Source organism: Nymphaea colorata, chromosome 5 (genome assembly GCF_008831285.2).
Source record: "Nymphaea colorata isolate Beijing-Zhang1983 chromosome 5, ASM883128v2, whole genome shotgun sequence".
Taxonomy (NCBI): Eukaryota; Viridiplantae; Streptophyta; class Magnoliopsida; order Nymphaeales; family Nymphaeaceae; genus Nymphaea; species Nymphaea colorata.
This window is the reverse complement of record NC_045142.1, coordinates 17,425,831-17,497,919: the sequence shown is the minus strand read 5'-3', so window position 1 is coordinate 17,497,919 and position 72,089 is coordinate 17,425,831. Positions and strand designations below refer to the sequence as shown.

Below are 72,089 nucleotides of genomic sequence, written 5' to 3'. Positions count from 1 at the left end.
AATATTTTGAGGAAAAAGTGGAATTAATAAATATCATTTGAAAAGTTTGCGAAATAATTTTGAAATCACTTTAGTGTTCTCTTAAGACTTTAAGTAGGTTTGAGATTTTGCTCTAATTCGGTTACCACCTAGTTAGAGCTCCATCCCCTCTTGCTTAAGTTATTTTGGAGATGTGTTTGTGATCATAAGTGAAATAAAGTGGGTGAGAATGCATGGATGCATTTATCCTATATGATTGGAAGAATGTAAAACATTTCTACCACAACATTCATTTAAAGTCATTCCTACCACAACATACATCTAAGTTTTTTGTTTTTGTAAATATCATATATATGAAGGAAAAGTTTTTGAAAATGGATTGGGATTGTAGACCTATCAAGCATGAATCAAATATTGGGTCATTACTTGGTTTGTGGTCTTGATGAAGTCGGTAAATGAAAAATTAAAATCTTAAATGATAAGATATTGAAAGAACGAAAAATATAAAAGACTACATCCCAAGAGAGATATAGAGAAAGAGATATTGAAAATCATAAAATCAAATATTTAAAAGAAAGATAAATATGTATTCATATACGTATATATTTTGGAAAATATGATTTATATCTAAACATGAAATGTTATGATTTGGTTTGCCACAATGGATATATTTCTTCCACCGTTGGGTATGAAAGAAAATCAAGCAATATGACGAGGCACTCGTTAGGGTTTCTAATGGGGTGATTAAGAAAGAAACTAGCGCAAAATGACATGCAAATGCATATTAACATGTACATATTTCATGAAGGTTTTTCTGGGGTTAGACAAGTCCCAACCTCAAAAATCACAAGAAGAAATCTCAACCCCAAACACTCACTCTCATCGTGCATTGGGTCATATAAATGGAAGATTAGAATATCATGCATGACCATCATTTCAAGCATGAACGATGAATGAAGACAATATATCAAGTATATTTTTGGAGATAAATGAAGATATACATTTTTGTTCCGTCTTGTTCATACTCCCGGTGCACTCAAGAGTAGCTCTTGATTTCGGATCATTTGAGCTATCTTGCACGGCCATGGTGAGATGGCAAGAGGAAAATGAAGATATGAAAAGAAAAGATTGCATGATCTAAGCATGAAAATAAAATATCATCTCATCTTGTCATGCTCCCGGTGCACTTGAGCATAGCCTCTTGACTCTCAAAATAGAGATTGAGGGCTATCTCATATGGCCATGGGGAGAGGAAGAAGAAAGAAAATGAGGAAATGAAAATAGAGATTTACATACATCGAATATGAATGATATTGGAAATGCCATGGAGAGAAGACAAAATGAAAATAGAAATAGAGGAAGATTAAATACCTCGAATGTGATTGATATTGGAAATAAGCCCTATTTTGAATGATCTTAGACTTACCTTGTGTCACACTCCGACCTTTTAACCCTCAAACTATTTTTTTTTTTTTTCAAAACATAAAGCATCGAGGTGTGACTACCCAACAATTCAAATTGACGATGAGCCAAGCAATACAAAACAATGGGGCGAACTTTCATTCATATAACCATTTTGTTTCCTACAAATTCACATCTATGTGCATGACCAAAAAGCCCCAAAATCAAATACATTGATGCCTAACAAAAAAAAGACATCAATAAACCCAAAACATGACGCGCCAGCACTACAAACGACAATCCCAAAACCACCCCAGTAGGACGTGAGTGAAGCCATCCGCTCAACCTGTTGCCCCGGGTCCGCCATAACCTGAAAAAGAAAACAACTGAAGGCTCAGCCTTCGCAGTATGGCAACAAGCCAGGAAAATGCCAAACCCTCTCAAGTAAGGCTCAAATAAAGGGACAAATATCAACCCATCTATCGTCATGTCGCATCTGAGTGCGACACGTAAAAGCCACTTGATGGCCACACTAACACAACATCAGTCACATGCGAAGCATGCTTAAACATAACACTTGCATTCATATCAATCACATATACGTCAGTCACATGCATTCTGTCAAACACATTGCATTTTCATTAACTTTAGTGCATTAACAGTTCCTGTGGGTGCAACACAGGCACGTGCACACCGCGGGCGGCCTACAGCCGAGAGACGACCCCCGTGGTGGCCCATAACAGTATGGATCCATTTCACCCGCTGCAGCGGTAGAGCACTCATCCCTGGATGTGTGAAGTCCAAGGTGAGATACTCAGCCTTCCCTAGGACACCCAGGTTGGGAAGGCAGGAGCCCAACGCTCCAAGCACAACACACAACAGAACCCTGGGGCCTTGCACCGCCTGCGCTCTGACAGGCGAGACCAGTGGCAATCAAGGGGCACGTCTCCCAAACACATAGCCACATCCCACTAGCCTCTCATCTCTTAGTTATTCATTCTTATCATTATAGTTACACATTCACAAGATGACTGGCTAGCACACGAGGTTAGTACACTTTCCGAGTGCACCCACACCTCCGATTACCTCCACATGAGGTCTATACATACAGTAACAGTCATTGCTAGCCGTCATACCATACGGGTACAACTACCCTCCAAAACATCCATTTGCATCATTGCCCATGGCAATGCATATGCAACAACATACACATTCATATCAATCATCACATCAATCCTCACATCAATCATGTCAATCACCTCTTTGAAAAACATAGCCAATTCCACAAAGAGTAGTCTCGATCTGCGGTTGGCTCGTAGCTGTCCTATGCAGTTATCATTCTATGATACTTTCTAATGCACAATTGGGGTCGAGGAGACACTCGACTCGATACCCCGCCTCATCTGTCCTAAACAGATATCAATTCTAGCATGCACATGCCAATGCGTAACATTTTTAAAACGAGTGACTAATAATCTTTCTAACACATTCATATCATGTAAGCAACATCCGCATACTCAATCACAAAACAGTCAATCAATTAACATCACAATCCTAGGATCCCTTGATCCTATGAGCACTCAATCACACAATTGCCCCAGGCAGGAATTTGCCTGGAAAGTTGCCATACCTGTGGCGCGCTCACCAAATTCTTCAAAATGCCTCAAGCTTCGAACTCAAGGTCGACGGGATGAGCCCGGTGCACCTGCAAACATAAACAAGAATAAGGTTTCTACTAGATACCTACACCAATCAAACAGAAACGAACAGATACAAAAATAAAATCCTTGAGGCACGTGTCATCGCCTCAAGAGGGTATCGACAGGTAGTGTCGACCAACAAGCTCTCCAATAGGCCTCCTCCTTTACGTCTTGACGTTGCCTCAAATTATCAAAGCCTTCAACCATCAATCAAACCATCACTAATTCCTTCCTCAATAACGTTCTTTAAGTAAGACATCAACCTCAAGTCACATCCCAATACGCATATATCCCTAATTAACTTCATGATACACCCGTTCACCGAAGTCTGCGCTACACTCCCTAAGACGGTTCTAAATCTTCCCCACAACCTCACAATCTCTACCATGCTTCCCTAAAGCTTCGAAAATTAATCCATCATGTTTAAACGATCATTAAATACATGAATCATCACTTTTCAACGCAAATCCTAAGTTTCCCCCAAAAACAAAATTACTAACATGCGTCTCAAAAATCATCAATTCTAAGCTCTAGCATGCTCGAACCATAATTATACATGCTTTAGAAGGTAAATATTCATCATTTTGAGCTTGATTAGGTATTGCTCACCCCAAAACAAGCGTCCAAACTGCTACAACCCTTCTAGCAACCACTTCACACGTCCGATCAAGTGCCAATGCTCGAGATTGCTTACTGACGCTGCTCACTACACGCCCTACTAGTTGGTGAGAGGGGAAAAACGTCCCTAAACAGCAATCCAACCCCAAAACGCCATGAAAAGAGTCAACACACGTCCAAAAGGTTCAACACAAAATCTGTTGCTAGCCCACGGTAGTAGTGGGAGAAAAAAAAACTAAAACGAACCAGAGAAAAGGGACGCTGACAGAGAGGAGAGACAGAGAGAGGAGGGGTTCGGTCAAGGGGAAAACGGCCGTGGGGGTGAGAAAGAGAGGAAAAAGCAGGTGGGGGAGTGCGAGTGAGTGAGAAGAGGGTCGAGCGGTAGGAAACCAGCGGAAAAAGGGGAAAGAGAGTGGCGAGAGAGAAGAAGAAGGGACGTGCGGCAGAGAAGGAAAAATCGCACGAGAGAGAGAGAGAGAGTTTACCAAGTCGCTGCCACCGCCGCTGCCACCTCCGTCGCCGTCGCCGTTCCAGCCACCACCACCCGACCGCCACTCTCCTCCCTCTGCGCTGTCATGGGAGACCACCAGGAGACGACGAAGAAGGAAGGGAAAGGCGAGGGAGAAGGGCCTCGCGTCGGGCCCTTACGCGAGTGGGGGTCGGGTCCGGGTCTGGACCCTAACTCGACCCGACCCGCCGAACCAACGATCGTTACATCCTACCCTCCTAAAAAGAAAATTTCGTCCTCGAAATTTAGCTAATATCTCAATGCAAGAACAAGTGCGGATATCTCTTCCGCATGTCCTCCTCATGCTCCCATGTACTCTCCTTCAACCCATGGTACTGCCATTCCACTTTCACTAAAGAAATTCTCTTCGTGCGAAACACTTGTTCTCGATGATCCACTATTCTAATGGGCTGTTCTTCCATTGTCAAATCATCTTGTACTAGAATACCTTGAAAATCAATCACATGTGTCGGATCTGGTACGTATTTTTGAAGCATAGAAACATGGAAGACGTCATGAACGTGACTCAAATCTGGTGGTAACGCCAATCTGTATGCCACCTCTTCAATCTTCTCTAATATCTCAAAAGGTCCTACGAACCTCGGGCTCAATTTTCCCTTCGCACCAAAGCGAAAAACACCTTTAGTAGGAGAAATCTTTAAAAACACATGATCACCCACCTCAAAAGCCAATTCTCTACGACGAATGTCAGCATAACTTTTTTGTCTACTCTAAGCAGTTAACAACTTCTTTCTTATCAATTCCACTTGGTCGGTGTAGTGTTGCAAAACTAAAGGGTTTTCGATCTTACCATCACCCAATTCGGCCCAACAAGTTGGCGATCTGCACGGTCTTCCATACAAAGCCTCAAAAGGTGCCATCCCAATACTAGAGTAGTAACTATTATTGTAAGCAAATTCTGCCAGTTTCACATGTTTGTCCCATTCTCCTTTCCACTCTAAGGCACATGCACGCAACATGTCTTCTAAAGTCTGAATAGTCCTCTCTGATTGCCCATCAGTTTGGGGATGAAATGTTGTGCTCATCTTAAGCTTGGTACCCAAAGCCCTCTGTAATTGCCCCAAAAACCTAGAGGTAAAACGTGGATCTCGATCTGAAATGATAGACTTTGGCACTCCATGCAATCTCACTATCTCGCCAATATACAACTCTGCGAGACTTTCCAATGATTGATTGATTCTGATTGGCAGAAAGTGAGCGGACTTCGTAAGTCGATCAACAATCACCCATATGGCATTCTGTTGTCTTTTGGTACGAGGCAACCCAACCACAAAATCCATCGTAATGTCTTCCCATTTCCACACTGGAATATCGATTCTTTGCAACAAGCCTCCTGGCCGCTGATGTTCTGCTTTTACCTGTTGGCAAACTAAGCACTTTGCCACATATTCTGCAATTTCACGCTTCATTCCAAGCCACCAAAAATTTCTTCTCATATCTTGAAACATCTTTGTACTGCCCGGGTGAATAGAAAACTTAGATTTGTGAGCTTCATCAAGCAACAGACGCTTCACCCCTTCATCTCTAGGAACCCATAATCTCTGCCGAAAACGCAATGAACCATCTTCATCTTGATGCCAAAGAGAATCGTTCTTCTGGCTTGCTTCCATGTTCTTAGCAAACTCTGGATCTTCCTTTTGTTTCATTACAAGTTCTTCCATCAAAGGATGCTGAATCAAGGCCGTCATCGTTGCCTTGTGCTCATCACAAATGCAAGGCTGTCAAGCTATCACATCTTGCAATAATGTCCAAAAACGAGTCAACATACTGCACATTGTCGCCTTGGCATGCCTGCTCAACGCATCTGCCACCACATTCGCCTTGCCTGGATGGTACGATATGGTGAAATCATAATCCTTTAAATATTCGATCCATCTTCTTTGCCTCAAGTTGAGATCCCTTTGTGAGGATATATACTTCAGGGACTTGTGATCTGTAAACACCTCGAATGTTGCACCATAAAGATAGTGTCTCCACATCTTCAATGCGAACACGACTGCTCCCAACTCCAAATCATGAGTGGGATAGTGTTGCTCATGGGTCTTCAACTGTCTTGATGCATAAGCCACTACACGGCCATGCTGCATCAACACACAACCATAACCGATCTCCGAAGCATCAGTGTACACCACAAAACCGGAATGACCTGATGGAAGCGTCAGAATAAGGGCAGAAGTAAGCTTGTCCTTTAGAGTTTGAAAACTCTTCTCACACTCTTCATTCCACAAAAACTTCATCCCTTTTCTCAATAGCTTAGTCATGGGCGTAGCTATTTTCGAAAAGTCTTGTATGAACCTGCGATAGTATCCTGCCAATCCCAAAAAGCTTCTAACCTCAGTTACACTGCAAGGTGTTCTCCAGTCCTGAACAGCTGACACCTTAGCCGGATCGATGGATACTCCATCCTTCGAGATCACATGACCCAAAAAGTTTACCTTCTCTAGCCAAAATTCACATTTTGAGTATTTGGCATAAAGCTTATGCTTGCGCAAAAGACCCAACACACTTCTCAAGTGGTCTCTGTGCTCTGCTTCACTCTCTGAGTACACCAAAATATCATCAACAAACACAATAACAAAACAATCCAAGAACTCTTGGAAAACCCGATTCATGAGATCCATGAACGCTGCGGGAGCATTAGTCAACCCAAAAGGCAAGACCCTGAATTCATAATGTCCATACCTGGTTCGAAAAGCAGTCTTAGAAACATCTTCCTCCCGTACCAAAAGTTGATGGTAGCCTGTCCTCAGATCGATCTTAGAGAAAACCTTTGCATTCTTAAGCTGATCAAACAAGTCTTCAATTCTTGGAAGCGGATACTTATTCTTGATGGTGACTTGATTCAACATACGATAATCTATACACAAGCGCATAGTCCCATCTTTCTTTTTCACAAATAGTACAGGTGCTCCCCAAGGAGACACGCTAGGTCGGATGAAGCCCTTATCTAAGAGCTCCTGCAGTTGCTTCTTCAACTCTTCTAACTCTGCTGGTGCCATACGGTAGGGTGCCTTATAAATAGGAGTTGTCCCTGGTAACAACTCTATCTTGAACTCCACTTCTCGAGTTGGAGGCAAACTCGACAATTCCTCAGGAAACACATCAGGATACTCACTCACCACGGCAACATCCTGCAATCTCATCCGTTCAGCCTCATTGATCAACACATTGACCAAGAAGGCAACGCTTCCACTATCTATCCATCGCTTAGCCTTTAATGCAGACACCATTATCTTATCAGTTCGACTGACCCTACGAGCATGAAATTCCACAGGCTGCATCTCATTAGTCAACATCTGTATCTGCTTCTTCCTACAATCTATAATGGCATAATGCGCATACAACCAATCCATACCCAAAATCACATCAAACTCATTGAGACCGAGGATTACCAACTGTGCAGGTAGGTGAAGTTGATGGATTTCCACGTCCACATCAGGAAGATACTCACGACACGACTCTTGAGCATGCATCGGACTAACAACTTTTAAAACATACGGCATTCTTATAGCCGACACTTCTAGCGATGTAGCAAATCGACTAGATATAAAAGAATGTGTCGCTCCTGCATCAAATAACACTCTAGCAAAATGAGAACTGACAAGTAAAGTACCTTCAACGAGGTCGTGTGCCTGAAGCTCCTCCACAGTAGTAGCATAGACACGTCCAGACGTCTGTCGTGCGCTAGAAGAACCAGCTTCAGGCTTCTTCAATTCTCTTTCTTTCTTCAACGGGCAATCCTTGATAAAGTGTCCCATACCTCCACAGTGTAAACAAGCCCCAGTCACCCGATAGCACGGCTTCCCGGGGTGGACACGGGAACAAGTGGGGCACTTCTGAGAAGTCGGAGTGGCCACAGACCCCTGTGTGGCCTCACTACGGGTAGGCAGGTTCCGTCTGAAAGTTCGGTCATCACGCCTCTCATAAGGCCTTGTCCTGCCCGCAAAGTGTTGGCGCTTCACCTGTGTCCGTCCACCTTGTGAATGCTGGCCTGCTTTCTTCTGATGATCCTTCTGTGTCCTCACCCAATCTTCTTCTATACATCGTGCCATTGTAACCACCTCATCCAAGTCACGAGGTCTACTTGTCAACACTTTGCTTCGTAGTCCATCTCGCAGCCCACGCACAAACTTGCCCGCTCTAGCCTCATCTGTAGTGTAAAGGTGTGGGCAATACACCTCCAAGTGCCGATATCTCGTAATGTACTCTTCTAAGCTCGACTGATTCTGCTGCAAATCTAGAAATTCTTGCATTTTCTTGTCTCTGGCATACACTGGAAAGTATGTGCTGAAGAAGGAATCTCTGAACTGCTTCCATGAGATTGACCCTTGGCCAGCAAACCGAATCTCACTAGTTGATTGCCACCAATTCTTGGCATCACCCTTCAACAAATAGGAGCCATAGTTCACTCTATCTTCTTCTGGCACCTTCAGAAGCCCAAAAATACCTTCAACCTCTTCAATCCAGTCATTTTCCTTATCATGACTGCCCCCTCCTGAGAAGATAGGCGGCTGCATCGCCATAAACTGCTGATAAGACATTGTCGTTGCCTTCTCCCGAACTGGAGCACTGGTGTCCCTCGAAGGAGATGCATTACTTCTCTGATTACCGACCATAGACTGCATTAACGTGGTCAGCGTCTGCAACGTGGTCAGCAATATAGTCTGCTGATCCACTGGCGGAGTCTGTCTCGGTGGGGTTTGGGCACCCCCACCTAGCTGGGCATACTGGGGCTCTGACGCACTGTCACCCCACGGAGTATGCGCATCAGAATGGGTTGGGCTGGGCTCTCTATGTGCCTCTAAAGACGGCCCAGCTCGCTTCTTAACCCTACGATGATATTCCATCCGTACAAACAAGATCCTTTATTCTCAAATCACGACCAAAACCAAACTCACAAGTCAAATCACAACGTGCATTAGCACGAAGTTCAAAACAAAGATCACATTACATACTTATACTTGAAAAATCAAAACTACAATAACCAACTAGTCAAACAAATGCGTACCTAGGCAACACGGCTTCACAGATAGGCTTTAACTCACATCCATAATGGGGTTTGACATGGCTCTGATACCAAAACTATCACACCCCGACCTTTTAACCGTCAAACAATTTTTTTTTTTTTCAAAACATAAAGCATCGAGGTGTGACTACCCAACAATTCAAATTGACGATGAGCCAAGCAATACAAAACAATGGGGCGAACTTTCATTGATATAACCATTTTGTTTCCTACAAATTCACATCTATGTGCATGACCAAAAAGCCCCAAAATCAAATACATTGATGCCTAACAAAAAAAAAGACATCAATAAACCCAAAACATGACGCGCCGGCACTACAAACGACAATCCCAAAACCACCCCAGTAGGACATGAGTGAAGCCATCCGCTCAACCTGTTGCCCCGGGTCCGCCATAACCTGAAAAAGAAAACAACTGAAGGCTCAGCCTTCGCAGTATGGCAACAAGCCAGGAAAATGCCAAACCCTCTCAAGTAAGGCTCAAATAAAGGGACAAATATGAACCCATCTATCGTCATGTCGCGTCTGAGTGCGACACGTAAAAGCCACTTGAAGGCCACACTAACACAACATCAGTCACATGCGAAGCATGCTTAAACATAACACTTGCATTCATATCAATCACATATACGTCAGTCACATGCATTCTGTCAAACACATTGCATTTTCATTAACTTTAGTGCATTAACAGTTCCTGTGGGTGCAACACAGGCACGTGCACACCGCGGGTGGCCTACAACCGAGAGACGACCCCCGTGGTGGCCCATAACAGTATGGATCCATTTCACCCGCTGCAGCGGTAGAGCACTCATCCCTGGATGTGTGAAGTCCAAGGTGAGATACTCAGCCTTCCCTAGGACACCCAGGTTGGGAAGGCAGGAGCCCAACGCTCCAAGCACAACACACAACAGAACCCTGGGGCTTCTCACCGCCTGCGCTCTGACAGGCGAGACCAGTGGCAATCAAGGGGGACGTCTCCCAAGCACATAGCCACATCCCACTGGTCTCTCATCTCTTAGTTATTCATTCTTATCATTATAGTTACACATTCACAAGATGACTGGCTAGCACACGAGGTTAGTACACTTCCCGAGTGCACCCACACCTCCGATTACCTCCACATGAGGTCTATACATACAGTAACAGTCATTGCTAGCCGTCATACCATACGGGTACAACTACCCTCCAAAACATCCATTTGCATCATTGCTCATGGCAATGCATATGCAACAACATACACATTCATATCAATCATCACATCAATCCTCACATCAATCATGTCAATCACCTCTTTGAAAAACATAGCCAATTCCACAAAGAGTAGTCTCGATCTGCGGTTGGCTCGTAGCTGTCCTATGCAGTTATCATTCTATGATGCTTTCTAATGCATAATTGGGGTCGAGGAGACACTCGACTCGATACCCCACCTCATCTGTCCTAAACAGATATCAATTCTAGCATGCACATGCCAATGCGTAACATTTTTGAAACGAGTGACTAATAATCTTTCTAACACATTCATATCATGTAAGCAACATACACATACTCAATCACAAAACAGACAATCAATTAACATCCCAATCCTAGGATCCCTTGATCCTAGGAGCACCCAATCACACAATTGCCCCAGGCAGGAATTTGCCTGGAAAGTTGCCATACTTGTGGCGCGCTCACCAAATTCTTCAAAATGCCTCAAGCTTCGATCTCAAGGTCGACGGGATGAGCCCGGTGCACCTGCAAACATAAACAAGAATAAGGTTTCTACTAGATACCTACACCAATCAAACAGAAACGAACAGATACAAAAATAAAATCCTTGAGGCACATGTCATCACCTCAAGAGGGTATCGACAGGTAGTGTCGACCAACAAGCTCTCCAATAGGCCTCCTCCTTTACGTCTTGACGTTGCCTCGAATTATCAAAGCCTTCAACCATCAATCAAACCATCACTAATTCCTTCCTCAATAACGTTCTTTAAGTAAGACATCAACCTCAAGTCACATCCCAATACGCATATATCCCTAATTAACTTCATGATACACCCGTTCACCGAAGTCTGCGCTACACTCCCTAAGACGGTTCTAAATCTTCCCCACAACCTCACAATCTCTACCATGCTTCCCTAAAGCTTCGAAAATTAATCCATCATGCTTAAACGATCATTAAATACATGAATCATCACTTTCCAACGCAAATCCTAAGTTTCCCCCAAAAACAAAATTACTAACATGCGTCCCAAAAATCATCAATTCTAAGCTCTAGCATGCTCGAACCATAATTATACATGCTTTAGAAGGTAAATATTCATCATTTTGAGCTTGATTAGGTATTGCTCACCCCAAAACAAGCATCCAAACTGCTACAACCCTTCTAGCAACCACTTCACACGTCCGATCAAGTGCCAATGCTCGAGATTGCTTGCTGACGCTTGTCACTACACGCCCTACTAGTTGGTGAGAGGGGAAAAACGTCCCTAAACCGCAATCCAACCCCAAAACGCCATGGAAAGAGTCAACACACGTCCAAAAGGTTCAACACAAAATCTGTTGCTAACCCACGATAGTAGTGGGAGAAAAAAAGACTGAAACGAACCAGAGAAAAGGGACGCTGATAGAGAGGAGAGAAAGAGAGAGGAGGGGTTCGGTCAAGGGGGAAAACGGCCGTGGGGGTGAGAAAGAGAGGAAAAAGCAGGTGGGGGAGTGCGAGTGAGTGAGAAGAGGGTCGAGCGGTAGGAAACCAGCGGAAAAAGGGGAAAGAGAGTGGCGAGAGAGAAGAAGAAGGGACGTGTGGCAGAGAAGGAAAAATCGCACGAGAGAGAGAGAGAGAGTTTACCAAGTCGCCGCCGCTGCCACCTCCGTCGCCGTCGCCGTTCCAGCCACCACCACCCGACCGCCACTCTCCTCCCTCTGCGCTGTCACGGGAGACCACCAGGAGACGACGAAGAAGGAAGGGAAAGGCGAGGGAGAAGGGCCTCGCATCGGGCCCTTACGCGAGTGGGGGTCGGGTCCGGGTCTGGACCCTAACGCGACCCGACCCGCCGAACCAACGAGCGTTACACCTTGAATGAAGCTCCCAAGATGTTGAAGATGAAGAGAAATGGAAAGAGGAAGAGGGAGAGAGAAAGAACTCAAGAGAAACCCTAAGTCTTCAAGTGAGAATACTCTAGGGTTTCTCTCAAGGCAAACTCTTGCCTAAGAGGGGGGGAGTGGAGGCTATTTATAGAAGATTTTGGAGACAAAACCCTAAATTTGAATTTGTTTGAATTTCACTCCTTTTTCATCCGAATTTCACATAATTTTGAATTATTTTGAAAAAAAATGGTTTGAAAATGGGTATGATTGGCCATTAGGCTTATAAAAATATTTTTTAAAATGGGTTGAGTCTTTGTCCACTCAAAAAGACCAAAATCACCCTCTAAAAGAAGGTTTTTTGTCAAAAGGAGGGGCAAATAAGTCTAGCCCACCAAAAGACTAAAATCACCCTCTAAAAGGAGGTTTTTGGTCAAAAGGAGGGGCAAATCGGTCTTCTTTACCCAAAAAGACTAAAATCACCCTCTAAAAGGAGGCTTTTGATCAAAAGAAGGGGCAAATCAGTCTTGTTTACCTAAAAAGACTAAAATCACCCTCTAAAAGGACGTTTTTGGTCAAAAGGAGGGGCAAATTGTTTTTGTTTACCATAAAAGACTAAAATCACCCTCTAAAATGAGGTTTTTTATTAAAAAGAGGGGCAAATCGGTCATGTTTACTTAAAAAGACTAAAATCACCCTCTAAAATAAGGTTTTTGGTCAAAAGGAGGGGCAATTGGGTCTTGCTCTATTTTGGATCTAATTTGAATTTGATAATTAGATTTTGAGTTTGAAATGCTAGATTTGGATCTAAACTTGGATTTTGGATCTAAACTTAGATTTAAAATTCATTTTAAAAATAATAGACCCCAAATTTTGATAGCCCTGTTTTTTGAAAAATTTGGGGTGATAACACAGTCTTTCCCTGTCAACTTCTCTGATCTCACAAGGAGAAATGGGCTCCTCCAATCCTTTCTCCTTCCCTTGAACGATTGCAGCCCAAGAGCGACGAATCGCCCCACCACCCCAGCCTTGTTCACCATCCTTGCTGAAATCCTAGCTACTCGCAACACCTTCCATAGCTCTCCTTTCCCTCCCTCAGGGGAAGGAATGTTGAAACCCTCCCCTTCGAAAACTTCTGTCAGCAAAACACCAAATTTGGAGACGACTTGTCATTTGGCAAATGGATCACCAAGATTGAAAGCTCTCTTTCATAAAAAGAGAAAAAGAAAGCGAATTTGGTATTAATTCACTGTCACGGGCCGACTACTCCGAACTGTGCGGCGCGACAAACTCTCGCCAGTAAGCCGCAAGCCTTCGCCTCGTTCAAGTGGGCACAGATCACTTGAACGCTTTTTGAAAACTTTGAACACAAAGTACAAAGAGTGTGGAAAGAAACTCGCAATATATTCACTTCATAAAGATGAGTACATCACGAGGGAAAGCAAGTAAGCTTTTACACTTTACTTACAAAGGATGGTCGAAGCCACTTACAGAATTCTCATGCCGACCATCCAAAACAAGGAATCCCAATATTGCACTTGGGGTCGTTTTGGGAGGGTACTCTGACACAGGTGAACATACAAGCTTACACCAAGACTCAACGTAAGCAAAAGACTGTACAGACTCTAGACACAGGGGAACATACTCCCCCCTTCAAATCAAGCGTTGTCCTCGGCGCTGGTAGCTTCGTGGTAGACCCTGACTTCTTCTGGGTGTCTCCGCCTCAAACGAAAGGCGAACTCCCACGTTGGTTGATCTTCGTCTACCCATCGGACCAAGTATCGCTTCGGTTCACTAAGGTAGTTAACTTTGTGCCGAAGGATCTGGTCTACTTGTCGATCAATGGCCCGCCGGGTGGAAGGCGCTCGTTGCATGATTGGTTCTCTCCGGGGCTGGCTTCTTTTCGGGTCTTCTTCGTGGGCATAGAAGGGCTGAAGCTTGTGGACGTTAAACACAAGATGCGCCTTGAAGTCTAGCGGGAGATCTAACTTGTACACCCACTTCCTCATCCTCTTGACCACAGTAAATGGCCCTTCATACTTTATGGTCCGCGCTCGGTGTCGCCCATGGAAGATTCCCGCTCGGTCTACGCAAAGCTTCATGAGGACTTGGTCGCCCGCTCGAAATTCCATTGACCCTCGTCTTCGATCTGCATGTTTCTTCAGCTCTGTAGGGGCATGGCCCACTTTATGCCGAGGTGGCCGCTATCTAGGGAGCTTCGCAGGCATTGTCCTGGCGAATTCCTCTAAGACATGTGCAAGCGCCTCTGGGACCAAACCAGGAGAGTTTCTGGACACTTCCCTGGTTGCCACCAAGTCCATCCCATCACCGTGTTTCGAGCCCTGGTTCAATAGAAGTGCAGATACCATCGTGACCTTGCCCTTGTCTTTCTTCAGTGTTACCACTGGCACCATGCAAGGGGACTTCTCATCCATAATACTGACATTGCGCAAATGCGGCATTGGGACCATCTTCGCTGCACTAAGGAGCTCCATGCCGAGAATCATCTGGTAATCATCCATTGGGACCACGGAAAAGTTGGCTTTCTCTGACCAACTCTCAATCTTCACAACCACATCTCGGGCCAGTCCGTGGATGGGTTTTGCCTCTGAGTCGACTGCCTTCATGCGCAACTCTCCCCTCTCAAGTAAGCCTGGGCACCGGGCCGGGCCGCCGCCGGGTACCCGGCCCAACTCGGGCCCGGGCTCGGGCCTTGAAAAAATGAATTTCGGGCCGTTAATTCCCGGGCTCGGGCACGTCGCTGTGCTCGGCGGTGGCCCGAGAGCCCGATTTTATTATTTTTTTAAAAAAAATGAACTTATGGGTCTTTAACGTAGGGTTTCAGTTTTCACTCTCTCGATACTTCCCTTCCCTGTTTGGCTTTTCCTCGTCGTCGTCGAGACTCAACACTAAAGAGTGAAGACTGCCTCCTTGTTGCCCAACGGCTGTCTCCTCTAGTGACCGGTCCTCCCAGTCGCAGTCGCCGTCACCGTCGCCCATCGGCTGCCTCCTCTGGTGACCGGTCCTCCCAGTTGCCGTCGCCCATCGGCTGCCTCCTTCGGTCCTCCCAGTCGACTGTCACAGTTTTGGTTGCGTTATCTTTGGCTTTCCCCCATTGTGTTTCTAGGGATGAACTCAATTTGATTTATTGATGGTTTTGTAATTGTATAGCATATTAATTAAATAGCTGCTCAGCATCAAAAGAGGCGAGAATCTATTGGAATCACGCTAGAACAGTCCCAATTAAGAGGAGAACACGAAGCTTTCAGGCCAACGGAGAGCCTCGAGTTCGGATCGAAGTCCACGTGATCCCGTCAGAAACCACACGTTTTGAGGTTTGTACTGGCTCTTCCTGTTCAGGTTCACTTATCTCCATCTCCTCTTCGTTATCATCTCGGACAAAGACTGGGTGTCGTTTGTTTCTTTTCTTTTGAGGTCATTCCATCAAATGGCATTTAGTATTCGTCATAAACTTGTCTGCTCTGCTTGATAGTTTTGTCTTGTTTTGCATCTTAATTCGGTTTAGTTTTGTCTTGTGTGTTTTTTCTCTTTGTTCGATGTCTAGTCTGGAGGTGTCCTTATACTGTGCCCATTACCTGTTTGGTAAGTTGTCTGAGAGAACTGGCTTTGCAGTTGTGGTCCTTTTCTCTTTGGTGTATGAGATTCAGTATTACCAAAGAAATGCATAGCAACCAATAGTAGAGTTTTGTAAATTCTATTACTGTGGTGGGAAAAAAGTCGCAAAATATCTAAAATGTAACTGATGTAGATTAAATCCTGTAATGCTTTCCTTAGAATGGCCAGACTTTTTCTAGATGATGCCACACGCAAGTACTCTCTTTCACCGAATTGGCAAAGGTCTATCTTTTTCTTGCTTCAAATTCCATATACTGGACAGAGCATGGCATGATAAATAAAAAAAGGCACTTGTTGATGAATGGGGATGCCCTTGGATTTGATATTGATGATGCCTGATGGATGATTGGTTACAGAAAAATAACAGGGATAAGGTCTGATGTGGCAGCAGTTTTTGCAATGGAGATTTTCTGAATATGATTTGCACAGTGTACCATCTCTTTCTGACAATGTATATGTGCCCTTTTGGCCTAATATTGATCTCAGGAAAAATTCTAAATAAACACACGAATTAAACCCTTTTGAAAACCAGAATATTTTGCTTAACTAATCTAATTAAGAAAGGAAGAGTTTAAAAAATATGACAAGCAACTCTTAAACTATTTGAGAATAATCCATACTATGATTGTTGGTTTGTGATGCTGAATTTTTTTACTGCAGTTTGTATCAAGGTTTCTTCTTATATCAATTTTTATAATGATGCTGTTGTTTTAAAGTGGTCCGAGTCTGAGACGCCTGTTTTAATTAAATGTTTTTTCATAGATATACCACTTGGCTGTCATCTAGACTTGCAGTTCTAGTCTCAGAAATTACTGGTGAATTTTTGGAGAAAGTGCTTCAGCTTCTTGCATCCTGTCCTGCTGAAGTGGAGGTTAGTTAATCTTCTCTTACTTAGCATGAGTTATGAATGGAAAATGCTACTCAGTTTTGTGTATGTATGGGAAGTAACTCGTGGCTCATGGTGATGTGGCCAGTTCTACTTGGACTTGTCATGTGCTATATGATGTGGTCACAAAATCAAATATCTATTTCATGGAATAGGATATGTGAAACTTTTATGTAAATTTGGTACGGGCATAAAAATATATGTATTTATGATAAGTTTTCTGTACATATGCCTGCATAAGAGTGAATTCTTGTTACTCTACTCTCCCAACCAGTGTGCATATGCCTGCTCTGCCTTTTTTGGTTTTATTATGTTATTACCATCTATCCTCAATGATGTTGGTCTTTATTATGTTATGGTTTTGGCTATTTACATGTGTCATTTCAACTTATGTCAGTTATGTCGCCTGGTTCTTCTGATAAAGAATATTGTCCAACTTCTAATATGGAATCAGTCGAATCATTTACCGAGAGAGAAGCTGTCTCCAAGAGAAAAAGGACTTCAAAAGTATGGATTGATTTTATATTGGTTACATATAAAGGAGAAGAGTTTGCCAAATTGAAACATTGTGGAGAACGACTGAAAGCAAGCAGTGCTCATGGAACTAGCCATTTAAGTCGACATATGAAATCTTGTTTAAATAGGCAAATCAATGAAGGAAAACAAAGAACTTTATCACTTGCAGTTAATGACTCTGGTGCAACTTCTATAGGTATACAAAAATTTGACATGGAATCTATAAGAAAATTGATGTCAAAGTGTGTAATAGCACATGAGCTTTCGTTCAATTTGGCAGAATATAAATATCATAACAAACTTCTTCAAACTTGCAACCATAAGTTCGTTCCATTTTCTAGAAGAACTTTGAAAAGAGAAATTATGTCAATGTACAAGGCTGAGAAAGCCCGACTTGAAGGATTTATAAATGATTCTACGCAGCGAGTTTCATTGACATTTGATATGTAGACTTCACAGCAGACATTGGGTTATCTATGCGTGACAAGACAATAAGTTGATATATATTGGAAGTTGCATGCTCACATGTTCAGTTTTGTACATGTGCCTCCACCACATAATGCAAATAGTTTGTGTGAGGCTTTATTAGAATGCATCTCTAAATAGAACATTCAATCAAAGTTATTTTCTATTACAACCGACAATTGTTCGACGAATGATAGTGCAATAACTACACTGAAAAGGAACTTAGGAAGAAGAAATCTTATTCCAATGCAGGGGCAACATTTGCATATTCGTTGTGGTGCATATTCTAAATCTTATAGTTCAAGATGGTTTGTAGGATCTGCATGATACAATTTCAAAGATTCGTGAAAGTGTTAAATATGTAAAGGGATCACCAAAGCGGTTATATTCCTTTAAGGATTGTATAAGAACAATGGGCTTGATTGGTACAAAGAAATTAACTTATGATGTTCCAACTCGATGGAACTCTACATATGTTATGTTGAGAGATGCATTGTTCTACAAAGATGCATTTCAACATTTAGCTTGTATAGATCCCAATTATACAAATTTACCTTCTGATGATAAATGGTCTTATGCAACTACCTTGTGCCAGTTTTTGAAGTTATTCTATAATGTTACAAATATATTTTCTGCCACTAGAAACGTAACAGCTAATGTGGTTTTTAAAAAAATATAGAAGGTACGCAACCATTTGCGTCAAAATCGTTTGGCAGACAATCATTATATAAGGTCATTAGCATACAAAATGCAAGAAAAGTTTGATAAATATTGAAAAAATTACTACAATGTCCTTTTTAGAATTGCATTTGTCTTAGATCCTAGATCCAAACTGGGATATTTGAAGTATGCGCTTGAGTCTAAACGAAATTGATGCAATGGTACAATATGAAAAAATAGAGAGCAGTCTTCATGGATTGTATGCTGAGTACAAAAACGTGTATAGTACAGACAATGAAGAAAATGAAAATGCAAACAACGTCATTGTTGATTTTGAAGAAGAGATGGCTTCAACTTTTTCAAGAGATGCCTTCTTCACATATTACATGAGTTCTGCATCTTCTCAAGTACCTCGCACAGATCTGGAAGCATATTTAACTGATCCAATAGAACGATCTCGGCCTAATGAAGACTTCAATATATTATCTGGGTGGAAGGCAAATAAAAGTAAATATAGAGTTTTATCCAAAATGGCTCGAGATATCATGGCAGTCCTATATCCACAGTTGCATCTGAGTCTGCATTCAGTACAGCTGGAAGAATCATTAATGATTATCGATGTTCAACCACTCCTGAAACCGTTGAAGCACTAGTTTGCACACAGATTTGGATTCGTGATGAAGATATCTCATGTGAAACGTAAGATGTTCATTGTTTAATGTTGAATTTTAATCATTTTTTTTGTTTTTCATGATATACTAACATTGTAGTTTGCTTGTGGTGATGTGTTTTTTGTAGTTTTGAAGAAAAGGTAGAATCTTCTGGTGATGAATTAGCATGAATTATATTTCATTGTGGTAAAACATTTCTTTGACATTTTATAAAATCTCTTTGACACACATGCACACACAGGTTGGTTTCTTATGCTATAAGCATAGTGTTGCACCATATCAAATCAATCTTATTGTCTCTCTTTCTCTCTTTGCTTTCTCATGCAAATGCAATGGGTGTGGTTGTTACAGTGAAAACACATATGAAGGCAAAAGATGTCACATAACAAAGATTGATTAGATTTTGCTCAATGGGAAGACAATGCAAATGTTGCTCTTGTTTGCTCAGCCCTCTTAATATATATGTAGCATGCTATGTGGGTGGGATTTGTACTCTTTTCCTGCCATGGTTGTTAAGGTGGTTTTGGATCTTGTAAGTTTGGAAAGGAAGATATCATGTGCTGTTTGGATAGCTGGTATCATCACTAATATGGAGATACAATGTTCAATCATGTACTTTGACACTATTGGAAAACAAGTGCAACTTCTATGGATTTCTTTTATACTAAGTCTGCTTTGCTTTGTACTTGGGTTCTAAACTTAGATGCTATTATGTTCTTGATTTTGTGGAGCTTTAAAATACTTCATGAGTTTGTACTCCACGCCCATGTAACTGTGTAAGGTTTCTTACAATGAAGGACTGTTATTTTTACATTGGGAGAGTTTATGTAATGTGGTGCCCTGTAGGATGTATCTATGTTTGGGATAAATGGCTGTTATTTGCTTCAAAAATCATATGAAACTACCATCTTGTAAAAAATTATTGGTTACATGGTGATTATAGAAGCAAACTGAGCCGAGAAACAGGTTTGAGAAACAAGCCTGGCCCCAAAAAATCTCGGTCCGGCCCGCCCAAAGCGCAACTCAGCCCGCCCGGCCCGTTATTAATCGGGCCAGGCCGGGCCTTGACGGAAGCCCGAGGCCCGATATGACATGGGCCCGGCCCGTTTAGAAACGGGTCGGGCCTCGGGCCGACCCGTTTAGAAACGGGTCGGGCCTCGGGCCGACCCGTTTAGAAACGGGTCGGGCCTCGGGCCGACCCGTTTCATTTTTTGGGCTTCATTTTCACATTTTTATCGGGTCGGGCCGGCCCGATGCCCAGCCCTACTCTCAAGGGTGAGGCCTAATCTCTTTTCCTCCACAACTGAGACGAAATTATATGTGGCACCCGTATCTATCATAGCCATCATAGGCTTTCCATTCACCAGATTCTGAATGTACATGAGTTCCTTGGAAGGTGTCGTTGTCACCTTAGCTTTCTCTTCACGTTTCACTGAGTTGAGGAGCTGAAGTGCACCAATCCTAGATCCTTCCGCTTCTTCAGTCCTGCCTTCGGTGGCCCTCGCAGCGTTAGCCTGTTTGGTAGGTCTCACCCGTTTCGGACATACACGCGTATAGTGCCTTCCTCCGCAGACTCAGCAATTCACTTCTCTTGGCGGCCCATTGTTGTCTCTATGAAAAAAGGGTTTTCTCTCGACTGGCTTCTGGGTCGACGATTCATTTCTGTTGTCGCACCGTTCCTCCCTCTTACCGCTGTGGTCAGAGTCCTTCATAGACCTGAAGGTATCTGTGCAGCTTGTGCGTTGGGTATCGGCCAAACGCTCGGCTGCCACATATGCCTGTTCCAAAGTCTCTGGATTCGATCTCTCCACGTCGGCTTGGGCCCAAGATTGGAGCCCTATGATGAACCAATGAAGTTTATCTTTTTCTGTCATCATAGGCACGTCCAACATAACTTTTTGGTAAGACCTGATATAATCTCTTAAGGCACCAGTCTGCTTCAGGTTTGCAACCAACCTATAAACATGTCTTTCGGCGTTCACGGGCATAAAGTACCCCTTCAACTGCTTACGGAAGACGTCGAAGGTAGTAATCGTGCAATGCCCATTCTCAATGTCTAGCATCTTCCACCTCCACCAAGCCACAACGTCTCCCTCTAGCAACATCGCTACGGTCTTGATCTTCAGATCTTCTTCTACTATGTTCTGCAAGTCCAGATAGTAGTCCACTTGGAACAGAAAATTGTCAATCATCATTGCATCTCGGCTACCACTGTACTTCACCGGACGTTGGACGTCGACCCTACTGGTCCTTTCTTGACTACTACTAGCTAAGTTCATACGTAGTAGTCTCTGGTTTGAAACCTGAAGTCCCACGACTTCGTCCTGCAGGGTCTTCACCAAGTCGGAGAGCGATCAGTTCATGGCCACTAACTCGGCCATCTGTTCCCGCATCAACTTCATATCCTCCTTGAATCCCTCAAAGGTCTCGGCAGCAAAGCCAAGGGCTTCCTCATGGGTGGCCACATCTGCGACCAACCTATTCACAGTCTCCTCCAGGTTTCCCTGGTCATGGGCCGGGCTCGCTCTCCTTGCCTTTGGCACCTCGCAGATTGTATTGTGATGCCATGGCACTCTCTTCGACAGCTGCAAGTCGGCACGACGCTCTACACCGACTCTCTGATCGCTTCCCCAGATTGAACAGAATCTGGGCTCTCATACCAGTTGTCACGGGCCGACTACTCCGGACCGTGCGGCGAGGCAAACTCTCACCAGTAAGCCGCAAGCCTTCGCCTCGTTCAAGTGGGCGCAGATCACTTGAACGCTTTTTGAAAACTTTGAAAACTTTGAACACAAAGTACACAGAGTGTGGAAAGAAACTCGTAATATATTCACTTCAGAAAGATGAGTACATCACGAGGAAAAGCAAGTAAGCTTTTACACTTTACTTACAAAAGATGACCGAAGCCACTTACAGAATTCCCATGCCGACCATCCAAAACAAGGAATCCCAATATTACACTTGGGGCCGTTTTGGGAGGGTACTCCGACACAAGTGAACATACAAGCTTACACCAAGACTCAACGTAAGGAAAAGACTGTACAGACTCTAGACACAGGGGAACATTCACAACTTCTAAAAATATTTCATGAAAGTGGTGGAGCAACAATTTGTCCCTAGTCGGCCGTTCTGATTCGTATCGGCACAACAATTTGTTCCTGTGGTTGCTTCAGGGTAGGGGTCGGCGTCGGGCTGGCCCGACCTTGTACAACCGGGCCCGGATCGGTCTATATTATTAAAATAAAAAATAAAAAAAAATATTTTTAATTCTTAATGAGCCAGATCGGGCCAGGCTGACCCCAGCCAGCCCATTGGGCCCGGGACTGGGTTTTCTTACGGACCTGGGCCCGTACCAGGCTAGGTCTCGGGCCCTTGTTGGTAGGCCAGCCAGGGGGCCAGCCCTATTCATTGGTGCCAACTTTCATGTATTACCTTTAAACCTTTTAATTATATTTTTTAAAATTGCAATATTGTATCCTTGTGAATATTTTTTTTAATGAAATCTGTGTTTGTGACTGTGGATGGAAAAGCCGCACCGGCTCGACCCATGCGATTTTTTTATCTCTGTAAAAGAGATCCTCTTTTTGTTTAGCTATCGATCATTGTACATTTTTATGCATAGGAATGTCAATATATTCGATTTAAACGAAGGATTGGATCGTTTCAAGAAAATTGGATATGAAAAAAAAATTCCTTAATCCCCACAATCTTGATCTAGATAATTTTGGAGTTGTACCGGAGTCATTAATTAGCAGTTTTTCCTTTTTTAATTCTATTTAGTTGATAATATTTTCAATTTGAAGGGATAATTTAAACATTTGGATGATTTTAATATTTTTTATGAGATCAAGTGCTTGTTTGAAAAAGAGAAGGAAAAGTTGAGGACATTTGGTGTTCTTCAAAACGAGTTATCTCTTATCTTTCTCATTTAATTTGTGAAGCAATCTTTGTTAACATTGAAAACAGTATTGGAGTGGATTTTTAGATTTAAATACATTGAGATCGCACGTAGAGATTGGGAAAACATATATACCTTACTTTTTTTACAGTTTAATTAAAAAAAAACTAAGCGTAAAACTGTTAAACTAAGTGGGATGGAGAATTGTTCTCCTATTAATTGTATCTGCTTTTTCAGATATTCATATACTTGGATTCAAACCTGGATTCGAATATGAATGAAAGAAATGTCATATTCAAATTTGAAACCAAATCAGATTTCAAAATCTGAATCTGATTTTTAAATTCATATATGAGTCTGAATCCAAATCTGGTTGATTTTCATAATGTAGGAGCATTGAATACAGGATTTTTATTTAAAACTAAATCCAAATTTGAATCCAATCGAATATTTATGTATATCTAAATCTGAATTTGATTGAATGTTGTTTCTTAAATCTGAGCCGTTTTCTTCGTCTGATTTTTTCGAAACAATTCTGTTAGATATCCGATTCAAGTCAGATATATTCATCGCATCCTTAGGTGGAAGCCTCCTACTTCCAAGATGTTCACCTTCAGGGGACAAGCCCATTTGTGTGTGTCCAAGTGGATAGGGTTGTACACTAGTCAAGCCAACTCAAGCTCGAGTCTCGACTTGAGCTTGGCTCATTTGTTAAAACAGTTCAGCTCCAGCATGTAAACAAGTAGAGTTCAAGTTACATTAACTCAACTCGATTAAACTCGATAAATTTTTAGGTTTCATATAATCTTTTACATTTTAAAGCATTGCCATTTATTCTTGCTCAAATTTTCTATACCACTCCCAATGATGAGCACTTGGAGCCTAATCTTCTAAATGCAAAAATTGATTAATTAATAGGATGATTACCTTTTCTAACAGATCTTGAAATTAAACATTTTTTTTTCATTAATAAAATGACCACTTTACAATCTCTTAATATGAACTTGTCGATGTTGCCTATTGAAATTAGTATAGGTTACAATCTTAAGGCATGGCGTATGTTTTGGTACAATAATGGCAACCTTAGTGTTTGCTACATGTAAAAAGTAATTTTAAATGTTATGAAACATAAAATCTCACAAAGGTAAGTAAAAATAGCTGCAATAAGACGATGTTGATGATGATGAAGATGAAAATAAAAGTGGTAGCTAGGTAGAAAATGAAGGATTTTCTTAATATGGGTATGGGACTTGTACCATTAATGGGGTAAGTCAGCTCTAATTGATCAATATACTTATCTGTATATCATTACTAAAAAATGAATAAAATGACAACCACAATAGCGTGGTTCTGTCATTTTGACATGACCAGCCAATGTGATTATATAGAGATAGGAATAACAGGTGAAAATGAAAGACAAATTAGGAGTGGTTACCAACCACAATATGGTTTAGACTGGGGATTTCGTCAGGATCACACCTTGTGCCTTCGCTCATCAAGCCATGCCTGAACGAGATGATGATAAGACACGTAAGACATCTTGAGCATTCAAGCTCATATTTGGGGCTTGGAGTCTTCTTGACCTGATGTTGAAATTAAAAATTTTCATTGAAGCAATCGTTGATTTATATATAGTACATGGTGTGTAATATTTTAGGACCAGAGGTGCGATTCTTGTGCCACAAAAAGCCTTCGCAACAGAAAAGAGAAAGGGCACAAATCAATAAAAAAAAGAGGGTTCATTGTTACTAACTCTGTTTCACTAAGGAAGAAGATAACCCCATAGCGTTGAATTTCTTCATAATAATGAACTCCAGCAGTGCTTACGCTTTGTTGGGTTGGAGGAAAATGAAGGGATGGAAAGGGAGGAAAAGGAAAAGGAAGGGAAAGAAATGAAATGAAAAAGAAACGAAAGAGTTCATTAAAAAGCTTGTTTGGATATAAAGGAAATGAAAGACTAAATAGCACATAGATTTAGAAATGAGAAAAAGGAAAAGAGGGATAATGTGGAAATAAAAAACTCTTTGACGCTTTGTCTTTTTTTCTCCTTTTTAATTGGCCAACCAAATAATTGTTCAATCCTTTTCTTTTCCTCCTACCAAAGTTAGTACAGCAACAAAAAAAAAAAAAGAAAAAAAACGAGAAAAGGGAAAACTGATCAAAAAAATGAGGGGCCCGGTTTCTTATCAGAACACCCTCAGAGAAAGAAATGAACAAGAAACTTGAAGAGGAGAGGGAGAGAAAAATTAATACCTGTTGTTGTTGGGTTTTTACTGCCACTGCACAAGCTCCGGTGTGTTTCGCCGATCACTACAGATGGCTGGGGACAGTAGGGACGAACAAGATTAAGGAGAGTGTGGAGAGATAAAATGAGAGAAGAAAATAAAAAAGAAGTCGACAAAGAGCCACTTATAAGTTATACCTGTCTTGGGAATTTTGATGTTGTCCCATTGTTTTCTACACAATTCCAGTGAAGACACTTTTATTTTTTTCAATTATTATCCCCCAATCTTTTGGGTTTCAGTAGGGGTCTGGTTGACCCGTTTTTTATAAAAAAATTAACTACAGGACCCAATCAGTGAAGACTTTATAGTAAAAACAAGAAATTTCTTGGAATCTGTGTAGGCAATTACCCACACGTAGCCCACACTGCCTCCGTCCTTGGCACTGAACTGCAAAAATTTGTATAACATGGCAATTTCACTATTGGTATATTGGTTGTCCCTTACTGTATTAATAGTGCCTCTCACCCAGAAACTTCTAATCCGACCCAAGAAAATAATGTGCTTCTCCATAGTTTCTTGCTTTTCTAAGGTAAATCTACTTCACACAGCATCCATATTAATAAACTTTCTCCCTTCTTCCATATCATCTTCCTTGACCTAATTTTAATCTATATCTTAATACATAATATATTTTATGTCAGCAAAAAATTTACACAACTTAAGATAGGTTATCGTTTACCTAATTGGATGTGGACATGGATCTGAATGGTAACACATTGAAGGTCACCTTATCACTCCTCCAACATCTACTAACACAATCTGATGTCTGCTGGTTGTTATTAGCCTAAACATTAGAAATAAGTTCAAATCTGATTACTATGCAGGGCTAGTTGAAAGCATTTGGGGCAGGCCGAAGCAAAAAAAAACTTAAATTTTACCAACAATTTTTCATAATGTCCCCAAGTTATCAGCTGTTTTACAAGTTCATGCTTTCCATTTCAAATTTTCCAAACATGATCTCTTGTTCTTGAAAATTTTCAACATGTCCTTGCATCCCTCCGTTCAATAACTGAAGATATATGGCGCAGGGTCCATCGCTAACATGAGTTCGTTATAGACTTATAGCGCATGATAAGAGATTAACATGATCTTGAATATGGGCGTGAGTATCTTAGAGAAATGATAATATAAACGCTCGTCTATGAAATATGTGCACAATGTAATGGTGCACATGCCTCTGCATATAACCAGTTAAAAGAGAAAGTTACGTGTGCCATGCGCACACTGTCGGCAGTAAAGGAGGGAAGGACATTTTGATAATTTGTTAAAAAAAATGTTCTTTATAACCTTTTTACTGTTCCATTTCTATTTTCTGTCTTTACAAAAAGTTTTTTTTTCAGTATGAGCTAAGTGAAGAGAGTTTAAAGGTGAAGAAATTGATGTTCTTTGGGGGATTATTAGGTTTCATTTAATATATGTTGAGAATCACTATTCATAATTAGTCTACTATCGAATTAACGGTTGTAGTAGTGACGTCGGAGAAGCTGCCGGCGCAAGGAAGCTTTCCATATTCATAAAAATATTCCGGTGAGTCTTGTTCAGGCTCTGAAGTTTGGCAACCTAAGAGATCAAAGGAAAGTGTATCGTGAACCAGTACTGTACAATTACGTAAACATTGTAAATACTCATTATATATTTCTTGTACGAATTTTCCAGTTTCCCTAGAAGAACTTCCCTTTCTCGCCTCTTTAGTTATCTCAGTTCATGACAATACAACTGCAACTACATTTTTATCCGGGTATTTCTATAAATAACAGCAAACTGAATCTCCCTTCTTTCCACGAAATCTAAATTCAGATGTGAACGGATTTCTGAGACAATTTTATACCAAAAATTAGATGTAATAACAATATATGATCCTGACACATGATCAAGTTTAATTAATAATAACAATATATGATTTATTATTATTATTATTATTACTTATTATTAAGTAAAAGGAGGAAGGTTTGGATTTCCAAGGAGCCTTTGCTGGAAAATTGAAAGCCATTGCTTAAACTGGCTACTTCAGGCCCTTGTATATATGCATACAAATTTCCAATTACCGCACCTTCACTAACAACCACCTGCATCGCCGCCATGGCTGCCACCTTCCTTACCATCCTCCTCTCCCTGCTTCTTCTCCTGCAGTCTTCTCCCACCTACTCCATTCGATCTCACGCACAGAAAGGCTTCGTCCTCGACTTGATCCACCGCGACTCTCCTTCCTCGCCTCTTCACGATCCAATCTCCACGCTCTCCGATCGCCTCCGGCACTCCGCCGAGCGCTCCTTCTCCCGCTTTGCCCACCTTTCCTCTCGAACTTCCGCAGCCTCTAATGGCACAATGGCCATGAGGGTGCGTCCCGGCCTCGGCGAGTACCTCGTGAAGCTCGGGATAGGAACTCCGGCCGTCGAGTACTTGATGATCATCGACACGGGAAGCGACCTCATCTGGACTCAGTGCCTTCCCTGCCAGAAATGCTTCCGCCAACCTTCCCACATATTCGATCCCCGCAACTCTTCTACCTTCGAGAATCTGGGATGCAACTCCAGTCTTTGTTCTATGGTAGGCCGATGCAATCTAAGGAAGCAATGCCAGTACGCCTACGATTACGGCGACCACTCCTTTACGAAGGGAATCATGGCTTCGGAGACACTCGCTTTCGAGGTGAACTCCGGCCAAAGCATCAAGGTGCCGAACATCAGCTTCGGCTGCGGCCACAAGAACGGCGGAACCTTCTACGGAGACGGTGCGGCTGGGATTCTTGGGCTTGGAGGAGGGCCACTGTCGCTCATATCTCAGTTGGGTTCCTCCGTCGACTACAAATTCTCATACTGTTTAACATGGCCGCAAAGTAACTCGAGCAGCTCCTTGAAGTTCGGCGCAAGTGCCGAACCCCCGGCCACTGTCAGACACGTAGTGAAAACCCCGCTTGTGAAGCCTTCGGAGGCCGATACTGGCTATTATTATCTGGCCCTCAAGGACATAAGCGTCGGAAAGAAGAAGCTTAACGTGCCGGCGGGAACGTTTGAGCCGACGCCGACCGGTGACGGTGGTGCCATCATCGATTCCGGCACTACAAACACGCTTCTGACTTCCAAAGCCTACAGTCTTCTGGAGGCCGCTTTGAAAAGCGCCGTAAAGCTGCCGCCGGTGACATCTCCCGTAGACTATCTCGATTTATGCTTTAGTTTTGTTGATGACAATGAACTGGACAGATTGCCCAACGTGACTTTGCATTTGGAAGGGGGCGACTGGCTGCTGTCGCCGGCGAACGCTTTTGCGGTTGCCGGCAAAGGCGTGATCTGCAGCACCTTCGTGCCCGTTTCGCAGCCGTTGACCATCGTTGGCAGCAGAGCGCAGGTGGATGTGTACGTTGAGTATGACCTAAAGAAGAGGGTGCTGTCCATTGCGCCTACTGACTGTAGCATGAGCGGCTAGGGATTACTGTCGCCGGAGAAGGGCTCTTGGTGGATCATCCCGTCGTTGATGTTCTTGGTTTTGTTTCTTTAGATTTCTGCTTTAGCTATTATGGCTGTTTATGAAAAATTGCGTTCTGTAGACTTTGGTGAGTTAAAGAAACGGGAAAGATTCAAAATAATAAACATTAATAGTCTCTGTTTCTATTCTTTATATATAAAAAATTAAAGAAATTATCATATAATAATGGATAAGTTGCATCAGAAAATGGGATGAATGATTTTGAAATATAGTGGCACTCCTAATCTATTATTATTATGAATGAATATATTTAATTTAGTAGTTATGGTCAGACTATAATATGAATGTTTTAACCACAATAAAGTTTTATGTGAGAGAGAGAGAGAGAGAGAGAGAGAGAGAGAGATTTGCTACCATGAACTGCATTAACTATTAGCACCTTGTACAAAAGGCAAACTACTACTGCTGCTTAACAGAGGACCCACAAGTATTAAGAGAAGATAAAAGAACACAGAGTCCTATACATTTAGGCCTTGGTGCAATCAGTGGGAGCAAAGGAGAGCATCCCCTTCCCCAGATCGTATTCCACGTACACGTTCTGCTGCGCCACGTTCCCAAACACGTTCACCCCGTCTGTGTGCACAATCGCCAGGCACATCACACCCTCCCCGGCCTTCACGAACGAGCTCCACGCCGGCACCGTCCAGTCGGCGCCCTCGAAGTGGAATGTCACTGCCGGAAAATATCTCAGGTCGGCGAAATCCGCCCTGTAGCACAGTTCATAACCCTTCGGAGGAGGCGCGAACTCGTACTTCACTGCGTTTGCTACTTCCTTCTCCACTGCGGCGTACACGTCTTTGGTCAGCGTCGTCAGCGTGCTGCCTGAGTCTATCACGACAGGACCAATACCCTTCATGCTTTCTCCCGCTGGAACAACGGAGCGAGAAGGCTCTATGTGGAGCCTCTTGCCCCCGACGCTGATGTCATCGAGGTAGAGCACGTAATATGTGCCCTGCTCGCCTTGTTTGGACAGGGGCGTTTGTTTCAACGCTCCGGAGCCAGGGAATACAGCGGCCGCGCCAAACTTGAGCTTCCCGGCGGTCCGCGGAACGAGACAGTAAGCGAACTTGTTGCTTACGGAGGAGCCGATCTGGGAGATGAGGGAGAGAGGCCCGCCGCCGAGGCCCACGATGCCGGCAACCTGATGCAGTGCCAGGCTGCCGCGTTCGTCGTGGACGCAGCCGAAGGCGACGTCCGAAAACTTAACGCCGGCATCAAACCAAAGGGTCTCCGATGCGAGGTCGCCGCCGGCGAAGGAGCCATCGCCATATGTGTGGCGGAAGCCACAGACGGCGTCAGCGTTGCAGTGTCTTTCTCCAGCAGGGAGGGCGGTGCAGCCTCTGGAGGCGCAGCCCTGGTTCTTGTAGGTGGAGGAGGCGAGGGGGTTGAACATGGAAAGGGTTCGGCCGGTGCAGGAGTCGCAGGGGCGACACTGTGTCCAGGTGAGGTCGCTGCCGGTGTCGAGAATGGCCCAGTATGAGTGGAGAGGAGTGCCCAAAGAGAGGGTGACGAGGTAGTCGCCGTTTCCCGGCCTTACGGGGCTCTGAGCAACGCTATTGATAGAAGAAGCAGGTGTTGCTGTCAATCCGGACGCGAAGTGGCCGGAGCGCGATATGGAGCGGAGAGCCGCCTGCTCGGCTCGCTGAGCGGGAGTGGAGGAAGGGTCGTAAAGAGGAGAACGAGGAGAGTCCCGGTGAATGAGTTCCAGGGAGAAACCAATGGGACCAGTACTGAAAGCGGCTCTGCTAATTCTAGCAGAGGTGATGGGGGAGAAATGCAGAAGGAGGAGCACCAGAAGGAGGTTGATGAAACTCGAGTAGAAGGCGGCCATGGCGGCGCTACAATTCTTAAGGAGGAGTAAAGACTGTATGATTTTTCAGGTGACGATTTGGTGGTATATATAGGGTGCAGAATTTGCATGATTGCGATTATTATAACTGCAAAAAGAATTTGAATCAATCGGAGAAATTACTCCGGTGATTTGATTCACCTTCCGTTATTACGACGGCAAAATCTTTTGGAGTGCACTAATGATAAGAAACCGTTTGAGAAATCAGATTTATGATTAGAAGATGAATGGAAAGCCTGGCCATTAATCATTGAAAAACTGCGGTTTCGGAACTGAGAATTTATATTTGTCGAATCTTTGTGTAAACAGATCTGAAATCTTGATTTTATGCTGCCCAAATTAGATTTAGAGTAGGAAGTGATCAGTAGAAATGTTTCTGGAGAAAAATTTGAATTTATTTGCTGCATGACATATTTATAGAACGATTACGCAAACATAAAAAGAATATGACAAGTGAAAATGATAGCACTAAGTACAATTTATGAAATTAGCAAAAAATAAGGTATAAAAACAAATGAAGAACCAAGTGTACATGATAGAATAGTTGACTACATAAAAAGTGTAAGTAAATAAAAAATATATAAAAGTGAAGATGAATCGACAATAAACTGAAAAATAATATATATCACAACATTTAATCATGAGGAATCGAATGCATCTACCTCTATGCCGAAGGATGAAACTCCAATGAATTCATTAACGAAGGCCCATCAGCAAGCGTTACCAGGGGCATTTACTTTTGAAAAGAAAGGGGCAAACAAATATATTCATTTCTGCCAATTGCCAACTTGAATATTTAAGTGCATGCAGCCCCAGTGTTCTAAATCAGTTATTGGACCGTTAATGTAGGGTCCTGATTAATACAGTGAGTCAGATTTGGATTAATTCGTAAGATTTAGGTTCGATCGAGTCGTTACTTATTCAGTTTAATCCAATTCACAATCCTGTGCATCCAAATGTAATTGCTCCCGGGTTTTTTTTTTCGACATTTTTATCCGGCTCCATATATTTTCAGATATTTTTATTTGGTTTGGATTTGGTTCCAATTGATTGGATTTTTAGGTCCAGATCTGAATTTTTTCCACTTGTAGTAGCGACTCAATGTAGTATTTCAGAACTGAGATGGAGCAGAATCAAAATAAATACCCAGACTTGAATCTTTCTCATGAACTAAAAAACCAGCTGAATGATAAGACTGCCAAAAGTTTAGGATTTTAAGTCAATGGACCAGGTATACTAATTATTTTATGAGATATATTTGAGGAAGAAAGGCAGAATATTTGCCAGAACAGTGACTATATATATATATATATATAATGACCCTGCAAAAAGGAAATGCATAAAAAGGTTGGAAAAAAGTGGTTCCATATATATATATATATATATATATATATATATATATATATATATATATATATATATATATATATATATATATATATATATATATATATATATATATATAACCCTGCAAAAAGAAAATGCATAAAAAGGTTGGAAAAAAGTGAGTTGGAACCATTGTCACAGATATTTGTTCTCATGTCTTAATTTATTGGCATAGTTCCCTTCAGATTATTAAGTGGGAGTTTTTCTTTTCTTGAGAAATTTCACAAGTTGAAAAGTAAGAAACGTAATAGAAAATTTTATCTATGGATTTACTTACAATAAATTAGAAAATTGGATTTAAAATATGCGGTTCTGAGAAAAATGTAAAAAGTGCCAAAAATACAATAATGTGATGTTTTCGGTAATTTTGACAGGTGTCTCAATGCATATGTCACAATTCTTCACTTTTATTTGGTTTTTTTTTTAACTTATTTTTCTTTCTTTTTTGACAAAGTTTCACACTTCAAAGTAAAGCACACCAGCCCAATGCTCTATTCAGGCATCACCTGATGCCGCGTGTGATTCCAAGCATTTCCTTCCATCCAAGAGATGTATAGGTGCATGAATGGCTGTTTCCTAAATGTTCAAGAAGCAATCTTCCAATCTTTCAGGTTGCAAGAGGATTGTGCTAAGGCAGCATTGGTTCCTAGTAAGAGGCAATGTACTTCAACTCAGTATTATGCTCCACCCTACATAGCATAGGAGCACAACACCCAGAAAAATCAAAATAGCAACATGTTCTTACTAATTCATTGAAACTTCACTAGTGCCAAGTGATCCCTAAGGTACATCGTTTTGTGAATACGCCCTTAATATTGGAACAGATTCACAGAACACTCAAGTTTTTCATAAATCTTTAAGTGTTTCATAAATCTGCCTTAATTTTTGAGACATATTCATAAAGCAGTTTACAAATTGTTTCCTTTGCCAAATGAGGGCCCTTACAGTATTGCACTAAAGCCTTTTTCTTCCAACCATGTTTCATCTCTTCTGGAGCAGGCTCAGCATTTTTCTTATCAAATCCTCTGAATGGCCAAAAGTTGGGATAGCAGCAAAGAATGAATCGTATGTAGGAAACGAATTCTTAGAATAACAGAAAAAGACATAACCCAGTGATGAAACTTCAGAAATTTTCATAATAAGAGGGCCCAAATCTGATGATGCAGGAAACCAACCAAGGATCCCCCTCAAAGCCCCTTTCCAGCAACAACTTTTTGGAGACAATGTGTGTTGGTTCTAAAGAGATCAATCAGAATCCTAACTCGAGGAGTTAAGCTGCTTAGTGCGTACTTGTTCCCATTTTATGAAAGCTGGTCCTTTGTTGGTTCTCGCAGCATCTTAGGTTAAAGAAGAAGAGAATTCAAGGATGTAAACTTGGTCATACTCTAAGCATGTTACTCTCCTTGCTTATTAGCAGTGCAGCTGGTTGATGAAAAACTTGTATTCACCCGAATGATCGTGAGCTACAGGCCTAATACAGAAACAAACTTAGAAGGTGACATGCATTTTTAATTGAAGGTGGTGGATGTCATATGGGCAGAAGAGAAGATGGAAAATCTCCATCCCAGAAAACTCAAAAAAGAGTGCAGAAGTTGATAATACAGTGTGTCACATGCAGATTCCAGGTATCCTGCTGACTATTACCGAAGATAGCAACCAATATATATGAAAAAAGTCATGCCTGAAATTTGCTCCCATGCAACTCTAATGCTAAGCATAAGGAGAGCATCTTACTGAACCATATGCAAACACGCATTTATGCAGTTTCTGCGAAGTCATCTTTCATCATCACAATGAACAAGAAAATATGATTATAAGTGACCAAAACCAGCTTCGGAAATAAAAATAGCCATGATATAAAAGAATTTGAATTACGTTTCCATGTGACATATTATACAACAAACAACACGACCGGCTTCTGCTCACGCTATCACAATTCAAACGTAGGGATCTCCCGGTCACTTCCCCATGTCGCCTGAAATATGGATCTCTGTACAATGCTTCTATAGGGGTCCTCGTCTCTTTTCTTTATTAGATATTCAAACATGCGCTCAACATCTGATTTTATGTGCAGGTACAAAGAATGTGCTTCCTCTTTGTCCGTCAAACCTGTGCTGGTTTCAATAGGCTTCCCAAAGAAATAGTAAAACCGCCCTGGTACTTTTGGCAATAGGCCAGGCAAGTGAAGGGCTTCATTTTCAACCTCCCCAGAGGCACCAGCCCTGTGTCCACATTGCGAGGTTAGTGAACTTCTGTCACCAAATAGTGCATTTTGTTATTTTATTGTGTTTAAATGTGCATTTGGGACCCATGGACTTGGTATCCATGAACAGGATTTATAATTTGCCCCATGCAGGGACAGTCATCAAGACAGCGAAGGATTAGCAACAGATGGATCCCAGCTTAGATGAATAACGGACATTCTCACTGCATACCTTCCATGCAGGAGAACGGAGTTCTTGCACCAGCACAACCATGCCTTTTGTAGTCTCGGTAACAAAAACAATTATATATAAGACATCTAGAGTTTGGAAAGTACCTTATTTTTATGGCATTTTCATTAAACTCTTCAATCCATTGCTTAGTTACAGGAAAGCTCATCTGGTCGTTGTAATCAATAACTAGCTGCAGGGAGGAAAAGCAGTTAAGACTGATGACTGAACCCAAATGACATACAATGCATGAATTTAACAACTATGAAGGCCATCACCAAAGCAAGATGCCGAGATGATACAGACTTTTTCCCAGTAACCTCATTTGGCCATTTGCACTAAAGCATGCCTGATTTTGGTTACTCTAAAGGTTATTAATCATCTCTTGACATGGCAAATGGCATCTCATGGTGCAAATGGGAGTAGCCCGCCTTAGTATGTCACCTTTATCTAGTGTGCATGGAACAACTTTGTACTAGCAAGAGAGAGAGTCAACTTTATTTGTCTTTTTAACCTTCAACAAGGTCAATCTACTTGCTTACCTCTGCAACATCGTCTTCACCAACAGCTGCAAATGGCACAATAGTAGCTCTAAACCGAGCAGCCATTCTTACAAACTCTGATTGTTCAGGCCAAAAGAGCTTATAAGCTTCACCCTGGTAAACATTTACCAATAATCAGATATTTGTGAAGGAGGCAAGATCATTTTAATCAACATTAGTACATTAAGGTGATATTAAAAGAAATGACAGCACCAGTGCCCTTCATAAAGCAGATCAAGCTAACAACGATAGAGCATAATCTAAGCACAAATAGAAAATGGAAAAAAAAAACTTCTCAAGATAAGGTTTCAAATTTATATTGACATTAGTCCCAAGAACAGGAGGAAAAAAACAATCCATGCACTTTAGGGACTTTGAAGCTCGTTACTAGCGCTCCAAAAGAGAATAACAAAGAAGCTGAAATAACGCCTCTATCCTCACAGTTTAGTGGACTTCTGTAGCTGTAAGAACAAAATGTAACAGCTTGGATGGCTGACCAGTAACACTAGAAGCCCCATCAGCACAGATGAAAGTACATACAGTGATACAGGTTCTCAAATAATTAATCTTTTTAAATGGAATCCAAGGAAGAGAGGTTCTTGGTGGTGGCTCAGGTGGTATTCTTTTTTTTTTTTTCAGGAAATTAAGAAAATCAAAGCCATGCTTACTATGTTAAAAACTTCATCCAAAAAGGGAAAACAGCCTTGACAGTGACTATGGATAAGCACCAACCATTGAACAGTTTGCTCATGGCCCCTAACTTTCGGAGTACGTACAGATCATATTTACATACTCCCGACACTTTGAATATATTGTGATACCATCACCATTTAGTCAATAACATTGAAAAAATATAGAAATAGTCTAAAAATATTGCTACGAAGAGAAAACTGTTCACAATGCTATCAAGGTATTGTGCAATATCTTCCCTGAGATTTTCAAAGAAACAAGGTTAATAATTCGAGGAAACTTTTGTCAACATCTTGGGATAAGCACTAGTTGGTAAATAATTTATATTTGTTTATTTTCAAAATAAAATTACTTCATTTTTTGCAATAAAAATGCTGAAAAACTTCATGCTTTTGTATTTTTAAACCCAACATTTTTTTGATACATCCTGAGGAAAACCACATCAGGGTAGAATTTCCGCTTGCCAGGAAATTCCCCTATATATATATATGAGTCCCTGAATAGTGACTATCCAGAGTCACCAAGCACTTCAATTAGGGTCATATATTCATTTCAGAAGGACGGCCCTTATTTTTTTTAAAATGTTTTTTCTTGCAATCACCTCATCATCTACCTGATGGGTAGAAGGAAGGGGACCTCCGGCAGCTCCCTCTCGCTCGTTGCTGGTGAGCCCGCTGGGCAGCTCGTCTTGTTCTCTCTCTCTCTCTCTGTCTCTCTCTCTCTCTCTCTCTATATATATATATATATATATATATATATATATATATATATTGGTAAATACCAGACAAGTTGGGTAACGGATAAAAACCAGACATCCTAATTTGTGTTACACAGTGTTTTAAACAAAATCTGAACCTCCTAATGTGTTTATAAACATTAATTTTATAATAATTCTAATGGGACTTGTTTTTGTTCCTTACACAAGTGGTCCTTTTTTTTTTACCAACTTTCCTCTCTCTCTCTCTCTCTCTCTCTCTCTCTCTATATATATATATATATATATATATATATGAGGAAAAAATAAAATAAGTGAGAAACTAATAACACAAACATTAGATAAGTACATTTGCAACAAATAAAAAAATAGAAAATGAAACAAAAAACTGTTTGGCATTAAAAAACTGGAAAAAATGAAAAAAGTGAAAAAACGCAAAAAAACGCATTTTTAACGTTTTTAAGTTTTAAACGGCCATTTTTCGGGTTTATATATATATATATATATATATATATATATATATATATATATATATATATATAGAGAGAGAGAGAGAGAGAGAGAACCAAGACTATAGAGTTCATGTAGAACACACCATCCACGTGCTAGCCACCCAACTGATGCAAATGATTCTCTTACAGATTATCCTTATATTATGATATTACAGTATATTTTGGTCATACAACCTACATCACATGAGTGCAAGATGTATGGTGTGGGTGCTGGTCTGGTGACTGTGCAGTGTAGATATGCACTCAGAGAGAAAAAAAAAAGGTGCCACTGCAGTGTACATATGACATTTTGACTTCCAATATTGCTAAAAGCACCACTGACAACTACACAATTGAGACTTCATGCTGTTGCAACACTCAAGGAGCAATAGCAGGACAAGATACAGGTGAAGCAGGCCAAATGATGAGCCCATGTAACAGATAGCAACAAGTGTCTAATTTCCTTTTTCGGAACTAACACTAAAAGACTCCAAATTATACCAAAGTATGTAAAATTTGTAATACTATTTTATTTTGTAATGCTGATTTTTATATTTCTATGCTGAAGGTTTTGTCATAGTTCTCAACTTCTCATCATGAAAAATATGTATGGGTTTTTGTACTTGTGCATGTGAATATGGACTCTCCTCTCTTTCTTGCTTGCTTATTTTTCCTTTCTATACCCAAGGAGCATCTCAGCAGAAATGAATTTTATCTATGACTGACAGCAATAATTGATGAATAACAGTGGCCATAAAGACATAAGCAAAATATGCATACCTTTCGATGAAGAGCTTCACGTGCACCCCCAGGATAGAGAAGAACAAATGACTTTGTTGAAAGAAGCCTAAAAAAATTTGTTGGAGTGACAGGCACAGCACCAAAAAGCTTAATGTTCTCAACTGAAGATGGCTCTGTCCGTGCATTTTCCATTTTTCTTGAGAACAGCGTCGGATGAGCAAGTCCTCGAACAAGAACATTTTTCTGTCTCAAAAATTCCCCAACAAGAGAATACATTTCAAGCCCCATCAACATGTGATAGCCAACTAGCAAAACAGGACCCTCTTCAGGAATCCCAGCAAGACTGCGAACTATACTTCCATCCTTCAACGTTGACAGCATCACAGGACTGATAGCTTGCTGAAACCATCTACATTGACAATGCAGCAACAAATATTTCCTTCACAAGCAGGCTTAACACCAAAAGAAATAGTAATTTTCTTGACTAGATAAAGAAATGTTACCCATAATCTCCATCATAAACCTTCCTGAATTCACTTAAAGTAGGAGGAAGATAGTCCATGACATAATCAAACCTTCGTGATCGCCGATACATAGAAGTACTCTTAATAATGGTTGCCAAATGAATGCCATCTTCCTATATGAATAAACTTCAACTTATGAAAGATTAACAAGTTCACCAGAGAACAGTATACAAGAAAACACAAAAAATATGATTAAAAATTTAAAGATAGAAACTAGAAAGTTCACAAGATTACTTGACATGTATGTTCTTTTCTGCACAATATGTAAACAAATATGAATATCCTTGATTTTGAATTGTATGCTAAATTATTAAGCAATACTGTTACAGACAATCAACCAACGAATAAGAAAAATTGGCAGAGGTTGGTGTAAAGACACCTGGATCTGGATCAGCTAAGTGTTCAGATCAAAGATGTTTTAAAATTTTGATGCAATTAATACATACAAAATAAAAAATTACAACAGCCTTTTCTTCAAATTACCATTAGAAGCGTGTGGCCATTGTCCTTGAAGTAGCGAACCTTGCAATCTGGTAATATATGCCAGAGTCTCTCTGCTTCGTCTCGACTAGGTAAAAGGTTATCCTTACCACTGAAAGAAAAGAAACAATGCCATCAGAACTGACATAGAGATCCAAATGAAGAGGGCACCCCAACTAGTAATGACGTCCACGTTTGCTTGTTTGAGGCTGGGTGTAGAATTGCTGCATATGGATGTAAACCTTTCAGCCTAAGGCTTGAGCAAAACATTAAAAAGACTTTACCTTCACTAGAAGTTTCAACTTAGGGAGCATGTAAACTTAATATATTCAGGATAAGTTCATGCGATTATGATAATAGGAAATAATAGGAATCACTCATTTACAAATTTTTCAAATCGAAAAGGGCAAGAATACATACCCTAGAATGCGTTCATAAATTCTCAGGATAAAATGACCATCCATCCAATCCATAAAGGCAAGCATAAACTACAAAGTAAATTTTCACATATCTGAAGTTTGACTACAACACAACAGTACTAGCTAAAAGGATGAACTACAGCAACATAAAATCTGGTTCATGTTTTAATAAAACTGAGCTGCAATTTCCACTATAAGCGGATGCAGCTTTCATTAGGACTAAAGACTTATTTTTCTGAACTTTAAACTTCATAGACATACTACACTGTCTACACAGACTCGTTCAAAACTTGGATACTGATGCTCCAACCAGCCATTTGGTCAACCAAGTGAATATGGGTACATTAATTTACCAATTACCCATTCTGTTGGAACATGTTTATAAGACTTCCACTCAGGCCATAAACTTTTTCTTCAAACCTTGTGTTATCATGACGTTAAAAACATAAACAATTTTTTTTTAAAAGACTTTCCCTCTTCAAATACTAACATGTACACACATACAGACACACATGACAGCATTTTAAAACGTTGTCCATCATTCTTTTCACCATGAAAGCATGATAACCTTGAAGCTTTTCCCCTTGTTCTCAAACGAACTTACTTGGCATAGACTAGTCAAACCACAGTCATCCCTACATCAATGATGACCGCCTGATCATTCTATAAAACAATGGTGGTACCAACCTATCCGTATCATGCAGTAAGAATAGAGATTATACTAGAAAAGCTCTTTCATGTCTAAAAAAGAGAAGTGCACTTTATGAGATTATTATTAATTAAAACATAAGAAATGCACCAATTATAAGAGAATACGCTCAATGAATATATTGCTATCTTGCTTGTCAAAAGTTAGAGAAGTCAAATCCCAGAACCATAAAAGCAGACCTGGCAAGAACCAATACATCAGCTTTCACAGCATGAAGACGAGAATTTGTATAAGATGAAGCTGATTTAAGCAGCTTCAACTTCCAAAGCAAAGTTTCCTTGGGAATTATATCTGCCAAAACCTGCAATTTATAGTCAACATGCTGCATTATGGACTGATTCCATCAATAAGTCCAGCAATGAAATCCATGCAGCAGAAAATGTTAATAGTTATTCATCCATTGCAACAACATCTGAAGCCCACAGCTTCCAAGCCATAACTCCTAAAGTAGCAAATTCTTGCACTGTATGCAATTTATTATGGTAAAAGTACAAGTAATTGAACCATATAGATATGGACGGAGGACTTCTAATTCCAAAGCATGAGACATCATCCCACATTATAGGAACTCTCTGTGGTCAAGAAGATGGAGGAGCATGTCTGGAGAAGGTGGATGAGGTCAAGGACAAGAAGGACATCAGGCATGTCAAGGTCTGTGACCTACTCTAGCGAGTGAATGACAGATAACTACGTAAATATCAAAAATAAAGTTTCCTACCATAGTTGAAATGTTGCAATAGTCTTAAGTTCACCTGAAATGGTAATGTCTATGCTGTAAATTAGATGTCTCACTTAATGCATGAATCAAGGAGCACATGACATAGGGAATGCAAAGTTTCTTGAGATATTTAAAAGAGCTAATAGGGGGTGGGTTACAATGAATAAGAAGGTTTAATGGCAATGCTAAATTTTCTATGAAATCATATTCTAATGCAAACTTTACAGGAGATCTTGATGAGAAAAGAATAATGACTGGATATTGTCTTTCTCTTCTCACGACAGTTTCTTGAAGTGATAAAAAATAGAAAACATCTAGATCCGAAAGGTAGATTGCTGTAGCAACATAAGTTGACATGGATTAAATATCTGTTAAATGACCTTGCAGAATATATTCCTAAAACATCAACTCTTTTGCAACAATGAATCTGACTAAAATCTCATTAATCCAGTATGGCATGGAGAATCAGGCATATTGAGATTGATCAACATCTCAACATATAAAAGCAGTGTTGTACGTATCGTACGATACGTATCGTATCGATTACGTTTTACGATACGATACACCCCCTGTATCGTAAATGGGGGGTGTATCGGCCCTGTATCGCACGTATCGTGCGATACAGGACCCGTATCGTACGATACGGGGCGATACGCCCCGTATCGCACTATACGTGCTAATTTTTAAAAAGAGGCACCCGACGCCTCCTTTTTCACTTTTTCTTGAAAAAGTCCGAGGGTTCTTCATTTGTAACGTGGGAATTGTGCATCCAAGGGGGGAGACTTGGAGGAGATCATCAATTTTCACCGTGAAAACATCGATTTTCACCATGAAATCGAAGATTAAAGGGTCGATTTGTGCGTGGGTGGTTGATTTTCGTTGGGAGGAAAGGGGTTTTCTTCATTTCTTCTTCGTAAGGTATGAAATCTCATGTTTTTACTATATATTTATAATTTTTTACCGTACAATCGTAGATTGAAAGATTTTGAATGTTTTTCATTAAGTTTACCATAGGATTTCGTTTTTTTTTTTTTTTGGAAGATATGGATCCTACATGGCAATGGAAGGGTGAAGGAGAATAACCGCTTGAAACTCAAATGTAGTTTTTGTGGGAATACACTTTCAGGAGGGATTAATAGAATAAAACACCATTTGGCAGGGACCTCCAAAGATGTGTGCCCTTGTGTTGGAGGACCAAACAAACATTTGCCTCCATTTGTGCGTCAGCAATGTTTAGATATGCTTCATGCTTACGTCAAAAAATGATACAAAAAGAAAATGAAGAGATTTGGAGATGAGACTTCAGGCTATAATGAGTCTTTTGAAGAAGAAGAAGAGGAAGAAGCTTATGAATGTGATGATGAAGATGATAGCAGTCTAAGAACAGATTTGGAGACCTCAAGAGGTAAAGATCGTAAAGGAAAAGGGATCATGTATGAAGGAGGTCGATCTGGCATAACGGAAAGAAAGAGAAGAGGCACAACAGATATTAGGGCCAGGCATGGTATGCGACCACCTAGTGGTACAGTTCCAACTGGTAGGTCTAGTGTTGGTTCTATTAAGAGTTTTTTCCCTTCATATACTAGCCCAGGTGGTCAGCCGCAGATTCGTGCTACTATGACATCTAAAGATATGTTATATCATGCACAAAAGATGGTAGGGAAATGGTTTTATGATGCATGTATTCCATTTGATGCAGCTAATTCTTTTCAATTCCAAGCCATGGCAGATGCAATTGCTTCTATAGGCCCCGGATTCAAAATGTCATCATATCATCAGTTGAGGGGCAAAATTCTTCAGGATACGGTCAAAGAAGTGTCTGAACATTGCGATGAGTTGAAATTATGTTGGAAGGAAACAGGTTGCTCCATTATGTCAGATGGATGGACTGATACAAGGTCAATAACACTTGTAAAATTTTGTTGTTTATTGCCCTAAAGGTACAATGTTCTTGAAATCCCTTGACTTGTCTGATGTTCCTAAGACTGCTGAAATTTTGTTCAATGTTTTTGATAATGTTTTACAAGAAGTTGTACCTGCAAACATTGTACAGTTTATTATAGATAATGATGCAAATTATAGAGTTGCAGGAGATTTGTTATTTCAAAAGTATAGAACATTTTTTTGGAGTCCATGTGCCACTCATTGTGTTAATCTAATGCTTTAAGATCTTAATAAGATGCATGATATGAAATCAGTCATTGACCAATGTCAAGAGGTAACAAAATTTATCTATAATCATGCGTATGTATTGAGTTTGATGAGAAAGTTTACAAAAGGAGTTGAATTAATACGACCTGCACAAACTAGATTTGCCACAAATGTATTGACTGTGCAAAGTATGGTGAAACAAAGAACTCCTTTGAGAAATATGTTCGCTAGTGAAGAATGGTGTGCATATCCACATGCTCATAAAAGAAATGCTTCTTTAGTTGTGGATATTGTATTCAATAACGAATTTTGGGAACAATGTGTGAAGCTATTGAAGGTTTGTGTTCCATTAGTTAAAGTTCTCAGGTTAGCTGACAGCGAGGATAGACATTCCATAGGGTACTTATATGAGGCTATGGATAAAGCAAAAGAGGTAATTCGAGACAACTTGAAAGGAAAGAAAAAGTTATATATGCCGATATGGAAGATTATAGATAAAAGGTGGACTGGACAGCTTCATCAACCTCTTCATGCAGCAGCTTACTATCTAAATCCTGCAATTAGATTTTCTCCTACATTTAAGAAGGACAAAGAAGTCTTACGTGGTTTGTTGGATTGTATTAACGTGTTAGTGGCAGATTCTAGAGAACAAGATGTTGTGCACAATGAGTGGGATCTATATGATACTTGTTTTCGAAACATGGGACAACATGTCGCCATTCGAGCCAAGACAACCATGCGTCTAGGTAAATACATAGAAATTTTTAATTTACTTTCCATTTGTTACATTTGATTCTTTTAAAACTTTCACATTGATTTGTTATATTTTTGTTTAGATTTGTGGTGGAATAGGTATGGGTTTAATTGTCCAAACCTAGCACGTTTTGCAATCAAAGTCCTCAGCCAGACATGCAGTGCTAGTGGATGCGAAAGGAACTGGAGTGTGTTCCAACATATCCATAGCAAAAAAAAGAATAGGCTCGAACATAAAAGGTTGAATGACCTTGTCTTTGTTCGATAAAATATGAGGTTGAAACAAAGGTAATATAGGCATATAGCTTAATGTTTACATTTTTTGTACAATATATTTATATGAAATTATATATTAACAAGTTTTTTCTTATTTAACGTAGAGAATTAGAAAAATCATTAGCAAGGAAGCACACATCTTAGTTCGATCCTATCAGCTTGGAAAATTTTGACGATTTAGAGCCACGGATTGAGGAAGAACCAGCTACAATATTTGATGATGAAGATCTTGAATGCTTCAACCTTGAAGCTGAAGCAACAGAAGGCTTTGTTGATGAAGGAGAGTCTGCTACTGGCACTACTGGTGCTGAATATGTTGGTGAGGATCTTCCAATTCTTGACGATGAAGATGAAGATGAAGATGATGAAGATTATGAAGGATGAATCATGATTGGGAGTCAAGTCAAGACTCAAGAGTGTTTTCATTTTATATGTATCGAACAACTTAAGAGTTATGAATCTATGGTTGTTGAACACTTGAATGTTCTATCACTTTATGGCTTATGCTTTGTTGAATGATATTGTTATGAATTTTGATATCTATGAATGATGAACTATTGAATGCATAAGTTTATAGCAATAATAAGTCTATCATTATCTCAAACATGTTTTCTATGAAGAATTTATTATTTTTAATTTTTTCTGATTTTTTTATGAATTTTTTCGATTTTTTTTAATTTTTTATAATTTATTAATAACTTTTGTAAAAAAATTACGATATGGTTACGATACATTACGATACGGCGTATCTTAAAGCCCGACCGATACGGCTTACGATACAGGTTTTAGAAAATTGAATAAAAGACAGAAAACCCAATGTATTGGGAGCAAGATTAACAGTAGCTAATCTTTTCCAGTGGACTAACAAAAGAAGATTGTCCATAGTTAAAAGACCACTCATAACTTGGAGGCCATGAGATGGATGCATAGACCGAACTGGATCAGGGTTCAGATCACAGTCATTCATATGGACTTCCATTGATGACAAGGGTGGTTTCTTATCTATACGTTCTACTACAAAAAGGAAGCACATTCTATTCATTAAGAAATTATGCACAATCCACATAATATTCAATATTGGGAATCGTGAGTTCTTGCAGCCTAATTCCTTTGTTGTTCTCTTGATTTGTGTAGAATGCTTCTGGAATATCTTCAATTTTCATTGACTACTTCCAATAATTTCTCAACTAATAGCAGCAAATTAAGAAAACATCGATCGGTCTACAGACTACAAATTATTCTAGAAAAAGTACACTTATTCTACTTGCACATAAGTTTATTAGTTTACATATACATCTCATTGTGAGAAGAACCTATTTCATCGAGTTGAGACAACAAAAGGATGATAAAAAATAATCTCCATATTTTATTTATACTTTTCTACAATATTCTTCAATATACCAAAATAGATATGCAATGGCAACATTAATTTAGTAGAGCTCATGATTATGCCTATTTATCAAGAACTGTGTAGGGCCCTGTACAAATACAATAAAAATGGCCAGCACATTCTTACAGAAAGACGTGGCAGCAAAGAAACCAAATTTTCTGACAGTTGATTTATAGAGTCCAGAAAGGGAAGCTGTTCTTCAACATCAACCAAGGCCATCTTTACTGGGTCACCTAAATAAGTAACAAAACAAAAAAATAAATTAGTGCAAATGTACCCAACTACTTTGTAGTATGTTGAAGAAAAAAATGGAAAAGGGGACAAAAGATGCACAACAAAACAGAAAAGAAATTGTGGCAAGAAAAAAAAAAAAAAACTAAACTAAACAACGTAAAGAGAAAAAATGAAAAATGTCTGCCACAAAGATGAAAAGAAATCCTAGAGTAGGAAATATTGACAATACAGCTCCATTGGCAGCACAAACTCTTGTGTGCAAGCAAACTGGACATAGACTTCAAACTGTAAAACAGACCCATAACATGTAAGTTTATCATTCAACAGCCTGGCTCTTGCAAGCAATCAATAGGTAATGTATCAAGCTGATTCTAAGGATGGATTGCCCACCAACTTTCCCATAATTTCTGCAAGTCAAATTTTTTGCTGTCTACACAAGCAGTAAAAAAATTTCTAAAATGTGGGAATAGCTTTTCCAATTTAGTCATTTGTGTCTGTCTTCCCCTTTCATATGAAACCCACTATTATATGAAGTTATTAAGATCAAGTGAGAGTTCTAACTGTATCCATGCAAATGGGATATCAAAATTGCATAGTTACTGCCTCACTTCACTCTAATGTGGAATATCAGAAGCTCCTAACCTCCTAATTGGACTCACACAATCATGGTGTAAGATTCTTTAGAAATCTGATTCAATAGACCCATATCCATAATTTTCACCAACTTCTAGTACATGGATAGGCATGTTATTTCAAGGAGGTGAAAGGGCACATCTACAGTATCCAAATGCATCAAGTAGGCAAAGGATATAATAAAAATGTGTCATCACAAACCAAAATTCTTATAAATATCAACCCAAAAAGAAAAGAAAAAAACAGCCTCAAGCCTCAGTCATGCTGACTCTGTGTGCTAGCATAAGCCTTGACAGACAGTATTTTCACTCAAAATTGTTATATGAAATGAGAAAATCGCCAAGAAATAGCTTATTACATACCCATTACCATGCTCAAAAGGTAAGGAACTGCAATGTGAAGCTGGTCAGGAATAGACTCTAACAAAGGGAGGAAAGGCCATAATGGCGACTTAGGAAAGCTTGTGGCTGCACATTGCAAAAGGAAAATACAAGTTTAGATTCTAGTCAGAACACAAGAAATATATTTTTTCAGTGTGACATTTATCTTACATTTGCTTTACATACCTGGATTTGACAATATCAGTACAAGATCGATAGTAGGATTACGAGCTGCAACAGCTAGAGCCAAGCATCCTCCAAAAGAATCGCCAACAAGATAAATAGGTTTGTTAGGACACAACTTGTATTCGGATTGAACCATTTCTTCGACAAACTTCACCAGTCCTGATCAAATTAAAAATCAACAGCTTTGAAGCAATATAAAGAGAAAACAGAAAGAAGGCAAGGTCATTTGATTGATTGAATCCAATGACACAACAGTTGCAACTAAATTGCTTGTCTATAGCCAGTAAAACACTTCAAAAAGTACAGAACCCACCTGAGGATGCATTGGTACACTAAGTTGAAGTTGAAATACAAAATCCTTAATTATCAAAGGTAGGATAGTTGCTTAAACCTCAAAGAGGGGCTAAATACTCTGTTGAAACTGCACAAGACATTCATGACATTCTACAAGCTGGTTTCCTCTAGATCATGTATGCCAGTCATCTTGAGTCTTGACAATAAAAGTAAGCAAGTTAAGGAAGCATAATTCAAGAGTTTTCATAAGTGCATGGATACATAATTTTATAACACAGAAATTGAGTTACGTTAAGCATTCTCTGACCACCCAAATGAAAAGTTTTGTTCAATGCTACTTACAATTGCAGCAATCAAAACATCACAAGATACTGGTTACCACACTTCATAAGATCTTTCAAAATTAAGCCCATTATCACAAATATCAGTAATATTTTGAAAATATTGTGATATTATCAACACAACAGAAAGGAACATTTTTATCAGAAAAATATTGCAACATTCTCGTAATATGGCAAAAAGAATATTGTAGTGATATCATCATACTTTTCCTTCTTACAGAAAATGCCTTCTATGTCAAATTGCAGAGTGTTTTTTTATTTTTCATTTAAGACCTGTTTCAAACTTTATCAACATTTTTTTAATAAAATTAGTAGAAAAAATATGAAACCAACTCAACCTTTCATAATTTTTCTACTATGTTTACATCCTTTTCATTTTTTTTGAATTTTTGAAATTTTCTCAAGAAAAACAAAATCTAAAAAAAATCAAAGGAAAGCCTGGGAAATGGACAGCCAAGAAAAATATTTGTGACAACAGTAAAACCTCCCCATCTCCCCATTTTATTCACTTTTGTGATTTATTCTGGAATGGTTTGAAATTGACCATTGTCACATAGTTGGGAAAATATCGGCAAGGTTTTTCTCAGTCATTTTTTGGCGAAGTTATTTGTCTTGGGAAAATCTTGGCAAATTTTAAAAAAATAAAAATTCCTAAATAAAATAAATGAACAAATAATAAAAAATCACAAAGAATTATCAGGAAATCATGCAAAAAATCAGAAGAAAATTGCGAGATATCCATTTTTACAGAGATTTTCAAAATCTTGCTAGATTTTTTAAATATTCTCGTTTTACTTGTCTTGTTCATAAATATCAAGAGATTTGCAAAAATCTCGTGATATCTGTGGCAATGAAATGGACATATTTGTACCATCAGGTTAGCCAGTGAATCAGACTGAAGTAGAGAATCTAGGACGATCATCCTCCTAGTGTCTATTACACAAACTCACACAGTGTTTTTATGTGTGCATATACATAGTGTTTAATCACAGAGTATTCTAGCCTTGCCTGACAGTCTGAGCCTAAGATAGCTTCAGTTAAGCTAAAGACCTACATCTATCAAACTATTGGGTACATACTACATAGTATATGTATACTTGCGCTGCAACATATATGAAAGGAACTCTTACTGACTCTGACTGCTTCTTTTGAGCAATGAGCATGCATCAGATGTGCCATTGATAAATGAGAAAATGGTCATAATAGATGAAATCATGGCCAAGTGTTGCATCTCAGCCTTTTGAGTTCATGTTTTCTCTACATGTTACCATTAGCATGACTGGTTTTCTGATTCTTGATCATTTTCAGTCTTCATGTGATGCTTATGCAGGAAGCCAGGAAGTTTAGCAGTTTAGAGAATAATACAGTTGAAACACATAACAATTTAACACTTAAATATAGGTCCTTGCCTCTATACTGAACTTCCTCAACAAGGAATAAAGTATAACTCGTAATTAATAATGGCAGGAGACATGCCCCATAATAAGATTGCAAAATGCCAATACACACACAAGGAAGCACAGAAAATTCAATATCTACGTTATCATAGCACAAAAATCAAAATATCTAGCGAAATATATTTTGTGAAGGACAGAACAAGGTCAGATAAAGACCTTCAAAAGGTGTCCGATCAAAGATTGGAATGTGCATACATCTAACTTCAAACATCCTGTAAAAAAATATACAATACAAGTCAGGGCTCTGCTATTTCAAGTACACAGCCGTTACTGGCTAATCATTACTTGCCAAGTTTTCCACATCACAAGGCCATTTTTCTCTAGATCTCTCACATCAAAATAGTAACATAACACAGGATTAAAAAAGAAGTGGGCAACTAGAAAATCATTAAAATGATAAATTGAAAATGTTGAGAGAACATATCATAAAATGGTGAAATGCATTCTGGAAGCACATGCAATTTTACAGCATCCAACAATCTAACCAAAACAATGAAACCACTTTTCATAGTAAAATCATGTTGTTTTCCAGAATAAAAGGGAAAATATTTCAGGAAGAATGCATTAGCTTTGTAATAAAATGAGGTAATCTAACTATATCTCCCAAGAGCAACTTGATTTGCAAGGCCATCACAGAAATAGCTCATAGTAACAGCATCAATTTAGTAACTAGTTTTAAGCTGAGAAACAGTGTTGGATTACTTTCAAAATATTTGAACGTTCAGACCCATCAATGTACACAAAAGCTTTTTGTTTTCAGTTCAAGAGCTTAAACTTCAATCTTTTTTCATTGATTTTATTAAACATGTACTGGGTGCAAGAGTAATGACCTATGCAAAATTAACTGCTGAATACAACTCATCATCATAGGTCAAACTTCTGTCAACTAAATATAATTGATCTGCATAAATATTACCGTCAACAGTAGGACATAAAAGGGTATGAGAAATAAAGCAGGGTTAAACCAATAACAATACTTAACCTTCCAAGGGCCCTGTGATGTGTAATAAGTCCTAGGCCAGTGCCATCAGTTCCTACAGAATTCCAGAGAAAAACACACAAGCCTCATCTAAGGAGCTCCAAAAAGTGAGGAACCAACACCAGCAATGTTCAAGTACAGAAAATGGAAAAGCACTAATAAAACATGGAGTACAACAGAGAAAAATTAACACAAGAATAACAAATGACCAACCAACAATGACGACGGATGAATCAAAAAGTAAATCTCCTTCATCAGTTTGTGATGACTACCGGGCAAAAAAAGAAGCAGAGGAGCGTCCTTCACATGATCCCCGCATTCAACCGGACAAAACCAACGAATCGGACCACCATCCGGCCGGACCAAATCCTTTGAAAAGTCGAGATAATCTTTCACAGAATCAGTTTTATAGCAAGTGTCATCTATTAATAACGTTGTCTCCCTGCTGCCTGCACTTGTCTCGACAATTGAGTACTTCCCATCGGAACTCCCACGCTCAACAATCTTAGGAACAAGAATCTCTTCTTTCTTGATAACAGACTCAGAAGTTACACCAATTGGTTCGCTACTAACCACGGCTCGCGTCCTCAATCTTCTAATCCGCCCTTTGTCTGAAGAAGTTGATTCTGATATTCCACCCACTACACAAAATCTGCTCAAGACTTGACGACGAGAACAAGGACCATAAACCCCATCTGCTAGCAAGGCTATACTAGTTGACATTGGTTCTGTTACAACAGGATCCCTTCAAGATCAAATCCAATACAGCCAAGCTACCAACAATATCCACCGCTTTGGCAGAACAACTGATCAAGTATATCAATTCCAAAGAATACCGGTTCAAGCTTTTCACAGAATACAGCAACACAGAGCCTCTGTTTACTTTGTTTTCCTTCTGAGTTTTACAAGTAACACAGATTGACAAATAAATACCAAGATAGGGAGCGAAAGAAAGAAATCCTTCACTTGCTAGGCAACGGAACACCCGTACAACCAACACAGGCGACCAAACCAAACACCCTAACCACCTTCAGACAGGACTAGGAAACGCCAGTCTGCAAAACAGCAAATGAAGTTCCACCACTTGGCTGCTTCACATTATCAGTTGGGATGAACCCCGCGAGACTGATCCTAAAGCAAACACGACTCAACTGCACATGCAAGCAGACAAAGTAGCGTACGCTTTGCTTCCTTGGGCACCAAAGTGAAGCCCCCAGAAAGCCGGGAGGTTATAAAAATGCATCAAATCGCAGACACGTCAAGGACCATCTAAGAAAGAAAGGCAATTTCTGAATCTAAAATGTTGCTCAGAGAGAACACCGGCCATTGAAGGATACATCGAGTCACTGTCCATCCCCACAAAATTTTATACCAAAAGCACGGCGCAAATCGGGAGAGCCCACATATTTCCCTTTCTTAATGCAAATTTGCTGCATACCATTAAACTGACTTGTGCGGAAAGAGCAGTTAGTGCTCGTGACAGGACAAGAGCTGCTGTTCAGAAAAAGGGTGATGATGTGGAGGATGCTCGTTTGTCTTGTGCGAGCACCCTCTTAAACTAATTTTCTTTCTTACAGAAATTGGGTTTCATTTCGCTGTCTCATTTACAGCCACCAGCTCATTCCCTGGCTAAAACACTTTTCAGATTTCAGACGAGGCAGCTCCTTTACATGGAGTAAATGCTTTTGCTTGGCTACCTAAAGCCCCTACCATGGGGTACAGATCACAGGGACAACGGCGTCAGAGACTCAGATGTCAGGACCAACCAAAATTCCTTTAGCCATTTGGAAAAGCCTTTTAAGAGGACAAATACGGATGAAGATATGCATTAATATTGATAGATTACTATTTTCTTAACTGCAAATGTGATGAAAAAAACTATGGGAAATAGTAAACATACCACCTAACACATATATACAAATATATGTTGAAGCCAACTTGTATCATTTCCAATGGTCCATGCATAAATAATAAACAACATTACACATGTCAAACCAATATGATATTCAAGAATAAAAAAACGGATACTCAAATCGGGGTGTCCCATCGCTTGGATTTATTGGACAATTTGCAGTCCTGAGTCCTGACGTCCTGCAGAAGAAACCAGAACCACCTTTGGTCGAATTACCTCGACCACCATCGCTGAACGTCTCCTTCACGCCTCAGGGCCACGCTCCCAAATTACAATGATGACCTAGGCCTGTCTTTGTGGCTCTCTTCCTTTCGTTTCAGCACCAAGAGCCCGGCCACCAACGTCGGCACCGGCGGTGTAAATGGGCACTTGGGCATCTGTTATGCTCTTTCCTGGAAGACCTACCGTGGGCTGCACCAAATCCAACCACAATGAGATGAACCATCGTCATCAATTTGGGACGATTGTAATGCCCAAGATAGTGAAGGAGGGCGATAGGGTTCATAGCCTTCAACACGATCTAAAAGAGAACAATACAAACAATGGCAATTCTGATACAAGTATACTGGGAGAGATTATCCCTTCCTTTGCAGGCAATAGCAATTGAAAACTGAACAATAATGTGGTAGCGTCTGGATTATAATGAAAATTTTGCATAAAGCCCTTGCCAAAATGGAAGAATCTGGTTAGTGTTATTGAATGCCTTAAGGGGTATAACGTAGTTGGGTGTCTTAAGACTGCATGAAAAATAATTTATATGCCTAGTTTTAAATGGTGGTGTGTGGTACTTAAGTTAAAATGGCATATTATTGTTATATTGACCATGTATTATATATTCTTAGGCCATATATATCCATAAATTTGTACATATATATATATATATATATTAAACCGTTAATTAATTAATCATGCTATGTACTGAGTCATATGTGGGGTAAACATCCATCTTAGCTGGGAAAAGCATAAATAACATGCATTTCGTGTTAAAAATAAAATGTGAAGAGATTTTTTCATGAAATTGGTATTTTACATTGAATTTTAGGAATTCCCGTATCCTCCTTGGATTTTTTTTTTAACACTAAGTTTTTAAAAGAGATTTTTTAAAGCAATTTTATTTACAAGCAAAACGATGAAAAAATCACCAAACAGGGGTCGACTAAATTGCAAGGTAAATGGTGGATGCTTCAATGCTTTACGCTGTTATATGGCTGTGTGGATTCTCTGTTTTATTTTCAACCTTTTGGTTGGAAGAGGTATCATTTTTTCTTTGTTTTTTTTTTTATATTAAAGGGATTTGATTATTTAGCCTATGTATTAACTTGAATACGAAGGGGCATAACAAAGTTGGTTGAGCTAGGGTCCGCATAAAGGCATGTCTCTAGTTCGATTCCTGTATCTGCTATGTTTATGTGTCTTAAGATGGTAGGGCGCAACATCCAAGTTGAATGGTGCATTATTGCTATCGCTGACACCGACACAACTCACGGCCTCAGAAGTAAGAGGAATGGAGAGACTTTCGGACCTCACCTCTCGCTCACCCAAAAAAGGCCAAGTGTCCAATCTGTTTGCTGACATAGACTAATCAGGCAAGCAATATCATTTTTGAAATTGAAGTGACATGTCATTGGGCCAAATTCATAAAATTTGACTGAATGTTCATGGTGTCAAACGACCTTTCCTCATTATTCATGGAAACATATCGTTTGCAATCAATACAACATTTTTGGACTGTTTAAGTGACATCAAAATTTGTTTTGAGATAGCAACCTTTCTTCAGTCACCGAAACATATGATTTGCCATCAATACAACACTTTTGGAGTGTTTAGATGACATCAAAATTGGGTTTTAGAGAAACTCAATTTTGTTAACACCTGGTTTTGAAATGGGGCTGAATAACCTCGGCCCCTCCTGCCCACGTTATTAACAAAAACCTTTGTTTTGAGTGTGTTATCGAGATAAAGATGTCATCGGATCGGATATGTCTTAATCATATTCGATTTTTCGGATATTTATATATTTAGATTTGAATAAGAATAAATAAAAATTATATCTGAATCCAAATCCAAAATCTGATTTTTATATTCATACCCAAATCTGAATCTGAATTTTAAACTTAATTTTGTTAATTTTCAAAATGTAAGAGCATTTATATATAAGATATTTGTCTAAAAATAAATAAGATCTAAATCTAATAAAAAATTTATGTATATCTGAATATGATGGGATGTTATTTCTGAAATCGAAATTAGATTTGATTCCTTAATCGGATATATTGACATCCCTATACCTTTCAACCATTTTTTTTTACTAAACTAATTTCCACAAAACTTTTTTTTTTTAAGTGTCCCTTAAAAAACTCCGTTGCTTATTTAAGTTGTAGACTTAGCCTAACCTGGGATTCCATAGACATTTGAAAAAATAAAATGGTTCCTACATTTGGGGATTGAAAATTTGAAAGTAGAAAGTAAAAAATGAATGATTTCAAGCACGCAGTTAAATTTTTGAAAATGACATTGAAAGGTTCAATGGGGACCTCATTCACTTGAACTGAAGGTAGAGAAGGCAAACACGTGTTTTCACATTCGAGCTCTAACCTTTATAATTCTTTTTTAGCAATGTAACAAGATATAATTTAATTTCAAGTCGTTTTCAGCTGTAAATCGAGACCTGGATGTTAAGTAATTTTTTTTTTTACATTAAGTACACACAATACTTATTAATTGTTATTTAAATAAAAATATGAAATAATCTAATACAGGTGGCACAGGAATTGTGTATCGACTAAGTATTTAGTTGAAAGCAAAATGTTGAAAAAATTAAGACATTTCTTGGAGATTAGATGTATTTACTAATGCATGGTCCGACATCCCCAAAGTAAAAACTTCATTTTCAATTCTACGAGAATTTGAGGCCAAGACGAGACCAGTCGATCATTGTGTAAACAAACAACACTGATTGGAAGCGCGTAAAAATGAAATAAAGAATATGAGACCTTCTTTGGTTAAATTGTGGGCCTAAGGGAAAAATAAATCTTTGTCGGATCCACTTAGTTAGACAGAAGATAAAATAATATAATAAATCTTATGCCATTCTTAATTGGAGAAACTTTCTACAGGGGCATGGCCTTCAACCGTAATGACAGAAACAGATCTCAACATTTTGATATTTCGACATAGGCTCTAGTAGCATGTTATATGTTACGACACTAAGAAGTGACCATCTGCTATGAGCTTTAAATGACCAATGTACCCCCCATGAGTTGAGGATAATATTCTTATATAAAATTACAAAAATGGCCTTATAGTCCATCGTTGAAACTCGTCTTCCCATGTTAATGCCATAACACAGAAAGCAATCTGCTTATGACAAGCACCATCAAACCAGTTTCATGAGGGGCATTTTAATAATTCTATACAGGGTCATGGTTTGGAATTTTGATTCAAAAATGAAAATTCCACAATTTTTTTAAACTGTTCTAGTTGTCTTAATTTGGTAAACAAAATATTATGTTTGTTTAATAGTTTTAATTTCTTGAAGAATGAGCATTTCGATTTAAAAAAAAAAAGAGGGAAATACTTGAACCCAGTTAAGTTATTCACGAAAAGCGAGGTTTTGCGTGTGCCAATCAAACACATAAACTAAGTTTTCAAAAATCATTACAAAACTTGGTTTTTAAAAACTGAGTTTTAATAAAACTAGGTTACATGAGAATGTCATTCATGCCAACCTTAAATTATTTATGAACCTTCAAGGACTCTCTCGATAGATTCTACAGTTGGGTGGTCGATATGTTCACATGGATGTTGCGTTCAATTATGTTATATATATATATATATATACATAAAAGAAAATTGAATGGTGACCTTTTAAAGTCACTCAGCGAATCTAATTAGTATTGTTCGATACATGATGAACAATTAAAAGAAAAATAAATAAATAAACATTTTTGTTATTTAATATTAGTTTGTAGTTTTTTTTTGTTTTTCTCTCGACATGACTAACTGTCTCCAGATAATAAATAACGTTATATATATATATATATATGGCCCAAGGATTTCAGCTTTTATGTATACACACACGCGCCAAGGATTTCAGCTTTTATGTATGCACACACGCGCGCACACATGTAAAATTGAGATGACAAAATGTTGGTGGCGTGATCCCCAAGCATTAAATTCATCAATTCACAAGGCGTATAAGCCAAAGATGTTACTTGTGGTTGAAAGAAGAGGAATAGTTGGTCACGCGAAAACTCTGCCGTTGAAACGCCTCTCTTTCGTGATTGAATTTGCCACGATCAATACCTAAATTGCCTAATTTAGACTTTATAAATCTGAAAATTGATGCATACAACACACACATATTCAGTCACAAAATTGGACTGAAGTTAAAGTTCTTTTTCTCTTGTAGAATTAACCAATCTTAATGTAGAAAAAATTTAAAAAATTGGACTGAAGTTAAAGTCTCTTTTCTATTGTAGAATTAACCAATCTTAATGTAGAAAGATTAAAAAAATTGGACTGAAGTTAAAGTTTCTTTTCTATTGTAGAATTAACCAATCTTAATGTAGAAAAGATTAAAAAAAATGGACTGAAGTTAAAGTTTCTTTTCTCATGTAGAATTAACCAATCTTAATGTAGAAAATATTTTAAAAATTGGACTGAAGTTAAAGTCTCTTTTCTATTGTAGAATTAACCAATCTTAATGTAGAAAGATTAAAAAAATTGGACTGAAGTTAAAGTTTCTTTTCTATTGTAGAATTAACCAATCTTAATGTAGAAAAGATTAAAAAAAATGGACTGAAGTTAAAGTTTCTTTTCTCATGTAGAATTAACCAATCTTAATGTAGAAAATATTTTAAAAATTGGACTGAAGTTAAAGTCTCTTTTCTATTGTAGAATTAACCAATCTTAATGTAGAAAGATTTAAAAAATTGGACTGAAGTTAAAGTTTCTTTTCTCTTTGTAGAATTAACCAATCTTAATGTAGAAAAGATTAAAAAAAATGGACTGAAGTTAAAGTTTCTTTTCTCATGTAGAATTAACCAAACTTAATGTAGAAAAGATTAAAAAAAAAATTGGAGAAACAAAGTAGGTGAGAACGAGAGAGAAAGAGAGGGAGAAATATATTGGAAAAACCAGGGGTGTTGTCATGGGAGGCTGGCAGGGGTTATGGTTTTCCCTTAAAAGTAATTTAAAAAAAACCATTTAACCGATATAAAATTTTAAAAAAATACATTTTAATCTCCATCAAAATTTTGAAACTATAGTTTAACCTCTCAAATGAAAAATTCCTAGCTCCGCCTCTGGAGAAAACTAGCTTTAAAATGAAACTAGTTGAACATATACATTCATTCTTACATTGTTTTGTTAACGTTTAAGTAATTTTCAGGTCATGATCCAAAGCCATTGATACTGCTAATCAGGTTTTGCTCAAATTAAGTTAGACAGAAAGATCAAGATTCGCTGTTATATCAATCCATCCATGCATTATAAGCATTGATATTGGCATTGGACTTTATTGAGAAATCACCAGCCAAGTTTATTTTGGTTAGGTTAGGAAAGCGAAAACAGCACTAAACTTGTCTCCGTGATTTAAAGTTCCCAAGCAAAAAACATAATTAGAACTTCCAACAAATCAACAGTTGAATATATTACATGGGTTGAATATTTAAAATAAAAGCTATCCTTCATGCCAAACTTATATATTTGCTTCATTTTTCTTTTGATGGAGGGAAAGCCTTCAAAAACTTAAACCATTTAAGGTTATATTTGACAGACCCTAGCAAAGGTGGAGGCTCAGGCAGGTGTTAGCAATGTGTGGGTAATCGCAACACAACACGGAAGCACAAAAAGTACTTATTTTTATACTGACACATTGGAATACATTTTCTGCATGTTGATGTCTTTTAAAAAATTTAAAATTTATTACTAGTGCTCCTTAGCTAGAAATTTCTAGCTTTGCCTTTGGCCCCAAGGCTGATCTTTAACCCAGCTTATTAATATAGAAATAAGCAAATTTATGAGGTCTGGTGTGGGCAATTGCCCTACCAGTTGGTCACTGGCTCCACCACTGACCACAAGTATACTCTTGGTGTTATATACTAATACAAATATTCAATCCATTGTTCTCTTGTTCGTTCTCTTGTTCGTTCGCTCTCTCGCTTGCGCACATGCTGATGGGAACATACCAAAGTAGGGAGACCAAAAGTGAAAAAACTCAAAAGGCCTCAAAGCTCTGCCATCTCCTAGTAGCATTTTTAATCATTGGCAAAGTCTGGTTCAAGATGAGAACATGTTGGCACATGCTTGTACTCAACTGCATTTTATGAAAAAGTTGATAAAGAAAGGCTTAAAGTGACGTTTGAAGAGGCAAAGCACCTTTCAAAGCTTTCCATGTGGTTGGTCCTAATTTATAACATGCAGAATGGGCCACATTCAGTTGTTCATAACCACAAAGTTTTTTCTATAGTACCTTTTCTCTTGGTGTTCTTCTTCACCCAGTTTCATTTTGAGATTGGTTTTTCATCCCTCCTTTTTTCCTAAAATCCACATCATGTACTTTGTGAATGGTTATTCCTGAATCTTTCTTTGAGGGTTTTAGTCAAGGTGCATTTGATTCCTTCGGATTTGAAATCCATAGATCGGATGTGGACTGCTTTTGCTGATGTGGCTAAATATGTATTGTCAGCTTCATGGTTCATCAAACTAAAGATCTTAGACGAGACCTGGTTTTTAACATGTAGCAATATAGCATGGATTTAGAATCGATGCAACTGACCTCTCAAAACACACACTTCTTATGCTGCCTTGGATTTAAGATTTGAAGCTATCAAACACAACATAAAGCTCGGCATAAAAAGGATTTTAGATCAGCCTCAGATTTTAGATCTGGGTTTCCAATATCGGACACATGCACTAGCACTACAATGTGTTTTCTTCTTGCGAAAGAGACGCTGTGACTTGAAAAAGCTGACATGGTAAAAAGTATGCATGAGATTCAAATTCAATCTGTTGACATCCCTAGGCAGGCTTTGTGGTACATGGCGGGTACATCTCTTGTTCAATTTTCAGAGCTACCAGGAGTATTGGTTTGGGTTCATGGGCACCCGTTGGTTGCTGAAGTGAGCGGACCACCCCCTTCTCTTACTCGCAATCAAGGGAACCTAACCAAGAAAAGAAAAGTAGAAAGTCACGTATGGTCATGATATGAACATGGAGATCTGATGAAAAGATTGATGAAGAAAGGCTGAAAAGTGACATGAAGAGGAAAACCAACCTCTCCTTCCCTTAAGCTTGTGCTTGATTCTCTTTCTAACATCCACAAGAGAAGATGCTGCGTGTGCCGTTCGGTCACGCAACACATGTACGCCAAAAAAAAAAAAGGTAGGGAATGGGGAAGTTTTGGAAATTATTTAAATAGAAATGTTCTCTTTTATCCTTACAAAAAGTTTTTTTTTCTTTTTTGTATATGTACCTACCAACACCAATGCATGAAATTTCATGCACAAATATGGCGCTGCTTCGCACTTTCAGTTGTCCATAACCACAAAGTTTTCTTCTAAAACATACATTATTATCTTGGCTTCTTCTTCATTAATAGAAGGAATTAAATAAGTTAAACCAGTTCCAGTTTGAGATTGGTTTATCATGATGTCACCATCGTTAGACTTTAAAAAATAGTTATAATCCAAAAAGAGAGAGAAAGAGAGTGTGTATGAATGAAAAAAAAAGAAAAAAATCCAATTTTGGGACTGCAGGTGAACTCATCCCCCTCTCTATACATGATGTACTGCTTTGCAAAGCATCTTTCTTTAAATGTGTTCTTTTAACGAAGAAAAAAGTTTATTTTATTTTATTTTATAGTATTATTAATATAATTCTTATGACTATTATTATTATTATTATTCATATAATCTAGGGACTAGATATTAGGATGTGTAACCAAGGTCGACGTGTATGACGGAGAGAGTGTTACGTAGAAGCAACAAAACGCACAGGCAATATCTAAAAGGCATCTCGGTTGGTTCCTCAAAAAAGATTCTGAAAGCTCATCTATAGAATGACGCCAGCTGCAAATATTTTTCATTTATTTATTTGTTTGTTTTGTCAAACGATGAAAAACACAATAATGATCAAGCCACCAGCTAATTAGTTAATTTGGATCTGGTTAAGGCAAAAGGGGTAACCAAGGCAAGGGAAAACGGATTCAAATTAGAATAAGACCTAGATTCAATTCACATGCTTCTGGTCTATCTAATGAGTCTATCATGTTGGTTTTTAAATACGCAACATAATGGTTTTCATGTTCACCCATCACAATCCTCATGACTCTAGTTTCTACTTAAAAGCTTGCATTAAAAAAATCCTTAGTTTTTCAATTCATGCTACACATTAAAAGCCATGATTTAAGATTCGATGGGAGGGAGATCAGATCTTAAATCCATGGATCTGAGATTCTAGGGATCTCAGATCCGCTTTGAAGCAAACGCAACACAAGGGAAACCACTTTGGGTTGATAGATTTCATCTGTCATTCAGAGCAAACCCACAAAGTCATTCTGTCCTTATGCATGAGAGCCTAGACATGAAAATGGAGCACTATGAGCTTGGTCCCGTAATCCACGACGTATAGACCAGGAGCATAGTGCCAGGGGATTTATAATTGAAGATGTAGAAAATGTTGCACCATCAACTTGGTGCGGCGACCCAGGCATATAGACCAGGAACATAGCTAGCACCATAAGAATTGAATTGAAGATGCGGACTTCTGCCATGCTTCTGTCTGACCAGCTATGCAATATTTTCATCTTATATTTAATAAAATATTTGTGAAAAGTTTTAAATTTACATTTAAATTTAAATTTAAATTCTCACAGCATATAGGTCCTTTAATGGCAATAGGGAGGTCAATATATCCAATTTGGATCAAATATCTGACCAAACTAATTCAAAAAAATCAGATATATAAAAAAAATTAAATATCTAAGTCAGAAATCATATTGGATTCAGATTTAAGAAATGACAGCCAATCGCATTCAGGTTCAGATATACATATATATTTCATTCGAATTTAGATTCTGACCAAATTTAGTTGTAAATAAATATCTTATATTTAACGCTTTATATTTGAAAATCAGCTAGATTCAGTTCAAAATTCAGATTGGAGTTAGATATGAATGTCAAGATCGGGTTCAGATTGGATTTGGATCACAAAATGGGATTTTGGCTTTGAATATGACTTTTCTTTGTTCTTAATCAAATCTGAATTTGAATTCGAATATATAGAATATTCAAACAAGTAGATATGGTTAAAGGTATATCCAATTTGAATTCGATTCATTGACATCCCTAATGGTACCAGTCCATTGGATTTAAGGATTTGCATGCCATTCAAAATCCAAATATTTACAATGTTTGATACAATCGCAAGAAACTCAATTTGCCTAAAACTTGGGTATTCATGAATTGAGTTAAACCAACGCAGACGTTTCATCTGGTAGGGTTGAGATATCCATGGCAATTGGACACGTGCTCCATCCAAAACCAGCTGGTCCTGCAACTCTGTCCAATCTGTACACCCCTTGACCTGATAAAACTTGGTACTTGCTGACTCATGAATTTGAAAATAGAATATGCTTTTAGGGATGCAAGCAGCTCCAACAGTGAAGAATGAGACTATATATATATATATATATATATATATATATATATATATATATATATATATATATATATATATATATATATATATATATATAATGTGTTATAAACATGTAGAATCAACTCATTAGGATTATATTAGCTTAACAACAAATTCACCAAAAACATCATTTCACCCTCATAAGAAAGAGGAGGGTGTGGGGAGGGGGAGAGGCCAGAGGGGTGCACAACTACAAGTCTGCAATCTTTATCTTGAAAACCTGCAGGGCTTCACCCATAGCCCTTAACATCCAACACCGACCAAGAAGTAATGGCCATAGAAATTGAGCCTGGGACGGTTCCAGGTCCGACCACTTATGTTACACTTTTGAGAGAGAGAGAGAGAGAGAGATAGAGAGAGAGCGAGATAGTGTGTTAAAAATGGGAACATGACCCTCCTTTTAAACACACACATACACATATATATATATATTATAATCTAGGGATACGACCCATAGGCTACATTTTATCCCTTCATCGTCCAAAGCACAACAATGCACACATCCTCGCATTGAAGAAGATACAATACTTCCATCTAAGGGTTGGCAAGAGAGGGTTAGGGCCTGGGAGAATGCTAGGCTTTAACGTTTCCACCGTTTCACCTCATGGCCGCCGGCTATCCCTCTAACGGGTTGCTCGGAAGATGGGGGACAAGATTCAATCGCCCTGCTACCAAAAGAGAATGAACTTGGGCCTCCAGCCCCTTCTCATCAGCCTTGGACAGGCAAGGAGAGTCCTGCTCTGTTAAGAGAGGTGACCATGAAGGACAGCGAGATGAATGATCCAATGGCTATGCAGTCTGAGACTTATTCTGGCCTTTGCAATGATGGTAGAAAGCAGCATCTCCCTTCAACTGAGGGCTTAGGTAAAGCGGATCATCCAAAGGCACCTCTTCAATCTCCTCTCAAGAGTTGGGATGCCATGGTTGGTAACAACATTCAACAGGAACTCCCCAAGTTGGGGGACCTAGAGATACGGGAGGAGAATGGGTGCAAGTTTCTCTTCATCCCAGATGACGTGTACGAGGAGATGACCAAGCCATTTAGGTTTGCTGCCATCTGTACTTTTTATGGAAGAGGTTCCAAAGTGAATATGAAATGTAGTTTTGTCTTTAAGAGCTTGAGACACCAGTGAAGAGAAGTTCACAACCCGTGCTTCTCTGCTATGGGCAAAGGGTTAATACCTCATGAGGGTGGACTTTAAAGTTGAACTGCAAGCTGTCCTTCGGAAGAACTCTTGGCACATTGGTGCTAAAACATTTGTTGCCAGTCATTGGCATGTTGGCATGGAGATGAAAGTTAACCATACTGTGTGGATTCCTGTCTGCATTCAAATCTCTAACCTGATGTCGAAATTATGGAACCAATCAGTAGTTGAGGGAATTGCATGGACATTGGGAGGTGAAGTTGTTAGCATTGACCCATTTACTCGCTCACTGGTTCGCACAGGCTATGCTTGGATGTGCATCGAGGTTCCTCTCTGCTTCTCCCCCCAACCATAAATTTTCTTGCATAGAACTAATGAGGATTTCATCCAGGTTGAGATTGTTTATGAAAATATGATAAGGTTCTGCTGCAATTGTGGATCACTTTCACACCTAGATTCTAATTGTGCCCAGTCTAGGGTGATGTTCAGACCAAATCTAAGAATTGCAATATGACTGGTTGGACTCAAGTAAGAATGGCAAAGAAATTTGTGAAACTGAAATGCCCTGGCATTGTGCATGAGGCCCCAAAACAAGCTCCGAAAAGTAATAGGTTCAATGTGCTCCAAAGAAACATGCAGGAGGGGGAAAGCCCCCCTTCCTCTCAAGCTGCTCAACAGAAACAAGTGGCTACCAAATTGGGAAAACCCAATCTCATGGCAGCCCGAATTGCAAGATAAGAACAAAGTAAAGGTGCTAGGTGCAATAAAAGACACCGCCCACTTGGCCTTCCCCAGCCGGCATCAGCTAGGACAAACCACTCTACCCCTCTAGCAATGTGCACACTCCTAAGATTACTACTCACAAATCTCATTCAGGATTTTAAGCTAAAATCGCAGGGAGCTCGAAGGGTGCTGGCTCAAGGAACACTCTCTCCTCTCCCTCCCTCAAGAAGCTTGTCAAAATGTCCTCCTATGGGGAGGACCTTGACTCCTAGATGATCCTCGCCTTTCAGGCACCCCGCTCATGGCCAATTGATCCAGCTGACACCCAAATCTCGCCCACAGATATGTCTATTCTCCCCCCCCCACCCCCCCACCTTTGGCAAAAAGCAAATAGGTGCACAACAAGATTCTGTCTACTTCCCCCCAGCCAGGACCTCATTATGGAGGTCAATCAAGGCGATTTGAGTGTCAGTAGCAGGTTTGTCCTTGCTTCTATGAAGGAAGAAACAAAGACTCCCCTAGCCAATTTCTATCTGTCTTGCTGATTGAAGGTATTGTCCTGCCCCCCCTTCTTATGAAGGTCTTGAATTGGAATATTTAGAGGGCTGGTCCAAAAGAAAAACTAACGTACAATTTATAACTCCTCGCATAAGCAAAATCCTGATATAGTGTTCTTACTACATTCCATGCTTTGTAGTCATCACATCGCTACTTTCTTTACTAGGCATAGGAAGTATAATTTTGTATTCAACTACGACCAGGCGGATGGTCGGGCTCATGTAATTGCAGGATGGAACCCCATAACCATCCAAATTGCAAACATTATTCTTTGCAAGGATTGGATTGGTCTAATTGCCAAGGTTCTCAAACTTTTGCTAGCTTCGGGGTTTACCTCCACCCCAATTGACTTGCCCGTCATGCTGCTCTCTTTTCCCTCAGCAACTCTCTCAGAACTTTGGTCCCCCCTACTACTGTTCTTGAGACTTTAATGCAGTTAGGGATAGCAATGGCAAAAGTGGTCGAGCCCCTAATTCCTACTCTTGCAATGACTTTAATCAGTTCATAGCAGACAGCAACCTCAACATTGTTGAGGAACCCCAACGACATTTCACTTAGAGCAATAATAGAAAAGATTCGACTACAATCTTGTGCAATTTGAACTGGGTCATGGTTAACGCTGCTGGTTCATGAAGTTGGTTATCAATACAGTCTTCAAATCTTACCATGGTGTGATTCAAACCACAGTGCTCTAGTCCTCCGAACTGTTAAGCCTATTGCAGGAAACCTAAAAGAGGTCAGTTTAAGTTCCTTAAGAATTAGAGTTTGAGAGGTGAATGTGAGGAAGTCATTAGAGAAGGTTGGAGCTATCAAACCTCAGGGTGCACCTTCAGCTGTTCTGGGCAAGTTTGACTTGTACGATACTATCAGTTTGAAATCATTTGCATTATGCCAATATCTCTACCAAGATTGATTCCCTTCAGAAAGATTGGGGCATTATTCAAGCCAGAATGGATAACAGAGACTTATCTCTGTCTGACCTCAAGTATTGCATCATATTAGAGTTGCAAGCTACATTAAAAGAAGAAGAGCTGCTATGGGCCCAAAAAGCTAAAATTAATTGATTGAGAAATGACAACACAAACACTAAAATTCTATTAACATATTGCATCTGAAAGGAAATTTGCGCAATCACTATCTACTATATCATTGGGGGACCTTATTATTGAGGCTCAGGACTATATCAATGAAGAATGTACCAAATTCTTTGAAGTGCTACTCTGTGAGGATGCTGCTACTAGCTCTATATTTGCTCATTTAAGCCCTACTCCCATTGTATCTAGGGAGGACAATTTAGAGCTCCTAGCTCTTATCTCAGACTTGAAATCAAATAGGCAGTCTTTAGTTTTAAGGCTAACAATGCATCAGGACCTGACAGCTTCTCAGCTTTCTTTTTCTAATGTTATTGGCATATTATTGGTGACAATATCACCAGGGCTGTTAAGGGCTTCTTTGGAACAAGATGCCTAATTAAGAAGATTAACAGCTCCATTCTAGTGTTTATCACAAAGCATCAAGGTACTTGCTCGCCATAGAATCTTAAGTTGATTGCACTATGTAAGTCTCTTTATAAATTCATCACCAAAGTCATTTACTTTTGTATGAGACCTATTCTAAATAGAATTATCATGGATTTTTAGAGAGCCTTCACCGAATGTAGGAAATTGCAGGACCAGGTTGCCTTGGGTCACGAAGTTCTAAATTCTATGTTTGGCCACTACACCCCCTCAGTGTGTTGTCAATTACATTTATTGAAGGCCTATGATCGAGTGAATTGAAATTTTCTTAAAAATTTCCTACTTTCGCTAAGCTTTCATGATACATGGATCACATGCATTGTGGCCTGCATCTCCATAGCCTCAATTGTGATCTCAATCATTGATGTTGTAGGTCAATACTTTGGTAGATCTTGTGGCCTCAAATAAGGTGACCCAATGTCAACCATAAGCACATTCTGCATAGTGTGAACATGAAGAAGCTTTGTGGGCCAACTCTTCCAAGGATTGGAAAAGCACATTGTAGAACTATTTTTCACTAACGACATAATATTCTTATCATGGACAAATTCGAGATGAAAGCTGGTATGAGAGTTAATAATGCTAAATCAATAATAATAACTTTTATTGCCCATGAAGGCTTGAGCAACTTGGATGTGGCCTCCACGCCCCTTGCCTCCCTCCCCCTCAAGTACATGAGGCTCCCCCTTTTTGTGGGAATACTTAGTCTTGACCTCAAACAACCCATTGTTCTCAAAATTCAAAGGAAATTGGCAGCCTGGAAGGCCTCACTACTCTCCTATGTGGGCAGATTATGTCTACTTCAATCTTCCTTTATACCTCTAGTATTTTTTCTAGTGTTCTCTTGTCAAACTTTCAAAGAAGATTATTCAGTTACTCAAATCTCTTGCAGCTATTTTTTTATGGGGCACTACCCTAGGATGCCGCAAACACCACTTAGTTGCATGAAATAAGTTTTGCAACCGAAAAAGGAGGGGGTGTGAACTTGAGAAGCATTAAAGATGTAAACAAAGCCTACTTAGGGAATCTTGCTTTGCAGGTTGGTCATACAACAACTTCCAGGGCATCCATTGTCTCGAAAAAATATTTTATGAATCACAGTCTATAGATGTGAAAGGGTAAGGCCAAAGACTCATAGCTCTGGAAAGGAATAGAATGTGGTTGGGACGCCAATAACAAAGAGGTCGGATGGTCTGTGGGGAATGGCTCTACAGTTTGAGTGTGGTTGGATTATTGGGGTGAGAGCATTTTGTTGTTCAAAGTCCCTTTCTTTCATTTTCTATTGCAGATTTAAAGATTGTCATTCAGCATGAACCATTTGGTTATGAATGTCCTACCCCATCTAAACTATATCCATATTTATCAATCTCAAGACTCATGGTAATGGAAGGGCTTAGATTAGGATGATATCTCTTGGCAGCTTATTTGGGCGAACGTTAGGAAGAAAGGGAACTCTCTCTTTGAAAAAGGCTATCTGGTACGTTGCTGTCCCCCCAAAGACCCAGTGGTATGCCTACATTGCGATCGAAGGAAAGTTGAGCACTATGAAAAATCTCTAATGTGGAGGGTTTCATCTACTAAATAGATGTCCTCTTTGTCTATCAGATGAGAAATCTATTAATCATCTGTTTTTTTGTTGTCTGGTCACTATAAGCCTTTGGCTGCTCACCCTCACTAAATTCCACAAACCCTGTGGGACATTGAGGTTGTTCCTGCAAGGTATCTAATGGTGGATTGCTTCCTCTTTCAAGAAAGGATGGTTGAGTCAGTGCTGGCGAATAACCTTTTCAGTAGCGATATGGAATATTTGGGCATGAAGAAACTCAATGGTCTTCAAAGATTGCCCCATTTGGTCACAACAAAATACTGACAATCAATTTTTCAATTGGTCATCAGATCAGAGAAGAGACATTTTCCTTTGGGTGAGGACAAATTTCCTTCATGTCTAAATCTCCTCAAATCATACTATGAACTTCTAATCCAAATAGTTGCCTTAGTATTGGTTGACTCTACTAAAGTTTGTGCTCTTATCTCTACTAGAAGGCAAATTTGAAACAAGGAAGCACTTCCAGGTTTCCTTTTCACATTCACTTCCCATCCTCTATTCCATGAAACTGCTAGTTTGGAACAACTACTGTAAATGCTGCAAACTGAAGGGCAGAGTGTGTAGGTTTTCTTTCTAACAACATGCAATGGATTAAAGCTATGTAGCAGGTGATTCGTGGTCAAACTCAACTCCAATCGTTTTTCCACAACATACACCGGTTGAAGTCGCATATCAATTTTTGTTGTCGTAATCCCTCTAAGGAGTTGGATATCATTTTGTCTTACTCCTTGCAATCTACTCTTCTCGTGGAAGAAATTTGAACTCGTAGCTTAGTTCCTTACCATAAGTGGTGCTTCTGTGATATTTCTTGTGTATATTCCTTCCATTCTTTTATTTTTTTTTTTGTTCATAGCTCTTCAATAACATGGTTGGGCTTTCCCAGCAAGATTACATTGAAGAAGATACACCAAGAACACTGACAATAAAATAATCATACCCGAATACATGATCCAAGAATACTTCTCCAATGGCAAAAACTAGCCCCTAAATCTTAGGGCAGCTACTACAATCAGTTCTCACAAACAACATCTTGTTATATATGGAGATCATACTCAAGGTACACATTCTGCTGCACATTGAAGCTGATAACGATGAACAGTGAACCGATCATTGTTCGATATGATCTCATTGCAAACGGGAGAAGAAAACATTGAAGGTGGTAGCCAGCTATGGGCTTTGTTGTTGGCAATGATTCGACTACATATAGAGATTTGAGGACATATACACAGATTTGTGAAGCTACATTCAATTGAGGCATTGGATTTCAGATCTAATAGGCTTCAATAAATCCATTTTTTTAATTTTAACCTCACATTTTAATTAACCATCATTGTTACGAAAGATTATTTTCAAAACATTCATACTCGACCATATGCTTTCCTAGCAGAGGTATCATACATCGCTTGATGATTGTGTCCATGTAGGGCTGCACAACTAGTCGAGCTAATTTGGGATCGACTCGAACTCACTGGAAAAAGCTCAAACTCGAGCTCGAGTTTAAATTTATGCTTGAAATGTTAAACGAGTCGAGTTCGAGTTAAGAACTCGACTTGTTTAAATTCGGCTTGCCTCAACAACAAATGTATCATGAGGAAAGTTCTTTTGTTGCCAAGTTTTTCTTTATAAGAGATTTGGATGCAAAAAATATTCTTTCTTTAGATTTTCTAGAAGATGGTCATTCGTAGCTGGATTAGTTAAAAGAAACCATTTAAACGAGTTAACATGTTAACATAAACACGGCATTTTAAGTTAATAGAAACAAGTCAAATGAGTTAAGCGAGTTGAGTTTGAACTTGTTCTATGGAGCTCAACGTATTCTTAGGAACCTGGCTAACAAATCCAGACAAGGTATTGCATATAGATGCCATTGAGATCTCCAAGCAAAATTGATTTATATGCCACAAATTGTCATGTTCATACTCGGTTCTGCGGGTTTGCAGAGAGTGGTAGATTATAATGGGTCCAATATATGTATATTTGGTCCACATTTTTTGCAGAACTTCTATAAGTTCATGTCTGATCCACAAAAAAGATGGTTGCGCGTAATGGATATAAATTTCATTAGATCTGGATTTGGAGTTCCTTTTAACTTGAATAGATCTGACGTTTATTGTCCAACACAAAAATAATATTTTCACAAGCTTTTGGATCTAGTACCACAAACTTATGCCTTGGATTTTTTTCTTTTCTTTTTTTGCATATCAGAGATCTTGGGATTTATGCTCCAGGACTTCCAATCCATACTTTTTGAAAAAGGCTTTGGATCCATTGCTTGAAAGATGTATGAAGTGTAGAGGTATCCATGGATCTAATCAAGTCAGTAGAGGGGATTTAAACTCCATGCTTCTCAAATCCGTAATTTTGCTAGAATCATGCATCCCAAACTAGATCAAATCCTCAAATGGCAAGCGATCCAGGTAATCAAACACCCAAAGAGCCTTTTCTTGCACCAATCTACAACCAAAATAGGCCATGGTAAATTCGCGCCTCCTTAGTTGTCAAGTCCACAACACAATGACCAACCACGAAGAAACTATAAGATTAGTTTTCTCGTCACTTAAAGACCCTAATTACATGCTTTCTGAATAACAAAATTAAGGGAAAATATTTTAGATTTAGAAGCCATCACTTATGATCAACAAAACAATGTCAATATCAGTTCAATTTCATTGGGCACTATGCTGCTAGGTCTTATGGGGTAGAACTGCGGCACCAAGCTGACACCCTCAGCATTAAGGCTCGATGCCGAACTAAATCCCAAAGACAAGGAGAAAAGGGTGGAATGTAATGATGATTGTAATCCCCCTCCTAAGATTGTGGAATGTAATCAAGATCCTAAAATTGCGGATCTAGATTGTCATGGCCCTTCAATAAATAAAGAAAGCTCTCCATCTCACTATGCGTGAGAGATTGAGGGAAAAAAGCTTCATCATGGACGTAGGCCAACTCACTAGTTGAACCACGTTAAAATTTCCTGCTTTCTCTTCTTCTTCCCTTCCTTCCTTTTTACATGGTTTCAGAGCCACAAAGGCACGAGTGAGGAGCAGAGGTCAAACAGAGGATTTTCTTGTCCATTTGGTGGTTGTTGCTGATGATCAATGTTTTCAAATATTCATTACCATCTGCTGGTGGGGAACAGAATCCCCCCTTCATCTGATTTGAGGGATGCCTAAGTTTCTACCTTTATTTCTCACGTTTTCAACAGATGATGTCTTTCACCGGCGGTAATTTTTCCGGTGGTTCTAGCTGTCGAGAAAAGCACCGTGGACGTCCAGACATCTCCTGTCAGTCTACTTGTTCAAGATCTAATATTGTCGTTTATGCCTCCATAAATTTCTCTGCTATTTTCTGTACGTGTGAGAGTCATTGGTTTCAAGAAGCTGTTTCCAAGGGTGACAGAACAAAGCATTGTGATTTTGGTCAACGTTGTCAGCTCCGGTGGCGACAGAAGTCGAACAAGGACTCATTGGATTCATCTGTCTCTGAGGAACATTTCCACCAATTTTCATAATTTTTGGTGCAGGCGTTAAGGAGCTATTGATTTTACACGAGTCACTGGTTTCAGGAAGCTGTTTCCAGGAGTGACAGAATAGAGCATTACGCTTTTTGGCTGGTGTTGTCAACTCCGGTGGCGACAGAAGTCGAGCAAGGACTCGTTTGATTCGTTTGTCTCTGAGGAATATTCCCACCAATCTTCATAATTTTTGGTGCAGGCATTAAAGAGCTATTGATTTTACAAGAGTCGCTGGTTTTACGAAGCTGTTTCCAATAGAACAAAGCATTGTGTTTTTGGCCGGCATTGTCAGCTCCGGTGGCAACAGAAGTCGAGCAAGGACTCATTGGTTTCATCTGTTTCTGGAACATTCCCACCAATTTTCATAATTTTTGGAGCAGGCGTTCATGAACTATTGATTTTACAAGAGTCGTTGGTTTCAGGAGCTTTTTGGAAATTCCTGCGAGGGAGAACACTATAACAACATGTGCACCTTCAGAATATCTTGGCAATGCCAAACTCGTCCTCTTCAACAACGTTTAGTCCCAACCCTGCTGCACCGTCAACTACTCAGTGGAATGCTTTTTCGGTTTGGTATCCGTCAAGTTAGATCACACAAATTATCTACTATGGTGTTCTCAAATTACCAGTGTTATGAAAAGCCAAGGACTACTCAGGTATGTCAACGACACCATTACCTGCTCCTCCTGAGTATCTTGATGTAGAGCAAAACATAATAAATTCTGATTTTGAAGCATGGGAACAGACAGATCAGTTAGCTTTAAGTTGGATTAAGGTTACAGTATCCAAACACATTTTGCCACAATTAATCTCATATTCCACTCCACGTGAGACTTGGGGTGCTCTACAACAACAATATGCCTCTCAATCTAACTTACGGATCATTTAGTTAAAAAGGGATTTACAGAATGTCAAGAAAGGAGATATGACGACAGTTGATTAGTTGAATCATGTCAAACTTTTGTATAACTCTTTAGCTGCTAATCATAAGGTATCTAATATTGATTTGGTTTTATATACTCTTAACGGGTTATCCACTGAATATGAGGCTTTCATCACTACTGTAACAACACTCAAGACTCTCCCAAGTTTTCCTGAAATATTTGATATGCTCATTTCACAAGAAAATCGTCGGCAAATTCTTTCACCCCCCTTGACATGTCTCAAGAAACAAAAGCAGTAGTCATGGTTGCCATTTGAACCGGAAATCGTGGAAATTTTTATGCAAGAGGGAAAGGAGACCAAAATGGTGGAGGTCGAAGCAATTATAACTCATACAATAGTAGTGGGTGTGGCAATTTTGGTACATACAATGGAGGACATGGCAATTTTTGTTCATACAATGGAGGATGTAGGAACAATTGAGGCCGTGGTAATACTTCTAATTATAAAATGCCTGCAACTGTTACTTGTCAATATTGCGGTCGCAAAGGCCACAATGCTCGTCAGTGCTATGATATTGCAAGGGCCACAATGCTCGTTAGTGCTATGATATTCCAAAAGCCTTTATGGTCATAGCTCTCAATACGGGAACAACTAATAACGGTGCTTCATCGTCAACTTCTTCTCCTAATGTGATGGATAACAATCAAGAATGGTATCCAGATATGGGCGCGACCCATCACATGACGAACTGTGATCAATCTATAGAAGGTAATTCTCCTTATTATGGTTGCAATTCAGTTATTGTTGATAGCAAAGAAAAATTATCCATTAGAAGCATCGGTAACATGTCTCTACCACCTACGCATGAAAATTTTAGATTAAAGAATGTTCTTCATGTCCCTATGATTCATAAGAATATACTTTATGTTGCTAAGT

At 39.3% G+C, this 72,089-nt stretch overlaps 3 protein-coding genes across 3 annotated transcripts; 1 reads left to right on the top strand and 2 right to left on the bottom strand.

Annotated features, from left to right (window-relative positions):
* The first annotated feature begins 27,417 nt into the window (after window positions 1–27,417).
* Window positions 27,418–28,761, top strand: LOC116255216 (aspartic proteinase CDR1-like). The gene has a single exon (XM_031630997.1). The coding sequence runs from the start codon at window positions 27,418–27,420 to the stop codon at window positions 28,759–28,761; it is 1,344 nt and encodes a 447-aa protein (XP_031486857.1).
* Window positions 28,762–29,191: 430 nt separating this feature from the next.
* Window positions 29,192–31,155, bottom strand: LOC116254823 (aspartic proteinase CDR1-like). Its single transcript, XM_031630424.1, has one exon. It carries the CDS (start codon window positions 30,650–30,652, stop codon window positions 29,288–29,290), a length of 1,365 nt encoding a protein of 454 aa, XP_031486284.1. The 5' UTR covers window positions 30,653–31,155; the 3' UTR covers window positions 29,192–29,287.
* Window positions 31,156–33,892: 2,737 nt separating this feature from the next.
* Window positions 33,893–51,195, bottom strand: LOC116254771 (phytyl ester synthase 1, chloroplastic). The gene is made up of 13 exons (XM_031630341.2): window positions 49,864–51,195; window positions 49,595–49,646; window positions 48,769–48,824; window positions 46,521–46,679; window positions 46,317–46,421; window positions 45,214–45,320; window positions 39,979–40,100; window positions 38,675–38,783; window positions 38,171–38,304; window positions 37,707–38,076; window positions 35,031–35,144; window positions 34,596–34,681; window positions 33,893–34,278 (listed from the first exon to the last, which is right to left on the bottom strand). The coding sequence occupies exons 1-13, from the start codon at window positions 50,312–50,314 to the stop codon at window positions 33,987–33,989; spliced, it is 2,157 nt and encodes a 718-aa protein (XP_031486201.1). The 5' UTR covers window positions 50,315–51,195; the 3' UTR covers window positions 33,893–33,986.
* Between the last annotated feature and the right edge of the window lie 20,894 nt (window positions 51,196–72,089).

Excerpts from the sequence above, each read along its gene's own strand:
- LOC116255216 (XM_031630997.1), top strand. The coding sequence starts at position 27,418 with ATGGCTGCCACCTTCCTTACCATCCTCCTCTCCCTGCTTCTTCTCCTG.
- LOC116254823 (XM_031630424.1), bottom strand. The coding sequence starts at position 30,652 with ATGGCCGCCTTCTACTCGAGTTTCATCAACCTCCTTCTGGTGCTCCTC.
- LOC116254771 (XM_031630341.2), bottom strand. The coding sequence starts at position 50,314 with ATGTCAACTAGTATAGCCTTGCTAGCAGATGGGGTTTATGGTCCTTGT. Across the intron at positions 49,647-49,863 it reads TCTGCTTCTTTTTTTGCCCG|GAACTGATGGCACTGGCCTA; the intron begins GTAGTCATCACA and ends GGAATTCTGTAG. Across the intron at positions 34,279-34,595 it reads GAAAATGCCATAAAAATAAG|GGCTGGTGCCTCTGGGGAGG; the intron begins GTACTTTCCAAA and ends ATGTGGACACAG.